The 71,430-nt window shown below is 38.1% G+C and overlaps 1 protein-coding gene across 2 annotated transcripts; it reads right to left on the reverse strand.

Moving 5' to 3' along the window:
• Positions 1 to 7,781: 7,781 nt before the first annotated feature.
• On the reverse strand, positions 7,782 to 33,878 carry LOC135464056 (transcription factor GATA-6-like). 2 transcript variants are annotated; one of them, XM_064741532.1, is made up of 7 exons: positions 32,859 to 33,878; positions 28,834 to 30,251; positions 12,756 to 12,922; positions 11,400 to 11,447; positions 10,384 to 10,509; positions 9,695 to 9,812; positions 7,782 to 8,780 (listed from the first exon to the last, which is right to left on the reverse strand). In XM_064741532.1, the coding sequence occupies exons 2-7, from the start codon at positions 29,816 to 29,818 to the stop codon at positions 8,440 to 8,442; spliced, it is 1,785 nt and encodes a 594-aa protein (XP_064597602.1). In that variant the 5' UTR covers positions 29,819 to 30,251; positions 32,859 to 33,878; the 3' UTR covers positions 7,782 to 8,439. The 2 variants fall into 2 exon arrangements, with proteins under 2 accessions (XP_064597602.1, XP_064597603.1); XM_064741533.1 differs by lacking the exon at positions 32,859 to 33,878 and adding an exon at positions 31,475 to 31,557.
• Between the last annotated feature and the right edge of the window lie 37,552 nt (positions 33,879 to 71,430).

The following is a 71,430-nucleotide window of genomic DNA, read 5'->3' on the forward strand; positions in this document are numbered from 1 at the left end:
AATATTTTTAATAATTCTTCATCTGATCACCCTTGTGGAGCTCACCTGTTCTCTAGGCCTCCGACATGGCGGACACACTTGTGCCCAATTGAAAAAGACCAATAAATTCATGTCTTGCCCAGAACTAAAAAACTAGCTCTGAGAAGTCTGCACAAATGCACCTTTGTGTACAATGTCTTGAAAATCTGTCCTGAAAATCTGTCCATTATGGTGTGGATGTGGTGTTGAAATAACTTCTTCTGCCTAAATGTATTTTATTAAGCCTGAAGTATACTTTCACCTGAGTTATTTACCCACATGTACATGCATGTATTGTATTCTGGTATATTGTACTAATGCCTACTTGTATAAGGTAAAACGCTAAAACACAGTGCTTTGTGAAACCCTGAGTATGTCCACGTTCTAATGATACACCAATGTTTGAACCAGCGTTAACATAATCAGTGTTTGAACCAGCCCTGGCATAAGGCGACCCTGGTTGACGACACCCAAGTCCACTCCGCCTTTGCACACTTTGACCCAATCATTACGCATGAAAACCCAGGAAGTGTGAGGCATGCGGGAAAAGCAACATCAGAGAGCAGACTGACCGTTTTGCTGGAGACTGGAACATTCCAAGTTTCCAGCATACAACATACAGCTGTGACGAAGGGACAGATTGGAGCATTGTGCAGGAGGCTGGAACATCTTTCCCAAGTTTCTAACATGCAATGTAGAGCGTCACAGATGAAGTATCACACAATGGACAAATTGAACCTTTGTGCTGAAGGTTAGAACATCTTTCACACGTTTTCCCGTGTGCTGAAATACATGTGTGCAGAATGCAAGCATTTTGCTTGTAAATATATGTACAGTTAATAATTCAGTTCAAGTTTACAACACAATCGTAATTGCATTGACTAGCTTCAAAGGTTAACTGGAGCATACAAGTGAGGAAATGTGAGACCTGTATAGAACAGTTAAACAACGTTTTGATCGAGGCGGGAATGTCTGTCCTGAATTCTACCTGGGTGATGAAATGTACGATATAATGTATATGTAAATAATTATGTGGATAGAAGAACGTGGCTAAGGTTGTGTTGACTGGCTTCGAAGCTTAAAGCTTGTTTCTTATATTTAATTATAACACGGCTTTACAGCCGTCAGTGATCGGAGTCCCAGTGACCATTAAATGTGCTCAACTTTCCCTGTCATCGCCGGCGGATCAACGTCAAGAAAACACTGGCGTCGCGAGCCCCGGTTTCAGTCTCGCACTCAACCGCGATGAGAATCAGACTTTACCAAACCTGTAAATTTTCTTTGTATGAGAAAATGTCATAACAGGAAGAAAGAAAGACAGAAAATAGGTTCAAGCATTTTAGCATATTTCATCAAAACGTGGCAAGTTACAGAGTATTCGCCGTAAAATATCGAACACTAAAGTATCGACTATCTCTATGATTTGACTGTCAGAGCTCTATTCATCTCCGGAAGATGTTTTAACTGAAGGTTACTTTGGAATTAGTTACTATTGGGGAAATGTGAAGTGTATAACCACTACTGTGCCCGTAAAATTTTCTTTTTTTTTCCATGTGCATTTTTAGGTCGCATATACTGCAGAATGTATATGTTTAAGCACTATATATATTGTACACATGCGCCTAGCACCAGTGAGTCAGCACTTTGACTGCGGCAGCACACTAAAGCCTCTTTTGTAGTTTGTTTTGCTATTGTATAATGTTGTTCACTGGAGGCCTTAATTGTTTCCTCAAAGATTTTCTCTGAGATCCTGCTCGGTGTCCTAGCATAATATAGGCCGCCGTCGTATAAGTGAAATTTTCCTGAATAAGGCGTAAAACACGAATCAGATAAATATATGAGATCTTCTATAGGATTTGGGACTGACTGATGATTAATGTGCCAGCGCGGTATAATGAATCAGGGGTCTCTCAGCAATGAGGTCGCTGTGAGATCAAGTCACCGTTAATGTGCCAGCGCGGTATAATGAACCAGGAGTCTCTCAACAATGAGGTCACTGTGAGATCAAGTCACCGTTAATGTGCCAGCGCGGTATAATGAACCAGGAGTCTCTCAACAATGCGGTCGCTGTGAGATCAAGTCACCGTTAACGTGCCAGCGCGGTGTAATGAACCAGGAGTCTCTCAACAATGAGGTCGCTGTGAGATCAAGTCACCGTTAATGTGCCAGCGCGGTATAATGAACCAGAAGTCTCTCAACAATGCGGTCGCTGTGAGATCAAGTCACCGTTAACGTGCCATCGCGGTATAATGAACCAGGAGTCTCTCAATAATGCGGTCGCTGCGAGATCAAGTCACCGGTCGTACGTGAATGGGAAAGGTCATACAGCAACCTGCGGGTGGTCGTGTGATACTCTCGGGTTTTGCCCGGTTTCCTCTCACCACAATGCTGGCCACCGTGATATAAATGAAATATTTTTTAGTACCGCGTAAAACACCAATCAAATAAATAAACATATGTGATTTGGGAAGCGCTTTATGTTTCAGAGATGCGGCATAATATGTGTGTCTGTATTGCAGCGGACCCACTGTGTAATTGTAAAAATCGACATTTGTTATTTGCCGCTTGCTGTATGCATGCTATTCCGTCTTTAAAATACGTGTAATCCGCCATAATAACATGTGAAGTCCGTCTTGAAATGGGCCTTTTTTATGTCTGAAATAAATTACACTGGTTTACAGATTCCCTCAGCTATTTCTTTTTAAAATTCTTTTCATTATACATTGTGTATATGTTATGTGTATATACAGCATATATCAATATTAGTTCACTTATTCCATATTAGAAGTGAAACTGTGAATCACAGACATATGTGGACATGTATTGTTTTGGATACAAGAAATAAATACGTGTTTAGTCTTGAAACCAATCTCTTAATCTTCATCTGTTTAATCCACAACGTGGAATGTGGCCCAGCACAATGACTTAGGGGCCTCCGTGGCTCAGTTGGTTAGCCCGCAGCGTAATGACCCAGGAGTCTCTCATCAATGCTGTCGCTGTGAGTTCCAGTCCAGCTGATGCTGGCTTCCTCTCCGGCCGTACGTGGGAAGGTCTGACAGCAACCTGCGGAAGGTCGTGGGTTTCCTCCGGGCTGTGCCCGGTTTCCACCGACCATAATGCTGTGAAATATGTGAAATACTCTTGAGTACGAGTAAAACACCAATCAAATAAGTAAATAAATGATCTAGGAGCCTCTCACCATTGTGATCGTTGTAAGCTCGTCCGGCTCATGCTGGCTTCCTCTCCTGTTATGCGTGGCAAGGTATGCAGCAGGCTACGAACCATTAAACCATCAGTCAATAAATAAATTGCTAAACGTGGGCGGAATATTTTCAGCCCTGCGACGGGGGTGGGATGCAGTGAGAAAGACAGTGAATTTTTCCCCAGCCTTGTGGGAGAGGGTGTTGAGAAACCCTGGGAGGATTTTTTTTCAACCTTTTAAGTGGGTTGAGCAGGGAATGAGCATTGCTGCATGGGTAAAATTTCCCAGGTTTAGGAGATGCACCTTGGATAGGGACCTCTGTGGGGCCTTGGCGACAATAAGCGGTCGACGTGTGGTCTGTTCGCACAGTCTAATGTTCATTAGAGGCCACTTGTCTTCTAGAATATGGTGTGCAGATCCGTATGTGAGAAAGTTCGTCAGTAGCTTACCAGAGGTTGTTAGTTTAATCCTGGCACTCTAACCTCCTCCATCCATAAATTAAACTGACAATTCATCGTGTATTTATTTGTTCAATGGAAGTTTTACTTCGTACTCAAGAATATTTCAGGCGACCGGAATTATGGTGGAGGAAAGAGAGCAGAAGAAAGAATGGACGATCTGGCAGCATGCACGATTTAAAGACGCTATACCACAGACATTATAAACAATAGAAATAAAACAGGTACGACCTACTCGAACGCAATAATTTGAGCAGTTTAATTTATATCAGTAAATAAGAAAATTTGATTTGATCAGGACGTAAGGATTTTTGCCCCAAATCCTTTGGTCGATGCAGTTGTTCAAAAGTGTGTTAACAGTTAACCCTGGTATTAACTTCAGCCTGGACTAAAATATCACTGGTTTTGTAAGAGACCATATACAACCGAGGCAGTTGGCGTGCCAGCGCAGCGCAATGGTGTGGCTCTGATTTCAAGTTCAGCCCATGCTGACTTCCTCTCAGATCGTACGTGAGATACTCAGCCACCTGCAGGTGGTCGTGGGTTTCTGCCGGGCTCTACCCGGTTTCCTTTCACCATAATGCTGGCCATTCACACATGTAGGCCTATTAAAGAAATATTCTTGAGTACGGCGTAAAACACCAAATAAATAAATTAAGATTTAAACCTGGCTTTAATACGCTTTTGAACAACCAACCTGATGTACCCAATAACGCTGGTTTTAATTTTTTTGTTGTCTTCTCCTTCAAACGCTGAGAATAACTATTTCTTAAAGAAACCACGATAAAATGCACCACATATCATTGGAATAGAAGTTTATTAAAACACCAAGTCTTTAAATGGAATGTCATTGTCAGATGTACAGATCAATCAGTTTTACAGCTGGTGTCAGCATTTATAATCAAAGGGATGTTTGCGAAATAAAAATAGAATGGAGACAAAACACCCGTTTTCTTCGATATTTTTCAAAATCAGAAACACTTCTCGTTGAAAAAGTAATGTTACACATGTAACATGTATATATATATATTTGTTATCAATTCAAAAAATTATTCATTCTATGTAATCATGGGGACAACTAAATCGTGAATGTTTGTAGGGATATTTATATAATTTTTATACATTAAATTTTGTATGTGATGTTACGAATGATAAAAAGTTACCCTTTGGAGAATTTTTATGCTTCAATTGTTTCGTACATAATATTAAACTTCGGCACAAAATGTTGACAAAATTTACAATACTGCATCTCTTGTGCGACCAGGGTCATTTTTTGGCAAATACCGGGTATCCGATAACAATTTAAGAACGCATTCAACACTGCGTTCTGCGCCATTATAAACACACGCAAAAAACCCCGACACAAAGACTGATACTAAGTCCAGGTAGCAATGAGTTGTTTCCATTAATTCTAGTCAACGTGAGATCTTACGAGAATCACATGTCGGTAATTTAGCTTTCACCACTGTCACAACTTGGCAAGCCGAAGCTTGACCTCTGGAGCCTGTGCGACGCACGTACACGTAAGCTTGCTTAGGCTTTGCCTCATCACTGGTGTCCTCACTTGGGACTACGTTATCAGCATTCATCAATAAAATTGTTTCACGAATGGGTTAGAATCACATTGTGCATATTTTATACAGAGAGAGAGAGTACATGTGCATAAAGTATTATTAGAAAGAAAGGTCGGGACTGAGTTTTTAGTGTTTTCTGACATCGCTTCCTGCCTCATCACCGTGATCCCAGTGACCTCGGCGTTGTTCAAGACTTTTATACACAATTTGCTAGTGGTGGCAATGAAAGTGAATGTAGGAAGCGGCACATGGGCCGTAAGAGGTATAAGAGGGTTAGGAGTTCTAACGCGTTGTAGGCTTGATCTAAATAAAATAAAACGTTGCATCTGGGAATTCAGAAATATACCTGTGGTGAGGTAAAAGCGGTCGGTTTTGCTCAATCAACCTAATTTTGTGGAAAATTGAAGAGCCTACAGTTGAAAGAAATAATGATAATTAGGAATTTACTGGTAAAAGTTTCATATTCAAGCTGACTTTTAGGCACTGCAAAACTGGATTGTTTGTCATCCCACTTGCACACCATTTACACCTTCTTTACACAGCTCAACCCAAATGAAATGACACCTGGTGCAAATGCACTTGTTACTTAAGCCAAAATTTGAAAGTGTTTTAAACTCTGAATTTTCGGGGAATAGTCGTGTTGAAACTGTGCACTTAATGGGGTGCCTTTATCTGCGCAGTAGCGACTGAGGTCCAATCTGAATTAGTGCTCTTGCAGTGACGAATATAATATAACATTGCCCATAAAACTTCGCATATAATCCAGAACTATTAATAAATAAACACTATAAGTGTGTCCGGGCCTTTTCATTCTGTGGATTTGAGCTCCTGTGCCAAACCGGGTGCTATTTCTGGGTTATCTCCCTTGTTTCACCACTCCGATTCTTACAGGGCCGGAGGAGGGCATGTTAAGAGCACAAACTCTGCTGGTAATATTCCCTATTTTCCGACCAAATGTCGTGATATTATTGCGTAATACATTAATTAAATCTTCCATTTGTTACTTGTTAATCTATATCTACCGTGTGCGTCGGACGCACTATCTTTGAGAGATAGTTGAACACATGGTCTATGAACAATAGCCAAAATATGTACTGCCACCGTTCTGTTCGTTATAAATAAAATATTCTGCCTGCTATCAAAGAGCAAATGTGTACCGTTTTGTACACATGTGTTTGTGGAGCTCGTGGTGTAATCAACATGTGTATCATATGTACACAATTTGATACACATTAAATGAGTAGGTACATAAAGATGATGTATGCAAGGTACACATTAATGTTCCTGCGCAAATTTGTTACAATTAATGTGTGTCTGTGGTACACATCTTGTGTATTTTTTGAACACAAGTTTTTTTAGAGAGTAAACTGCTCATTGGTAGTGATGATGTTTAACAGAATCAAATGCTGGATAAAAATTATATCTCTGCTGGATGCACCTGTTCTGTTGCTGGATGCAAAGGTTTGACTACTGGATGCAAAACCTATCAGTTCTGCATGCATATAACTATAGTTCCTGGATGCAAAAGTGCCATTCCTTAATGTAAAAGTACCATTCCTGCATGCAAAAGTGCCATTCCTGGATGCAAAAGTGCCATTCCTGGATGCGAAAGTACCATTCCTGGATGCAATTATGTAAGTTCTGGATGCAACAGTTCCACTGCTGGATGCATAGATGTCATTGTTGGATGCAGTTGCATAACGTCTGGACGCAGCAGTACTTTGTGCAGATGTATCATTGTTGGATGCGGATGCTAGTGCTGGATGCATCTCTACCAATACTGTGTCACTGTTGACCGCTACTGTGTCACTGTCGAATGCAGATGTATCATTGTTGGATGCGGATGCCAGTGCTGGATGCATCTCTACCAATACTGTGTCACTGTTGACCGCTACTGTGTCACTGTTGCCCGCTCACTGTCGAATACAGATGTATCCGTGATGGTTGCAAATACAACACTGCTGCATGCCGGTTACTTGTTTATGTCAGCCATAGACGAATAAAAATTGTGATTTTCATTAAAATGTTTTATATATCTCTGGTGGATTGTTCAACATTAGCACTTACAGATGTATACAATATATGTTTAGACACGATAAGGCTCAGGCCCCTGGGGCCGATTGCAAAAGCCCTTTTTAACTCAAGTCAAAATTTAAAAACTCTGTATTATGCTTAGATTTTGGTACTGGTAATTTCAAATTTGGATGCATTTGTCTTAACATAAAATTGATGAAGGGGGCAAGATTTTACTTTCTAAAGCCCAAATTTAAGCTTTAAGATCGTATTTCAAATTTTGACTTAAGTCAAAAATGGCTTAGTGGTATCGACCCCTGGCTTCATGAAGTACACTTAGCTATGTAAAACCTTTAACACCACGACAACGTATATTGTAGAGGTATGAAGCGTACTTAACACTAAGTATGCTTCATGAAACCGAAGTAGGTAGAGTGATAACATGCGAAAAGGTTAAAAAAAAGTAATAATAAAAATGGAGCATGTGATGGCACCTGTTAGTTTTTTTTTTTTTTTTTTTTTTGCTTCTAGCAAAAAGATAATGGACCACAAAACAAATTTTGCCCTTCTTAAATTCCAAAAACTAGAACTGATAGATCTTCCTTGAGATAACCCGGGTTACAAACAGAGCACGTGTCTCATGAGCATCTATAAAATAATGACACAATGTCTAAAATAAAAGTGAATATTTGAACTGCTTTCTCTCTCACAACTAGTTCAGATTCATAAGTCCATGAATCTCTAAGTAGATTTAATTAGTATAATTGAAGCCACGTATGTACGGCTCTGAGTCTGACGCAGTAATTTTTTAAGAAGGTTCTTGTTTGGCAGAAAGGTGACATAATGATAAGTCCACCAATTGTAATCGGAAATGGCAAATATCAAGTCCAGGTTTCATTCTCGTTTAGGGCTTGTGTGTGGGGTGGTTAAAGAAGTAGGGGTCGGTTGAAGGGGTGCATAGAATGTTTCATGAATTACAGACCAGAAGTCAGAAAAAGGCGCCCTGACGAGATTTACGGGGATTGGGTATCCATTTTGAAATACTGCTTGTGTGTCCAACTTTATAAAGAAAGCTGTTATGAGCAATGAACTATTGGCAAGAGACACACTTTCATATGGTCATGAATGTTCCAGCGGATAATTGCCACCCAGAGTTTTTTTTTTTAATTCAAAACTAGCTTTGCGACACGTCAGCAGCTTTTAGCTGAGTTAAGTCTCTGTGAGGCGTAGGCGCAGTCACATCGTCATGGACGTCACTTCCGGGCGTGGATTCACTCTGGGGCACGGGGACTGCTTTTGGAGGGGAAGGGGGAGCAGAATAAATATCAATCCCCTGTTTGAGGAACATTCCTGGGTCTAACATATGGTTCCGGTTAATGAGCGTCTCCACACAGCGTGACGTAGAAGGCGCTGTTCCTGACGTCACCAGGCCGCCAGGGGAGCTGTTGAGCGCGGCCAGTACCGCCGAATTATGCATCTGATATACTGAGTATGATGACGTCACTGGCTTAATGTCTGAAATACAACGAAGTTAAAAAAAAAAAAAAAAAAATCAGTATTTTGTGACATCCGTATAAAAAATGTAAGCTATAAAAATGAAATAATAACTGGGGAAACTCTCAACAGGCCTGATTTTACAATGAGTATAATTCTCTTGTAAGTAAATATGGACAGAGCGTGCAGAATCTCTGGCACTTTGCTTCATGATTGTATCTAATTCCGTTTAACAAGAAGCTAGGGGCTATATATTCATCGTGTTACATTAGATTACCACGTTGGATACATGAACAGTTGCAATCAAAGCGCAACTGACATGCAATTTTGTCATCAACAAGGTATCCGATTTGACTATTGATTTCGCTAATTCACCTGGAACTACGCCTTTACAACATGATCGAAAACTGTCGACTATTTCTGTTTGCATGATACGGTCCTAACTTCGTACTTCATATATTTCTTTGTTCTTTGGTGGTTTGTGTTAAACGTAGTTTAGGATTGACCTTGTGATTATTGAAGGTCAATCTAACTTGACGGCTGGTTTACGAATGCCTGTTTAGACACATAGATTCTCACTCCATCCAGCATTATTAAGTGCTACCGGCGATTGGCTGTTTTGTCAACGAAATTTCCTGAAACTTAGGCTTAAGTAAATGACAAATATATTTTTCAGTTTTCCTATTGAAAAACTTTGCTGGTTTCTTCCCACAACTCTTGTACTGAGTGCTAACGGCGATTGTATGTTCTGTCAATGGAATTTCCATAAACTTCTTTCAGTGTCAAATACATGTTTCAGCATAACTTTTGAAAAGGACTGCCAATGATGACTTTATAAGCCATTCCTTGTGTAGAGAATTTGCAGAAACTTTAATAGTTTAGTTCATTGACAAATGCATTTTGAAAAGCTTTGCAAAGCTTCGCCGAACACTCACCATGTAAAGGATGCTCCTGACAAATATCCTTCACAGGGGACTTGGATTTCGTCGGTGTCTTCGGTTTTCTCTTTCGGGTTTGGATTCCGTCTTTTTTCATCGACAATGGTCGGTTTACCTGACAATAAAAAAAGACGGCTCAATGGACAATGGTTGTCAATGGGCGATAACTCCTACTCAGGATGAAACCGTTTTTCCACAAGGCCTATAGATCAGCGCAAAGCTACAATACAGGTTTAAAGGGACTGAAAATTCTCACCACCAAAACATACGGATATAAAACAAGATAGTCGCCAAAACTACAAAGCCTGACCAAACTTGGACTTGACACCAAGAAATAGGGGCATTTGTCACAAATGACACAAAAGAGAAGTGATGAATTTTGGAGATGGGTAGTTCGCTATTAAGATATAATCTTAGTACAAAGTCGAACAAAATAGTTAATGTAATATCCGTTCAGATAATGTGTACTTGTTGAGAACGGCTCAAAGCACGATGATCAGGGGAGATAATTCCCACTCACGATGAAACTAAGTTTCTACGCGTTTAAAGCAATATCTCAAATATGCAGGAGCCTTACTTCCATAGTTAATAAGAAACAATCATGCAGCGTAAACTAGCCGTATAAAGACCCTTGACTTGAGAAATGAAACCAGTGGCAGCTTTAGACACTTTTCGTGAAAATGTACCTGATGTAGTTTATAATATAGTCCACACGCATTGCAAACCGGCTCGCCCTCTGTATTCCTCCGCCACAACGTTGTTGTCGTCGTATTACAGTTGGCACAGGATAAACCCATCCTTCGATTACTCGCCTGAAGCAGACCATCGTGGGGATAATCTTCAAACAACTATATATTAGATAAAACAGTTATCGATTATTCATTCGTTCATTTATTTATTTGATTTGTGTTTTGCGCCGTAACAAAAAATATTTCCCGTTTTGGGGAGCATTATGGTGGGAGAAAATCGGACATGGCCCGGTGTAAATCCACGACCAACCACAGGTTGCTGACAAACCTTCCCACGTAAGACTGGAGAGGAAGCCAGCATGAGCTGGACTTGGTGAGAGGGTACTGTTATTTCATTTAGGCCCACACCAATAGGTAATGCACATGAACTTGACAAATCTCATCACCTAACTCTTGAGTCTGCTCATACGCCGAGAGATGGATTCGATCTCTTGTCCTCAGTGATCAAACGGTTTAGGTGATTCTGCCAACAATTACAGCTTAGTGTTTTTTTTATTGATGTTAAACGTTATACTCAAGAAATTTTGTCTTATACAATGACGGACAGTATATCGTGGGTGAAAGAAACCGGAGACTATTGCCATGGTTTATACTGGTAACCAGTTTATACTGGTAATCGATTTATACTGGTAAACGTTTATACTAGTAAACGGTTTATACGGGTAAACGTTTTATACTGGCAAACGTTTTATACTGGCAAACGTTTTATACTGGTAAACGGTTTACACTGGTAAATGTTGTTTTTTTCACACAAAGGTACAGGCGTGCACGACTTAGAGTCAAAAATGAAAAAAAATGAATAGGTGGAATCATGGCTATCTTGAAAAATCCGGTGCCCTACAAATGGTATAGCCTCATTCATTGTCAGCTAGCCACTGAAAGGCAAGAAGATGATGGCAACCGCTCGGTACACCCAACACGAAACAGGTTTGCGTGATAGATTTAAAACTCACCTTCTCATACTTGACTTCTGTATATTTTTTTCTTTCTTCAACTTCCTCCTTTTTAATGGATATAAAATGATAAAAATAAAAAATAATTTAATAGAATAATGAAAACGCTCAACAATAAAAAAAGAAACATGAAAAAATGCATCAGCAAATCAATCAGCTTTAAACAAATCAATCAGCTTTAAACAAATAAATCAAACAATTCGAACTTTCGTTCGCCTATCACACAGAGTGTTAAGGATTACATACCTTTTGTGACAGATTGCACAGGTAGTGTGACAGATTACACAAACAGTGTGATATTACACAAGCAGCGTGACATGTTACACAAACTGTGTGACAGGTTAGATAAGCAGTGTGACAGATTACACAATCAGTGTGACAGATTACACAAACAGCGTGTCAGGTCACACAGGCAGTGTGACAGGTTACACAAAGTTTGGCAGATTCCACAATCAGTGTGACAGATTACACAAACAGCGTTTCAGGTCACACAAGCAGTGTGGCAGGTTACACAAAGTGTGACAGCTTACACAATAAGCGTGACAGATTACACAAACAGTGTGACAGGTCACACAAAGTGTGACAAATTTACACAAGCATTGTGACAAATTTACACAAGCATTGTGACAAATTACCAAAACAGTGTGACAGGTTACACAAGCAGCATGACATTACACAAGCAGTGTGACAGGTTACACCAACAGTGTGACAGATTACACCAACAGTGTGACAGATTACACAAACAGCGTGTCAGGTCACACAAGCAGTGTGACAGGAGGATATAAAGTTTGGCAGATTACACAATCAGTGTGACAGGTTACACAAACAACGTGTCAGGTCACACAAACAGTGTGACAGGTTACACAAAGTGTGACAGATTACACAATAAATGTGACAGATTACACAAACAGTGTGACAGGCCACACAAAGTGTGATAGATTACACAAACATTGTGACAGATTACACAAACAGTGTGACAGGTTACACAAGCAGCATGACATTACACAAGCGGTGTGACAGGTTACACAAGCAGTGACAAGTTACACAAGCAGTGTGACAGATAACACCAACAGTGTGACAGATTACAACAACAGTGTGACAGAAAGAACAATTTTGGACATCTGTTTCGAATTGTCTCCCTTGTTCCTATCCCTTATTTTGACAAGGTTGTTTTGGCTTTATAGAAGGCTGTATATGCCTCAACAGCTTATCTCACCTCTAAACTTTGAAGGTTTTTTGCATAGGTGGACAAAATATAAACTTTTGAGGTGACCTAAATCATCATTTGAATTTCATACAATTTTATATGCAGGAAACCTAGATAGTCCCTCCCTCTGAGCTACAGCTCTCACTCACCAGACGTCGCTGTGGTTTGATTGGCGGTCTGTTTATCCCATTCATTTTGTGATACAGCCCGCATGCGTTGCAGAGGTAATGTCCGGTTCCGTCTCGCCGCCATAATGGAGTGGATATGGCGCCGCAGTTGACACATTCTCGTCCTTCTCCATAATAATCTCCCGGTTCTGAGGGGAAAAAGAAACAAGATGAGAACCAGTCTTAATCTGCATAGTCTTCTGTTTACATAGCCTGCCTTTGCGATGATGTTTTGTTGGCGAACTAGTAAGATTTATTCATGGCAAGAAATTCATGGCCACTTTGGACCGGATTCGCCATTTCGCGGGCAAAGGTACAGCATATAGACACCAACGTTTTTCTCTGTGTTGTACGTCTTAAATTATATTATACGTTAACCAGTTTTTGGCAGGGAAGATTCCACTGTATGCTAGGCCATTGCGGATCATTGTGACGCACAACAAATAATGATAACAATAATGATAACAATAATGACAATAATAATGATAACAATAATGTTAACAATAATGATAGTAATTTAAAGTCACTTGTACAAGTTCTAAGGCAACTAAGACATCTATAAAACTTCGTTATAACGTGATCAATGAGACAACTCTTCCTTTTTCTACACTCAATGATATATCAAAGAAGTCCTATTTTTGTGGTTCTTTAACGAATCATGCATTTGCCTCGGTTCTTTGAAGATCCAGCCATAACTGTAACAAATCTCTTTAAATGGTTCTTAATGGTTCCGAAAGGGTTTCCATATGACACCACGCCACCAAACATCTTTTGATTCTTCATAGCGCTCATATTTTTATGTGAGACTGGAAAGACCTGCATGAATATCGATGTACGACTTGCAATCTCCACAGCAAAACTAGACTATGAGAGCATTTGGACGAGAAATATTCAGGACGCATGTTAGAATATATTAAGTTGTGTCAGACATTATAAGAAAACCGACTGTTAAAGAAGAAGCACACGTACTCTCAACAATAATGTAACCATCTATGAAAAGAAAATGACGTCTATGGCGAAATGGACCAAATATATACAAGAAGTCTCTGAAGTGTGTATATACTCTCCAAAAAAAAACCCGAAAGGTAACACATGGTGGTGACACAACATGTTAAGATGAACGTCCACTTTTGACTTGGTCTCATGAAGCGCACTTAGCTAAGTAACGTACGATGTACAGATATGAAATTCACTTAGCTAAGGGCTACTTAACACTATGTGGGCTTCATGAAACTGTGGCTTGAAAATGACGGCTTACGAAATTAACTACTCCATTTTGAACTACAGAATCTATGCGTCGAAACAGAGATTCGTATATCAGCCGTCAACCAATAAGGACGTTCCTGGTCAATAATCACAAAGCCAATTCCCCAAAACAACGCATAGCACAAAACACCAATGCACTAAGAAAGTATGTGAAGTACGAAAATAAGACGGAATCATGAACGAGAAGCTGGCAACACTTTGCAGTAAGACGCAAGGTATATTCTAGACAACTGAGTGAAATCAGTATTCAAATCGTGTAGCATGATAGAATATCACTGATCGGTAACAAAATATGTATCTCAGTTGCGCGTTGATTGCAATACAATGAACACCCGTCTATATACAGGTATATACAGGCATAAAGTAGACATTTAACCCCAGGTTAAGCGGAATTAGACACACATATGAACAGAGTGCCAGAGATTCTGAACACTCTGTCCATATTTACTTACAAGAGAACTGTACTCGTTGTAAAACTTGCAGACTGATAAATGACATGTTACAGTTCAACTATGCTTTACTTTTTGGAACCCTATATATTACCTGTCTTCAATGTACTTTAATTAGTTGAATTTCCTCAATTTTATTCTAATACAGGATTTTGTAGATTTGGCCCAAAGTATATGTATAAAAGAAGTCAGAGTTATAAAAATGTTAAAAAGGAACGCCTTTGGGTATCTCTTTCTGTTTCTAGATCTCTCTTTCTGCCTATTTATAGGCATTTTTCATAATTTCTGTTCCTATAATGGCGTGCATACTTATTAACATTTAATATATGTTTCTGTTCTCTTTTGAGGCATATTTTTTTTAATATAAATTTTGTTTTCCATCTAGATTTTGTGTGTTGGAATTGCCCTCTGAGAATTGTACATGTTTTCGTGGCCATTAACATGTACTTTAAATACTGCTTGGGTAATTCTTGTCGATATCGGCGACCTTTTTACATTTTTTAAACGATTATTTTAAATTTCGGTGAGTGTTGTGTATTTGGCACAGCTGATGTGTACGTGTATACACCAAGCCTCCCCTGCTGTCTTCACACAGATATAGGGTGTTGTGTATTTGACACATCTGATGTGTACGTGTATACACCAAACCTCTTCCTGTTGTCTTTACACAGGTATACAGTGTTGTGTATTTGACACATCTGATGTGTACGTGTATACACCAAACCTCCCCCTGCTGTCTTCACACAGATATAGGGTGTTGTGTATTTGACACATCTGATGTGTACGTGTATACACCAAACCTCTTCCTGTTGTCTTTACACAGGTATACAGTGTTGTGTATTTGACACATCTGATGTGTACGTGTATACACCAAACCTCCCCCTGTTGTCTTCACACAGATATAGGGTGTTGTGTATTTGGCACATCTGATGTGTACGTGTATACACCAAACCTCTTCCTGTTGTCTTTACACAGGTATATGGTGTTGTGTATTTGACACAGCTGATGTGTACGTGTATAAACCAAACCTCTTCCTGTTGTCTTTACACAGGTATATGGTGTTGTGTATTTGACACATCTGATGTGTACGTGTATACACCAAACCTCCCCCTGCTGTCTTCACACAGATATAGGGTGTTGTGTATTTGACACAGCTGATGTGTACGTGTATACAACAAACCTCCCCAGCTGTCTTTACACAGATATAGGGTGTTGTGTATTTGACACAGCTGATGTATCTATATACAAGAAACGTCCCCTGCTGCCTTCATACAGATATACGACCAACTTGTCAAATGTTATCACCGATTTTGACGTTTTCGTGGTGTTATCGCCGACAAAGGTTAACAGTCAATTGATAAAAAAATCCTGTCTCTGCATTCTGTAGGTATATACAGGCATAAAGTAGACATTTACGGTTAGATAACGCCCCGACTTCAAGTGGTTCTGCTTCCAATTCACGCATTGTCAAACGTCTCATTCAAAACAGATATTCACGTGAAGCCTTTTTCAAGAGGTGATTTATTTAAAAGTTTGACTATATATTTAAGCCAGCTTGTTTCATTTTGTTTTTCTAAACGTTATTTGTCGCCAAAATTCATTGTTTATCATAAGTGTAACTCAACTTACCAAGCTGTTAGTTTAAAAAAAAAACGTGATTTGGTTTCAGTAAAATTTATTTTAAAACAGTTATATCTAATAAAATGTTTCTTCGCCAGAATTCAAAGCTTGGCATACGCTTGTACATATGTAATCCCACAACTTAAACTGAAATTTATAATTTTAGATAAAAAAAATGATAAATACATTTTACACACTGAGCAAAATTATTATTCTTCAAAAATTGTTTCTTCGCGAATAATTCCCCAAATGGAGCTGGTATATTTCGTCTTCAATAAAATTTGTTGAAAATCAAACTTACGTCTTCAATAAGCTGTTTGTTTACCAAGATTTAACGTTTGCCATATTCAGAAGTGTAATATCCCAAATAAAACTACTCCATGTTGTTGTAAATGAAATGTATTTTCGCTTCAATAAAATTTTTTGATGATCAAAAACTTTTCTTCGCTAAAATACAACTTCTGTCATACATATAAGTGTAATTCTCAAGCTAAAACTCCTAATTTGAAATAAAATGGTATTTGGCCTTCAATAAAATTTTTTTCAAAAAAAAAATCCCCAAAAAATAAAAACAGCAAAAAAAAAAAACAAAGTCATATTTCTTCAAAAAAAAATTCACTTCGCTAAAATACAACGCTTGTCATACATATAAGTATAATTTCCTGACTGGAGCTTCTAGCTTTACATGAAAATTATTTTGGCTTCAATAAAATTTACTGAAAAATAACAATACAACAATGATAAACTTTACTTTCTGTTTGAATCTGATTGATTTAAAATATTACAGTCTTTCTTTTGTTTTGATTTCGGATATTATTATTCGAAACCCACAATTTACTAGCTTTCATCACGATATGGCTGAAACACTGTCGGAGACATCACAGTAGTGCCATGATAATTCATTCATTTATTCTTATTGTCAAAGTTCACACATTAATAGATTTTCACAAATTATTATAAAAATAATGTCCCAGTCTACAATCTGAGCTGAAATATTTTCAAGATAAGGTTTTTAGCCGTCAGATTTCTAGTGATTTGGACTTCTTATGCCAGACAGGTGTCTATTTCAATCGCTCTTTTTTATTCGACATTTATTTATAGATATCTAACAGGACGATACAACAGATGAAGTTCTTCTTCTGCGGCGTACATCAGCACGTGGGCTTTTGTAAAACGGTAGACTTCAGTGCGCAGTTGTTCAGAAGTGTATTTAATTGTAGTTAAGCCCAGTATTAACTTTAGTCTGGACTAAAATCTCATTAGTTTTGTATTAGGTCAAGAATGGTATTAAGATTTATGTCTAGCTTAACTTTTAATACACTTTTAAACAACCAGTCCCAGTGTAATTTTCAATGTTGTGACTCTCTAGCGGGCTACTTTTTTTATATAAGGTCATTAGTTTATCACGTAGTCAATTATTTACTATTTAGAGGATTCATTATACAGATTATACAGCACCTTCTGAGTTGACTGTAGAGTGGAGTTATTGCGCGTGAACAAATTGTTTGGGTTTCCAGCCATATTGTGTCGAATTCTAACAGGGAAATCGTTATGGTTTTGCATTTAAGAATAATGGTGTCCAAAATGAGAACAAGTACGAAACAGACGGTTTTAAAATAAACTAAAACGTAAAAGAGTAAAACCAGTTTGAAAACCACCTTATATACAGATTGTTTACAATATTTTAAAAAGCTTTGGCGTGCATCATTCAACTTGGATGGGGAAACGCCATTACAAATTAATCACCTCCCCCCCCCCCCCCATTTTAAAAAGTTAATAAAAACATCCATTAATATTTTACAGTTTTCACCTTGCATCAAGTCTGTCAAAAAGTTGAAATATGATGTCAGTTGTGCAGCACCAACGCTGAACATCCAACACACTCGGGTTCCAAGTCGATCAACAACAAGCTAGAGTGTTTCTGTCTTAACGTTAACGTTTAAGAAAATGGAAAATTAAGTGTCATCCAAGCAGCCTTATACCTTGTCATAAAACGGCGACGTCAGGGCTTCAAGTGGAAACTCGAAAATGTCAGACAGGAAGCCTAGTCTGGCATGCAATTATACACCGATCCCAAACTTTATTTTGCCAATATTTGAGTTCTTTACGCGTAAAGCGATTAGTAAGTACTCATGATTTGTTCCCATGCCTGACAGAATAGTATGCACATAGCTCTATACCTCGACTTATAACTTGGGCCTACAGGGTCCGGTTGTTCAAATGTGACTTGAGGCTTAATACCAGATTTAACTTTAAGTTTTTTGTCAGCTTTTTACTTAGTCCAGAATTATTGGTCTAACGGTAAATATATGAACTAAATCCTCTCCAGTTATACTTGGCTTATGTACAAATATATTCGGACTCTTGCCCACCCCCTCCCACTCTGAAACTGCTTCCTACTTCCCTGTAAAGTTATATGTAACATTTCAGTTTTAACAGAGTAAACTGCTGTGAACGTTTCAGAAATGTAGAGAATTTTAGGTCTATGTTTCTTCCGACTTCTATTCCATCCCACGAAAAAGACAGTACACATGAGGCATGTCCTACACGTTAAATGCCAATCGCCGATTTCGGGAGGGCATTCAGAGTAAAATCTGACCGGAACTAGTAAACAAAATATTTAGGTCAGGCCAGTTCGGTGAAATAGACCGGCTGAGCAACCCGCCAAAACTGCAGGTGCGCTTCCCTTACTCTCCCCAACCCCCCTAACGACGCCCCCTTTACATTTGCCAATTTTATATATAAGCTCTGATATGCACTCAGCCTATTTCACACTACGATTTTCAGCCCTCACGGAGCGGATACCTGACGACGCAGAAATGTCACTGTAATATCAACTTTGACCGCATTATCGATCGTGCCGTACTACAAGGGGGTTGTCGGTGACACGCCGGAAATAGACTGTTTACTCAGTGAATCCACCCGAGTTCGCCTTCAGGGACTACGTTGCTTGATTGATTGTCGACAAAGAGCTCGTATAGGCTTTACTTACTTCAGCCAGGAAATTCCTACCTTCCATTAGTCTCTGGCAGACCTATTCATCAATGCTGGATATGCCTGATCTCATTGACTGCTGATTTAGCGTAGTCATCAATGATATTTATCTATTTGATTGGTGTTTTACGCCGCACTCAAGAATATTTCGCTTATACGACGGCGGCCAGCATTATGGTGGGTGGAAACCCACGACCATCCGCAGGTTGCGGAAAGACCTTCTCACGTATGGCCGGAGAGGAAGCCAGCATGAGCTGGACTTGAACTCAAAGCGACCGCATTGGTGAGAGACTCCTGGGTCATTACGCTGCGCTAGCGCGCTAACCATCTGAGCCACGGAGGCTCCCAGTCATCAATGAAACGTGATAATCTGATACTCACTATTACATGTCATCTGTTAAAAACTTTGGACATTATTTCCCCGTACAAACCCTGGTTGATAAAAAATTACAAAGTACAAAAAAGTGATAAAAAGTACAAAATAAACTTTCAGCTGTAGAAATGTAAATTCGATTTTGATTCTGGCAGTGCAAGAGTGATTGTGAAGTGAGCAAAGTTTACCCCTATCACAATAATAGACAGAAAAAAAAATGTAATTTTCTTATAAGTATAATATGTTTCCTTTCCTCTTTATCTATTGTCCGCTTCATTTTTTTGTTTCTAAAATTGTTTCATAACCTGCAAACCTGTACATGTACATTGGACAATATCTATATTCTTGAAAAGCAAAAATTTAAACAAGGAGAGGAGCCATAGAACTTAGAAAAAATGTATAAACTTGAAAACGTACAAAGAAGGTACGTCCAGCAGAGTTAAGACTACATATTATATGCTGAGATCTGAGCCAAGGTTATAAAATAATTTTACACGCAAAGACTTAATCTGTTAACTTTAATAGAATGTTATTGTATGTTATTGCAGCAGATTATTCTCAATGTTAAATATAACACCTATTCTATTCATTCAACATAAATATCCTGGTAGACTAACAGGATGTTATGTTGAATATGACAGAATATTGCGTGATAATAACAAAGTACATTATGGCATCACTCCTACAACAGACTTTCTGCTAAAATTCACAGATTGTAAAGCATTCTTTGTCAAAGGTTTCCAATGTGGAATAAACATAGCTACAACATTCCAACATACCAAACGATGTCTACAATACCATCCGCTTTAATGTCGGTGCTTCAAGCAGCAATTTCTCTGAGCGATTTTTGGCTTAACTCAAGATTTTAAAGTTCAACAAATTCAAATCGCCACTGTTTTGTTTTAGCTTAACACCTTGTTCGGGGTACCCATTTTCAACTCCTAAAGTCAACAAATAAGGATTAATATTTTTGTATATATATCCAAACCAGCATTATGGAAAGAAAACCCAAATCCCAAACGCTGTGACCCATTACGCGTGAGAATATAAGTTAAAATTGTCACATCGCCGTGTTCATTGTTATTTAACAGAAAAATATATATTCTCAAAAGCCAAAATACTATCCACCAGATCATGGGAAAGTGTAAATTGTGCAAGTGCTTTTAATTTGTTACCTCTATTTTCAAGGAGCACGGTATATAGACCCATTGTTGGACACATGCTTTATACAGTGTGTGAAGTTTTTATAGTCCAGCAACCGCAAATCATTTGGTACGTGTGGCCAATATAAAACACATCTGAAAATCGTAAACGTCAATCGCATAATGGCCGGGAGCTGGCGGTGTCTTGTTGACATATGCTAATGTGTTTAGCATACACGAAATTTACAACAGCTCCTTGTGTTACATGCCACCGGTTCACGTCGCTGGCGATAAAGGAGCAACTAAAGCTATATTTAGGCCTACAAAATCAGGTACTCGGGTTTTAGACAAGCAACTACTAGTATATAATTAGACCAAACTTCCATTGTACACGTGATAGCCGTTACAACGGTTTGCAACGATGATAAATGAATGAATAATCAAATTAAAAAACAAACACTAACAAATAAAGCGCGGTCCAAAACGTCGCCCTGTATAACAGGCTTTCAACGAATTAGGCCTTTGCAAAATAGTATAGGAACACGGTAAAAGTGAGGAATAATTAATTTTTAGCCTGAATACAGAAATAGTAAATAAGTAAATAAATCATTTAAAAATACAAATGGCTGATCTAAATAATCCAACAACTCTTAACCAGTGTTTGTCCAACAAAACTATAGTATATTTGGATAAGTTAATACAGTTCTTGAGTCGTCGCGATAGTAATCCCTGACACAAAACGGCTTAACACAACACTAAAGGTAATGTATAATGAAACACTCAATCTTAACAACCCTAAGGATTCCTTCGTCGTCATATGACTGAAATATTGTTGAGCACGACGTTAAACCTCAAACACTCACTCACTCAATCTTAGCAGGAACTCCACTCCATTTAATCTGATTATCTGCCATAAATGCAGATGGGAATTTAGCCCCAATTGTGTCTAATAAGAGTTGGTGTCTTAATAAGACAACGGCCTCATTTAAGAAATAATTTTTAAATGTATTTTATCAAATTAATACATATACAAATTCTAATTATCAATATCATACTGTATGCACTATCTTATATGGCATTTATGTCTCTGCAAAGTAGCTCAGCAGCTTTTCTTATGTCTCTTTTCTTCGTTTAAACACGACCTCATATGATTGTCTTTAAACAGTAAGGTTTGTAAATCAAGTAGGCCTTTACACTTATATGAACAAAATGTAATCCAATTTTATATTTGATAAATAAAAAATAATAAAAAAGAATCATCAAAATTTTTAACTAACGATGTCACATTTATCAACGTATACTCTGACTGTTGTAATCCTCTCCATATTAATTTTGTATGAATTATCCAGTGAAGTGTTTTTGTACATGTCTAAACAGGAAAAGCAGAGAAACGAACCAACTTAAGAAAAATCAATACAGCTGTATTTTATCCAGCAGTTTAATCGATATCACCCTCAAAATGGAACTTTGTTATTCCCTTGAAGGTAAAGCTTTTTACTCCTTTGGTTTTTTTTTTAATTGAAGGTTATAAAATCAAGTTTATTAGCCTGTACACAACGTTGTTCAATAAGAAATAACCGTGTTGTAAGGATGCGTACGCATGCGTATTGACCTTGAGGTCATTGTGGTCCACTAGGTACGAGTTATACGAGACTACATGCTACTGAAATGACTGGTGACGATTAGATGGCTACTCTTATAACTTAATGTCGAACTGCTTTTGAGGTTTATAAAAGTATCAATTTAGCACACATGAAATATTAAATAATATTTTTTTAACAACGGCAAAATTTAAAGAAAATTTACATAACATGAATTTTAAAAAAGTCCAAACTTGTAAATGGCAAACGCCACGATATGGCTGAAAAATTGCCGCTTTGACGTTAATCCATAATCGTTCATTTATTCTAACTTGCAAAATGTCTAAAATCGTATTCAACTCAAAAGATGACGAGATAAAATTTGGAATTAGAAAGAAAACCGTTTTCAATCAGAATTATAATTTGTCGCTGATATATGCAGGAAAAATAAGGGTGTTCGATTGATAAGATTGATTGTAAGATTACAACAAAGTATAAATATAACACCTTTTGTGGCACACATTACAACTCACATCGAGACTGGAATGCTACATATCAATGTATAGTAAGCATACAGATCTATGAATCTATGTGTCGAAACAGAAATTCGTATATCAGCAGTCAGCCAATAAGGACGTCCCAGGTCAATAATAACACAACCATTTCCCAAAAGGGCGTTTAACGCAAACCACCAAAGAACTAACAAAGTATAAAGAACGAAAATAGGATGGATTCATACAAAGACAAGCAGTCATCAGTTTTCAGTGATGTAGAAAAGACGCAAAAGTGTTTTCTAGGCGACTGAGTGAAATCCGTATTCAAATCGTGCACCATGCTCAGCAGCGCTTTGATTGCAACTGTTCATATATCCAACGTGGCGATCTAATTGAATACGACGAATAGGGAGCCCCCACATAATGAATACCTACATAATCAAACGAGTCTGAAATTTTTTTTTTCTTTTTTATGTCGAAGGGATTCACAATCTTGACTTTTGGACAACTCGAGGTTGCGTCAATAAAACACGTTGAATGCTCAGCTGTTACTGAAATCTTTCGACGGATTGGGTGGGTGACAAGACAAGGGTATCAAGGACTTGTTTGGGACCAGAAGGCGGTAGTTATGTTTACCTTGGGATATAAAGCTTTAGTCCTGTGGCCGGAACTATCTTATCTATGCGTTCACACATCAGCTTAGCTTCTATCTGATTAATACATTGGCCAAACTATCCTAAGTTTTAATCCCCACTGCATTTTGTAAATGTACACAGCAAACTTACATGCTGGCTTGCTACAGGTGACACAGGGACGTGCACGAGTTTACATATATGGAGGAAGGCAGACGACCAACCGAGGTGTCACGTGATTCCATCGCGTGAACACGTGAATATGTTACTCATAAATTACCTGACATGTCCAGGTCGCACCTGGTACAAGCCCTGTTGTTAGAGGTGCATTCTTAGGACTAGTCTTGCATGGTGTTTCACGGCCTGTACACATTAGGCAATGCTTTTGGCAAATTAAAAGCGCAAGTAACATTTCTGAAGGAAATTAAATTAGTAATTTTTATTTATTCAACAGTTAGTTATAACACTAAAGGGAAAGCTGTGATTTGATTGATTAAGAATTTTTGGGAAACAGATTAATAAAAATAAACATGTTTTTACTAAAAGCACAGTTATATCAAACATCGGGTTTTCTAAAAAGGATTAATATCTACATTTTCTAACAGCTAAAATTATAACAAATAGCAAAGTTCCAAATTTCTAGAAAAGTGTTGATTTATACACCTCTGAAGTACTAAAAGCCAAAACAATCATACAGATTATACATAGTATTAAGGAATAATATCTTCAATCATACACATTAATAAAAGTACTGCATTCATTTTAAACACACTGATATTCGTGACTTTATTGTCATTTTTGTACTTAATGAGAGAAAATTTGACGGCAAAAATTTTGCAAGAGCAATAAATACTGGGCGATAGACCGGTGTATGATTCCAGGAAACTGAAGCAACTCAGAGCAACTGACAATGAGATGTGCTGCAAAATAATTTTGAAGAAAGACTACACGGAAATAATGGTGTCCACATATACATTGTCACGTAAGCTCAAAACCAAATTCACCTCGCCCCCAATCCTGCATTTGAGAATAAGGAACCGTTTGAATATAGGCCTGTACCGTTATACCTTGGTCAAAATAGAGAAATGTCCCAAAACAAAAAATAATCACAATACCAAATTTTCTTCACAAGTACATCATATGTCGGTGAGATATTCACACGTACATCATATGTCGGTGATGTATTCACACGTACATCATATGTCGGTGATATATTCACAAGTACATCATATGTCGGTGAGATATTCACACGTACATCATATTTCGGTGATATATTTACAAGTACATCATATGTTGGTGAGATATTCACACGTACATCATATGTCGGTGATGTATTCACACGTTCACACGTACATCATATGTCGGTGATATATTCACAAGTACATCATATGTCGGTGATATATTCACAAGTACATCATATGTCGGTGAGATATTCACACGTACATCATATTTCGGTGAGATATTCACACGTACATCATATGTCGGTGAGATATTCCCAAGATTGAAGGGATGCACGTCAACACAGTCCGAGCTTGCATACACGTAGCCATATATCTTATAGCAGGGAAATGTAGGCTGATCAACATTTTATGATTTTATTTTATTTTATTATTTTATTTGAAGTCATACATTTAGTTTAATTATAGGTGACTTGTTTTATGTCCATTGCGAGACAAGCGACAACTAGACAGTTTTTTTTTTAGATTTTGCCACATCTTGAACTCACAGTGGCAGCATTGGTGTAAGGCTTCTAGGTCATTGCGCCGCGCTTGCGTGGTCTTGTCTTGTACTGTATAGTATTATAATACATGATATAACGAATATCGAATTAAAACTACCCTAAGATTTTTGGCCAAAATTGTTATAGCATGCTGCATTTTAACTGTGACTGCAAGTTAAATTCACAATAAATCCAAATATACCTATACTTAATTCGAGAAACACGTGTCTGTGTAAGTTTCCCTGTCAATCATGAACATTTGGACCTTCAGAAATACAGGTACATGTCCATGCTACACCTGTAATAAATCGCAGCATCGCGACGATAGACAGGTTAGTGGATGAAACTAAACTTTTTTTATATAGAGCCTGGAGAAACACCTTATTTTGCCAGGTATGCCTAACAAAAAACACGAAGTGTTAGGCTTTCTATTTAAGCTACTTGTCAACCGCACAAGTTACAAAATTGTCAATTTGGTTCGATCTCTCTGAACTCTGGACCAGTGACGTCTGATAAATTACAGTTAATATCCCTATGTGTTTTCTTACCTAATTCTACTTAAGCGATGGTGCTGACTGTGTGTGTGTGGGCAGGGATGGGTGGTTGTGGGGGGGGGGGGACGTACCGTTTGTTACTATTCATAGGCATGTACATAAACAGTTCGAATAAAACCCTAACTAGGGTAAATTGACGGTGCCCGATTTCGCCGGTTGCGTGTGACCATTTGCCAATTTTCACACTCTCGTGGCTGCTCTGGTTTTACTCTTTATGTTGTGAATTCTTTTTTATATTTATTAGATGTCACTGAGCAGCAATGATATCAATATTTGTGTCATTTGAACTGGGTTTGCACAAAGTTATTGGTAAAACATGAATAGAGGCAATTTACAAAGCGTTATCAAAATATAATCAACGTGGTCGCTGTGAGTTCAATTCCAGCTCATGCTGGCTTCCTCTACGGACGTACGTGGGAAGGTCTGTCAGCAACCTGCGGATGGTAGTGAGTTTCCCCGGGCTCTGCCCGGTTTCACCACAGTAATGCTGGCCGCCGTTGTATAAGTGAAATATTCTTGAGTACGGCGTAAAACACAAATCCAATAAATAAATATATCAAAATATATCATTGGAAAATGATGACTGTTTTTCTTTTGTACGGTACTTGCTTATAGTTCCTTCATTTACCAACTGACGCACGTTTAAAACAATCTTTCAAACTTAATTTTTTTTATAAATTAGAAATTTGACTTCAGATTTCGGATCCTGATTTTTCATGTCCATTCCAAAGCAATGTAATGTCGTTTTTGATCCCATTTCTATTTCCCTTGTGTTAAGATGGTCACAGTTTTACTGGTATAAGTTCTAAATGTCGAAAACATGACAATGTTACAGCAACACGTATATCTCAGAACTGCTGATTACATGTTGTATAAAATTACATTATCAGGCTAAATAAACGTATGAGACGATTCTTTCTAGAGTTCAAAATTTGCGACGTCGTCCCTTGTCTATAATGCTATGTGAATATACGCTGTACAAACTTTAAATTGTTCATATACTGTACTGTTCTGTTCTATGCTGTACTTCTTTAAGTACATATATTCTCAAAAAAAAAGTAATAATCTTTTAAATTTTACAGGAAGTCTGTTGTTTGAGTGATTGTGTATTAACACAACGTAAAGATTCTATAAGACTAACAAGATAATATGACATCTAACACAGCCTTATGTTATTACAACAGGATACATTCTAGCATCTCCCAGACAACAGATGTTAAAATTAATAAATTCATGGATTATTTTTCTTTAGTGTATAAACAATAATAAATGTGTTAAACATTGAACTTTTGGAGTTAAATCTTAAGGCTGTACATTTTTGAAACTGTAGTCCCACAAATACTTCCTCATTTGTACATTTGAAGAGTTTACATGGCAGAATGATATGTTCTAGGAAACAAAACTAGACAGCTTCGGCATGCTGCTCCTATACTGCCGCTCGTGAATAAAGCATATAGAACATTTACGTAAGTACTTGTATAGTTATGGATCAAGCATAGACTAAAAGCGGTCAAATGAACGCGGATGTACTTCACTAGAACTGGGTGACATAAATCACTCAGAAGATTACATCTAACTGCTTTTTTTTTTACACCTTTGAGGGCTCAATAAAATTTATTCACCACTGCATGTTTGCTCTGAAACCCGAAGTTTTCATTGCAGTATGGTACACCTTGTGCAAGTGCAAGTGAACATTCATACAAAAAGGGCATTGCAGTACGCGTCTGCAATCAATATGCTAATTTTTAAGATGTATATGGATAAGTGGATAAATTTTAAAATAGATGTAATAATGAACAAGAATACTTCAACAAAGATATACTTTGTAATATAAAGAAAATATGTTTATTGTAATATTTAATAAGTATCTTATTCCTTTATTTATTTATTTTTACTTGTGTGTCCATCAAAATGAATATAGATGTTTTTGAAATTTTGAAATATTTTTAGACTCATCACGGGGAGGATATGGGTAGAGTCAACTAAAATTTCGCTGTAGGTATTTGTAAATTTGTAAGAAAATAAGAAAAAGTTTGATGTCAGGAAAACAATTCTATGGAATGGCAATATTATATATTAACCTGATTTGCTCACAGATCCCACCACCTATAACGAAATAAAGCTATATAATAAATCTTTATGTAGTCAAATTAAAACTCCGCTAAACAGAATAATATATTTGTAACATAGCAGAAGTTTAGTGTACTGTATTCATTTGTTACATTTAATGTTTATATCTGTTGTCTTTAATGGATATTTTTATATGAATCCACTATGTATTCAACTGATTTATTGTTATAACGCAAAAGATGCACGAAAGTCACATTACACTACAGGAAATAAAACTGTATAATATATACATATTGAAAATACAAACATTGCATTCATAAAACTCATGTCGTTAATAAACTTCCGCAAAAGATTAACTCCTTAATGAGATCATGGCAAAGATAAACGGATTCTTTTAGTCGAGGAATCATAAATAATCAGTTCATACTATAAAGTATTAGAAAGCATGTATGGTTACGTAAATCTGATAAGTAACCAGTTTTATTCCAAACATAAATTACTAGAAGAAGGTGTATTTATTTATTTATTTATTTATTTATTTATTTATTTATTTATTTATTTATTTATTTATATATATGCATATAACTGTTCAACTTCATTGCTTGATAAAAACAAGACGTTCGAAATTGCAATCGGAATACAAAGATGTAGGAAGTTGGGAAGGCTCGTTTTTTATCCTTTCAGTTCTCCACATCAGAAAAATTCTACTTATATATGTATGCATTTTTTTTTTCAAACCAAAATAGAACCGACTGTTCGTATAAAACATGGTAATCAGGTAAAAGATTCCATAATCAAACAGTGTTTAACGGTCAAAAAATAATATTCTGAAAGGAACCCAACACATATTTTGTCAGATACATGTATGTCACTGTTTGTGTTTTGCATAGAGACATGGTAAAGGCAATAAAATGCGGACTGTGCAAAAACTTCCTTTTTGAGTAGCCTTAATTTTCTTTATGGGTCAAAACACAGATTCAGCCGTCAACAAAAAAGAACGTTCTGGATCAATAACCTCAAGATCATTTCCCAAACAAGGTTCAAAACAAACCGCCAAAGAACTAAGAAAGTATATAAAATACGAAATAAGGACGGAATCGTACAAAGAGAAGCAGTCAACAGTTTTCAATGATGTTGGAAAGACGTAAGGAGTGAAACACACTCACCTCTTTCAATTAGTGCTGCCCTCTGTTCCTGAGTTAAGGTCATGTTACTGTAGGAACTCCAAGAGGCGTCGGGGTTCATGTAACTACTGTACGAGACCCCCGAAACCCCAGAATGGCGGGGGTACGGCATGGAATAGCTCTGCTCACTACGGGAAGACAGGGGAGCCAGTGTGGGGCTGAGCTGAGAGCTGCTGGCGGGGGAAGTGTAATAACGGGATGGGGAGTTGTTGGAGGGGCTGTAGAGGTCCGTCTGGAGGGGCCACATGGCGGAGGATCCAGGGGATGCCGGATGGGGCACAGAGGAGGGGTGGGGGGTAGAGCTGGTGTAGTGCGCCGGCATGGAACTGGCCCTGGGGGCGGAGGGAGCATACAGAGATGTCATGGTGGCCGAACTATGTAGGTAACTTCCAGGAGTTGTGTCCGTGTAAGCTGGAGGCTGGACTGTGATAAGGCCCGCTCCCGTACCCCCGGGGTACATGGAGTGGGTGGAGTGGATTGGGGAGCTGGTAAGGGTGGTAAGGCTACTGCCCGGCCCGGACGGTGCCCCCACATGATAATGGCCCGCCAGAGTGATGCTTGGACGGTCCAAACTGTTGAAGAAACCCTCGACCTCCTCTGTTGGTAGAAGGTGGCCTGCACTGTCGAAGGCCAAGGGCACGTTGTGCGTCGTTAAACCGTGTGGGGCGTGCAAATGAACACCGCTCCCGTTGGACACCGTCGTGAGGGACACAGGACCAGGGGACGGACTGTCCTCGTTCAAGTGGGTGTGCGACACCAAAGTCGGACCCAAGGCTGATGGTGGTGGCGTGGGACTGTGACTAGGGGCATGGTTGTTTAGCGGTGTGCTTCTCGGATTGGAAACTTCGCCCCCGGACTCCGAATGATGGCTGCCTGGTGATCGCGGTTCTTCCTTAATCACACAGACGGAAGGGTGGGAATGCGGGGGCGGAGGGGTTTGTCTCCACTCTTCGTCAGACCGAGACATCGTCCTAGCTAATAAGGCTCAGTTTTCGTAGGTGTTCCAGGGTTAAAGAACATTACAAATAGTTTGTGGACGTTTAAGTGCAAGCCTTTTTCACTTCGACTCCTTTCTTTTAACTTGCATATCATGTATTACCTCGAATTGAAAACCCAACACAATTGCCTTATTAATACCTTCCGCCTTCTGTATGTCCTGCTTAGGGAAAAAAATCGTTCTGGCTTTTTTTCCCTCCTCGTTCGGTGAACCTTTAACTTCCTTACTCCTTCAGTGATTCACGTACCCAAAAGCAGAATGGTGTGATGTCAGCAGGCTTCAGGTCTACAGACTTCTGATTTACGGAATTCAGAAAAGTGTTTTATACTTAATTCTTCCCGTTGGAAATTTTTCAAGTCCCTCCTCAAGGGATTCTGCAACAGCCAACGACACGCCAGAGACTCTGAAAGGGCAAAGGTTAACCATGATGAAGTGAAGGAATACAGTATGATACTCATCATAAACAGGAAAAAGTGAGGGATGCCGCCAAAAACAGCGGCGCAAGCGCATTTTAAATATATTCTCAACCGTTAAGAACATTGCTATTCGAACAACAACGCCGTCCTGTCAAACGGATCCTCGACCCCACAGCAGCTATGAAGATAAGTGACATTTTAGAGAAAAGTGATATGTGTATAGACATTATAGAGAAAAGTGGCATTTCTCTAGATATTATAGAGAAAAGTGACTGTTATCGGAGGCCTCAGTTAAATAATCTTTAAAGAAATTTTCATAATTTGATTTTTGGAACTCCCGGTATACAATAAAGAGTTATAATGGAGCTAGGCTAAAATTGTCCAACTCATAAAGACTGTGAAAATGGTTACTGTTTATACCCAGAATTGCCTTGTTTGCATTTCTGATAGGAATTATTAAATACAACTACTATGAACACAGATCGGTCAATATGCAGATCTCTTCGAGATGACACGTGTAGTTGAAACATAACTCGCTACAGGTCAAAACCTTGCAGATTACATTTAATAAGGATTTTTTTTGTTTACATGTACAAATTATACAATTAATGAAGAGATGAAAATATTGATGAGACCACGCTTGGATATGAGTTATACAGTTATATCTAGGCCAAGTATGTTATTTGATGGTTAAACATTAAGCATTACTCAGCGATTACCATGCAGACAATGTGCATTAAAATTTTATAAAACAGTTTCAAATATAAAAGACTATGTGGCATACAGGGTAAAATCAAAACTGCGACGACAGTGTGATAGTTTACACATGGTCACGCATAAGCCTGTTAAATACAGTCTCTTGCCAATGTACCTTAGACAAGATCTTATTCTGATTGTTCACGTAAATGCGCTTAAATAAATGCCCACTTGACGGCATGGCTTAAGCAGTTAAACATGCAGTAATGTTAATTGCAATATATTAGACGTCACTGGCCTAGGCTTACTGAAAATGGCGTGCTGTCATCACATTTAACATAGAATAGCAATATGCAGGTTAAAAAAACGAATAGTTTCCTTTTCACTGGGCTTTGATTCTGGTCCATACAGGGCACACTTCTTGTATACACCTTTTCAAAATCAACAAACTATCTATATACGAATTGTCGATAATCCGGGTTTGAACCTTAATCTTGTCCAATGTCTCATTTACCTTTTGCAGTAAGCGTAGCTAAAATATTGCCCAAGCACTCTCGTAGCATCTTGTTATACAGAAAATCCAGGAAAAATGCTAATCCACGAGTTATGTTGCATGACTCCATAACCTTGCTCTTGAACTCTTCCGCAAGCAAGACCTTGCTCAAGAGAGCTCTCCTAAATACGGCTCCAGTAAGGTAGACGCGTACATATATACTTGACTGGGTATGTATCCACGGCCTGCCCAAAAGCAATGTCTCTACATGTAATTAGAGAATAAAATTAGGCCATTCGGCAATATAAAACAACAGAGTCTAATTTTAATGCCGAGTTTTTACGACTCTGGGCTTGTCTGCTGGCATACTGATGTTGACCCGCTTACAAGAGAGCTACATAAGCTCTTCTGGCAAAAGCGCTTCTACTCCAGTGAAACCCAGGCAAAAAGGGGGCAGGGCGAAAGTAAATATGAATTGTAAGTATGACAAATATGTCAATGAAATGAAACAGCCCTTGGCCGTTTATAGGACAGAGTCGTAAATTATCCCGGGTGCATGCTATATAGTAATGGGTTCGGATATCCAATATGGCCGCCCGGCGTCAAGTGCACTGCTTTTACCTATAGAAACCGCAGTTTGGCGGGAGCGTGTCCGGAAAGTCAAAAAGCACTAGCCCGATTTTCGGCCTCATCCGAGAATCACTGCTCCAGAAAGCTCCAAAATCCCAAACAGCCATAATCATTTTTTTCTTCATAATCTGTAGATATTCTATGTCCAGTCTGCACGGCCTTTGTTTTCCCTAACCAACAAAAGATCTGAACTAGAGCCTGTTGTAACGTTGACGAGTGCCGTGCAAAGTGATCAAGGTATTCGGAGCACTCCTAAACAGGCGATGTGGGCAACACGTAACGTTAGCATTTTATCGCTGTTTTAGCACCAATAAGAAGGCAGCTGGTGCTATATCAGGATAGCCGGCGATTTTAAATGACACGAAACTGGCAAAAGCCTTGATAAATAATCAGGATAATATATAGACAAATCTCCGAGGCTGTCTCAACACTAATGATAAAATTAGATGTAGATTTGGTGGGGGAGAGATAGCCAAGTTTGGCAAAGGGTATCTTCCTTTGCAATTATCCGGTATTGTATCCAACGCCGTGACATTCTGCTCAGATTACATGTGACATACAATACAATTTGATTCGTACGTTTTTGGTGAATGAACGGTGGTTGTATTTGAGATGCTATCCGGACGGAAATAGTCCCGGGCTGTAATGGCGGCTTTACTGCTCTTGGGTTTACCTGCATTAATGTACAAAAAGGTAACAGAGCCGACCGGGGCAGGCGGGCTGTACGGGGCTTAGGGGAAAAGACCTTGATATACATAAGTTGAAGATAGCTTACCTGGTGCGTTGATCACAGAGCAACCGAGCTGATGTGCCTCGATAAGATATGGATGGAAGATAAAAGCTGTTATAAAGGTGCGTCCGTTTTATCGTGGGAGCGAGAAGCGCTAGGGCATATAGAGGGGGACGAAGGTCTTTGCCCGCCTGCTCGCACCGCTTGGACGTTGTCCCTGTTTTGTGTGCGCCGGAGCCGTCTAGGTACAACGTCACCAATTCTGAGCTCTGAGGTCGAAAACAACGACACAGAAAAAAGGGTTCGCCGCCGAAGCCGCCCTATTTTCTGTTGTACCGTGAGAATCGCACTTATGGTTCCTGGTAGGATTGGACGCTCCTGCAAAGGTGTCTCCCGGGTGAAGTCTTGAGACACATTTCAGTGGCGTCTCTAGTCCCGTGTCAGAAGTGTAAGGCGCGGGGGTCGCGGATACCGTGTGAGATTTTCACATGTTGCCGCCGTATGCGGCCTATTTCAGCATATAACACTTATTTCCAGGTGCGCTTTACATTCGTGTCCCAGTTCCAACTTTAAGAAAACCAGTGTTCAGACGTCGCACTCCAAAGCTCTCAAACTTGTTAAATGAAGTTTCTTCAAAGTGACGAACAAGAAATCCGGATTCGTAAAAGAAGCGCGACGATAGCTCGTATATCCGTCTGGTGAATCCACGGTATTAGTTTTCAGGAAGTGTCTTGCGCATGCACTATTAAAATATTATTTCCTTTCGACTGTGGTGGAAATGGCAAAAATGTCCAACCTTTGAAAAACCAAATCCAGTGTCAACTGCCCAATTTTTCGCTGAAGTATTGAAAGGATCGCCACGCGGCCTTTATTACGTAACGAAGACAGGTAGATCAAACTTTGTCAAAACAATGGCCGATCTCAGGCTCTTGGGTCTGCTCTATATTCCAAAGGTCGCGTAGACCTGGTTCAGGGATTCTCTCCAACGACCAGGTAATCGGCAGATAAAATCCACTTGAAAGGTCAAAACGTTCAATACATAAACACAAACTTATGACTATCAAGCTTTTATGGTTTACAGAAGGTTATCTGTCTAGTTTATCGTCTCTATCACTGCGTTGGTTCAGCCTAACGCTAGCACGACTAAAGTTCACGCCAAAGCTGGTCATGTGATGTTCGCCCTATATGGAACTGCACTCCGCACTGTCGATGCAGCTGACCGCTGATTGGATCACGTTAAGGATCGTGGCCGTCAAATAAATCTTGACACGCTATGACTAATACACGACCTGTTCAAATCCAACTGAAAATTAATAGCTTCATTCAAACAGAGCCGAGAAATGTGAGTCCCACGTTACAAACAATTTACGGATTACACTTATGTCAATATACTTTGATACATTAATTTCTTATACGCTGCTAATTTACAACACAGGCCATAAACACTGGTAGGGCTTCCTGCGCGCAATGTAAATATAATGAATACCTGCAGTACTGAAGCCAGAATAAAACCCTCATCACTGCAACAGTCCCATAGTTAACGTTCTGTTAATGAAAGTCAATGATAGATTTATTTATTTCATTGGTGTTTTACGCGGTACTCAAGAATATTTCACTTATACGACGCCGGCCAGCATTATGGTGGAAGGAAACCGGGCAGAGCACAGGGGAAACCCACGACCATCCACAGGTTGCTGACAGACTTTCCCCACGTACAGTCAGTGATAGAAGTAACACTATTCAAAATAATATCAAATATATAAATCACATATGTTCAAGTCTGCTTACCACGCATGTAAAGGAATTCTAAAAGTCGCGAAGCGAAAAAATGTTTTGTTTGTTTTCAGTTTATAATGTGGAAATACATGATATGCAACTACTCAACAGATGACTGATTTTCGAAACTATACATAGGCCTGTGCATAGGATTACCATACTGCTGGTATTCTTCTTTGACTTCGATTCCACTTTCATTTAATATTTATTTATTTATTTGATTGGTGTTTTACGCCGCACTCAAGAATATTTCACTTATACGACGGCGGCCAGCATTATGACAGCAGGAAACCGGGCAGAGCCTGAGGGAAACCCACGACCATCCGCAGCTTTTATTTAATAGGTTACTTATTTATTTGCTACACGTGATTCTGAGAAATAAGTAGTTTTTATTTATTTATATAGTTACGGTATTTAGTTTGACTGGAGCGATACACCGTACTCAAGAGTTATATTATTTTTCACTTACACGGCCGCGGCCAGCAATATGGTAGGAAGCAGAGCTTTCCGGAGGCAGGTCGCTGGCAGACCTTCCTACGTACAACCTTGGGGTGGGGGGAGACAGCGAGAGCTGGATTTGAACTCACAGCAATCGCATTGGTGAGAGGCACCTGGATCTTTGTGCAACGCTAACCACCATGCCGAGGAGGAGCTGATCAGTTGTTAAAACGGTACAGCTTGATTGACTGGTTTATATGTTAATTTTCCGCAGTCACTTATATTTCAGCTAACAAACTGCACGTCTTTTTAATTTAAAAAAGTATTGAACATTCGATTGCAAAAGAAATCGTTTAGGCGATAACTGTATTAGATATTATACTCTCTCTCAAAAAAAAAGGTTACTAGAGTGAAACTAAAATGTATTCTGTTATTGCTGCCGAATATATGCTGTTAAATGTTGGAGAAATATTCTATTAAATCTATATGAAGGTCGTATGCTACCGGTAATTTAAAAGACGTAACTTTTCATGATTACTGTGTGTCCCCCGAAGGACGACATACCTGGACCAGTCATGATATAAAGATCTTAGCACATGAACTGGTGCATTTATACTTTAATTTTTCCTTACATCGTGGATTCTCTCTCAGTGCCATCGAATTTTACGGAATATCCTTTCAATGAAGACAATAAAATTTCTCCCAAACTTGTCGATGTAAACTGTTAGGTCACAGGATTTTTTTATGGAATATTTCTCAAGATATAAAATGGACTTGTTATGGTAAGGTGGAGAATCGACCCCAGAGAAGGACGATAAGAAAGTGCCATTTTCAAATGTGTGAAATTCCGAATCAGAAGTATAAAGCTTTGTCGAAGCACGAATAAAAGTTACGTGGTCATAAAAGAGAGGGTTGCTTAGTAAAAAACCCACCAAAAATGCACTCCGGATCAAAAACATCAATTTTTAGTTCAAACGAGGCACTGTGTTTTTAATTTACAAGTATAGGGATCAACGTTAATCAGAAAAATATCTTCACTGAAAGTTTTATGTGTGTATTTCCACGTGCTGTCAAAGTTTCGTCTTGGTTAACATTTGTCCTCATATGTAAAACATAAACTTTATAATGTGATAAGTTTTGTCATATTTTGGCAAGATTAAAATCCATATTTCTTCCATAGGACTGCGAACTAACGAAGCCACTTTGGAAAACACGTCTTGCATTAAATTTATTTATTTATTTATTTATTTATTTATTTATTTGATTGGTGTTTTACGCCGTACTCAAGAATATTTCCCTTATACGGCGGCGGCCAGCATTATGGTGGAAGGAAACCGTGCAGCCCGGTGAAAACCCACGATCATCCACAATTTGCTGCAGGACCTTCCCACGTACGGCCGGAGAGGAAGCCAGCATGAGTCTTGCATTAAAAAAACGTTATCATGAATTGGAATGGATAAATGTTAAGTTATGGTATTACGTAAGGTGTGGCAACTATAGCGATATCACACGGGAATCCTGATTGAGAGCACATGTCTTCCTACAGCTGCCATTCACATTATAACACGTTATGCTTAGCGGAAGTTTGAGGCTGAAAGTTATATTTGTTATATATATTATTTAATTGAATCCGCATTTTCAGAAAATCACATTTGTAGTGTAGTGATTTACCCCCACTTCCCAAGTTTTTTCGATTTTATGAGCTTTATATCGCTTCAGTGCGTGTTCGCATCGTTACCATATAACAGGAAAAGAAAGAGTGAAACGGAAGTATAAAAGCAAGTAGTCTCAGGACTGTGTGGGAAGCTGTCACTCACAGCTATAGTCAGTTTCGATTCTTGAGGTGGATAGTTCTGTGCGCCGGGACTGATTCCCCGCCTTACCACACCAGGCCCTTTCTGCAAAAGGCATGATCTTTCTACATCCAATTCAAATTAAGAAAGAGCTTTAATTTTGCACACATTTTACTTTTTTCACGTTTTGTATCTTAATATCTGATTATTGTGTCAGGCCGCAGTGAATAATTTTTCACTTATATGTCAGTTTTTTGGGGGTATGCCACGGATTAAGCCACTTTTTTAAAGACTTTTCGTCGTGTGACAGAACTGAAACCGCCTGTCTTGCGTGGCAGCGGTTTTGGGACGCGCACTTCACAATTAACCTCTGCCCTCCCAGTTTGAAGGTATAAATGTCTTCGGTGGTTAAATCTCTGCATACTACATATGTCAGTTTAATGTGATTGTGTATTAAATATGATAACAATACAATATTGTAAGTAATTGTATACCAAGGACGTGTAATTAAGTGTGACTGACATCACTGCATTTTCCTTTACCTGAACGAAAGTCTGCTAAAGTCATGGTGATAATGGGGGTGCATACGGTGCTACATTTGAGACAATACACGAACACAATGAAAGCCCAACTGCATGAACTAGATTGACAAGAGACCGTGTTCTAGCCATGCATATGCGGGAATAAATCAAAAATTCTCGAATTTGGCTTTAAGTGAGATAATAATTAGAATTTTCTTAGATGTCCATGTGGTTGTGGTTTAAATCACTCCTTTCAGTTAGGAGATTGGTTTTGGTCAATATCCCAAGTACCAACTAACCAGCCGCATATCGCGTTAAGCATCAAGTCAAATTTATTTGCGTTTATAGAAAATGCCGTTTTGACAAACTTGTTTATTTTGTAATAATCCGACAAATTATTTTCAGGGTTTTTTTTCAGAGTTGAAAATTGCTCCAAGTTTACCTTTGTCATGTTTAAAATGGTTAACCTTACAACCAGATGCTCTTTTCCAGCGTCTCTTGTCCACGTGTAGATTACAAAACTTGGCCAATTTTTCTGAGTTGAAAGTCAAATATTCATGCTTTTTGTTTCTTTGATTTAAAAAATAATACAATTTTCTCTCATGATTGCAATGATCAAAAGCATTTTAATTAAAGTAACAGTAATTTATCACATCTGTACTTTAACATGTATACCCCAAATTTCATAAAAGAACGTGATATGGAGGTTAAAACGGAAAAGTTAAGCCGAAGTTATTTGGAATTGTATGAGAGTAACGAGGTATCAAAACAGAAACAACATTATTTATTTATTTAATTGGTGTTTAACGCCGTGCTCAAGAATATTTCACTTATACGACGGCGGCCAACATTATAGTATTAGGAAGCCAGGCAGAGCCCGGGGGAAACCCACGCCCATCCGCAGGTGGTTGCCAGACCTTCCCACGTACGGCTGGAGAGGAAGAAACAACATTTAAATCTATGTGAAAAAAAATCAACCGTTTCAGCATGATGGACATGTTGGATATGCGAACAGTGGCTATCAAAGCGCATTATTATACATAACTTGTACACAAAAGCGTGATATATACACGATTTGAATTGTCTAAAAGATTCCATGCTTTTCCCAGTTAACATCGTTGAAAACTGTTGACTTCTTCTCTTCGCATGTATATTCGTCCTATTTTCGCACATTATTTACTTTCTTTGTGCCTTTTTTGGAACCTCGTTTTGAGGTTTGTTCTTGCGAATGCAGATCGGGAACGTCCATTTCAGTTGACGACTGGTATACGAATATCTGTGTTGATGCATAGATTCGGGAAGTTTTTGAAAATACCGGTACACAATCACTGAACGTGCATGGTGATCGAACATGTGATTTTATATGAAATCGTACACGTACGGCTTTACCCAGCGAGTGACTTTATGGTGAGAGTCGTATTTTGAGTAATTTTAATCTGGATCTAGCCATCCAAATAGATAATAGTATACTTACGGAAAACCAAAATGAACTTTCCAGGCCAATAATCACAAGGCCAGTTCCTAAAATTCCGATGGTACCTGTTTGTGGAGACATCTATTGATTCATCTGTGGCCAGTTTCATTAGTTCACCCGTGAACACAATGAACGGATTATAGTAAAATAACATTTAAGGGCTCAGGGCCCAACTGTTCCAAACTGTTTGAAGAAATAATACCAGATTTAACTTTAAATCAAGTCTTCAATTTTGTACTTAGCCCCCCAAAAATTACATAACAGTATATTAAAAATGAAATTAGTCTGCTGCTGTTATACGTTAGATTTTGGCCAACTGTATTGGCTGCTGAAGTTGGCTAAAATGTTAATTATAAAATTTGACTTAATACCAGTATTAACTAATACACTTTTGAACAACTGGTCCCAGATCAAACTCAGGTTAACATAGAAAAGAATTAAATAAATAAAAAGAAATGAAATTACGGAACCATATTACAAATTAAAATTGATCACTTACATTGTCCTCACAATAGGTGACAGTAAAAAATTATCAAAGAAAAAAGAATAGTATATCACACGATTTGCATATCACACAAATAATAATATATACACATAAAATGCAGAAGAGATAGTGTACATTCGGAAATAAGTGTTTGGACTAGCAATGTTCTTGACGTGATTTTTTTATCGAGTAGAAATCGAAAACGTGCGATGAATATATAGGTGAGATTTTTTTCACACTGTATCTTTAAATGTCTTGTCTTAAATTATGCAGGGATATCCTGACGTTTACGGTTGGTGGCTAACCCTTGGTATATGAATATCAGCTTTTGATTATATTGACTTAAATAAGACATTTGTATGGGGTAAGGTTATTTATTTCATAATAGTGTCGTAACTTTACAAAATATACATCGCTGTCTATTGCGTTTATATGCTGTATATAAATAAAGGTATATATCAATTAAATATTGGTCGACAGTGAACTGCGCCTGGCTATGGTGTCGTGTTTGGTGTCTTCGTTATTGTGTTAATCCAGTGCGGCAGCATATGGAAATATCTTAACTACTGATTCCTTGAACGCCGATGGTTGCCTTATGGCCGTGGAATAACAAGCATCATTATCGGCTTATTCACATTTGTCATCGCCACGGTGAGCTTAAAAATCACGTTGAAAAAAATTCTTAAAAACCCGAATCAAGCAAACAAAAGAATAAGAATTTGCTGCGCCTGAATTTTTATTCTAATTATAAATGATTTGTATATACACTCAAAAAAATAATCTGTTAATTTTAACAGAAAGTCACTTGTCTGAGTGATGCTGTATGTGTTGTATTATCATAACAGAATGCCGTTAGTTTAATGGAATCTTGATGTTGGATTAATAGAATATGTGTTTTACATTTAACAGAACAATCTGCTGGAATAACAGAATACATTCTAGCATCGCTCAGTGAACAGACTTTCCGTTAAAATTAACAGGTTAAGTTTTTGATTCTTTATATGTCTACGGCAGACCTTCCCACGTATGACCGGAGAGGGAGACGGCAAGAACAGGACCTGCAATAGCAGCGATCGCATTTGGTGAGAGAATTCGGAGATTTGTGCTGCGCTAGCACCCTAACCACAAGACCAGTAATATAACTAATGTTATTTACATTTTCGTCTGTGGTAGATTTAGATACCAGGACGTGATCTGCTATAATACCGACTGTCATTATTCTTGTGTTTCTACGTGAGTGTGAAAGACTTAATCGGGCTATTTTCATCCGCAATGGGGACAGTATTTATTGCTCGAAGGTGAATTCGCATTTTGCCTGAGTCGCTTCAGGCAAAATTTAATTTTTCTGAAAGAAGTTCCAGATCCATAAAATAAACTTTTGACTTTCAGTGAAATTTTATGAGAAACCAAACAAATTATTGTCAATAATATTTCCATTACGAATATTTGTTTCGTTTTGGACATATTTGCTCAGCTAAATATTAACTTTAGTCTGGGTTTAAATCCCATTAATTTCGTATAAAAACAAGGCTGGTATTAAGATAAAAGTCTGGTTTAACTTTGAAATTAACTACCGTTTTGATTCCTCGTTGTATATATGACAAATTAAGTTCCAACACTCTCAGTACACATGTTCTACCATTTGTCATTGTCATGTTTTATATTTAAGAATTTTATTTTCATTAATAAAGTTATCCAGCCTGTCATACAAAATATGAAACTTGTAAGGGTCTATCTCATTATATTATATCAAAATTCCCTCACGCAAGTGTGAAAAGCCCTTGAGGTCACAGATTCGAATCCAGCTCTCGCCCTTTCTGCTTTAAATCAGGAGACTTCTCAAGCAGATAATGATGAACAGTGGTTTTTCACAGTTATTAGTTTTTCCTCCACTCTTTAACTTGGCCATCGCCATATAATATAAAATACCTTGAGCGCGGTGTTCAATACCAAAATAAATAAATATATAAATATTTATCTTTGTGGGGCCTCCGTGGCTCAGTCGGTTAAAGCGCTAGCGCAGCGTAATGACCCAGCAGTCTCTCACCAATGCGGTCGCTGTGAGTTCAAGTCCAGCTCATGCTGGCGGCCGTACGTGAGAAGGTCTGTCAGCAACCTGCGGATGGTCGTGGGTTTCCCCCGGGCTCTGCCCGGTTTCCACCCACCATAATGCTGGCCGCCGTCGTATAAGTGAAATATTCTTGAGTACGGCGTAAAACACCAATCAAAAAAAAAAAAAAAAAATTATCTTTGTTGCTTTTTGTAGAAAAGATGATGGGTTTATTGTTAAGCAAAAGGTTAGGGGGCAGGGGGCAGGGACTTTTTATTGCAAGAACTTGTGTATTTAAGAAATCCAGGACTTAATTAAAAATGATTTCATGGTCCGTGATGATCGAATTAGCTGACTGCGATAAAATATTTTGTTCCATTAAACCGTCCCCAAGTAATGAGCACAGATTGAGCCCTGGAAAATATTATTTCGTTGGAAATTAGTGCTTAAACACAACAACATTGACAATCCTGTCAAATTATGGTGGCCGGCATAGCATCGTACTAGAAGGAAGTCGGGAAGGGCCCGGGGAAAACCCACGACTATTCATAGATTGCTGGCAGACCTTTCCACGTATGGCCAACGCACTGGTGAGAGGTTCATACTGTAGGTCATTCCGCCGCGCTGGCATGCTAGCTAACCCAGAAGGAATCCTAAAAGGCAGCGTATTAGTCTAACGACTTCTTAGTTGAACTAAAGCATTACAGACAAACGGTTGCAAATATTTCTAACCTTACTTACGTGTATAGCCGGCAAGCAAGCACCCAGATGAATAATACATATACGATGCTATGCACATACGAGCAAATACCAGGTAAGTGTTTATACAACAATTACACAATTTGTAGCTAAACACGCCATAAATTGCTACTCATCTATGTAGACGTGCACGTATGCCGGACAGAGCCTACCTATTATAAAAAAAATTGACACAAAAATGTCATTAATTTAGGGGTCAGTTACCAAATTATAATATAATAATGGTTATTTTAACTCGGCCCCGCGAGCTTAGTTTAATTCTACCAGAACGCACAGAAGCACGTTCGTCTTGGCAGGTGCTGTTGAAATCAACTATTATTGACTAATTAGTATGCAGATCACAAATGTGTGACAATAATATTGGGAGACCAGAAGTAATAATTAAAAAAGTTACAAAAAAACAACAACCCCCCAAAACATATGTTTCCTGTAATTACGTAAAGGTGATAAAATAGAGTACACAGTCTTCTGTTACACTGCCTGTGTACGTGTTGAATTCTCGCTTAAAATTTATTTGTTGAATTTAACGTAATATACAATGTTCTCTGTATGATGACATAATGGATTGTGTTACCCCAACATTACATTATGTACAAGACTATGTCCTCGTTCCTCCAACAAAAGTATTCTGTTGGAATAACAGAAAAAAAATCTCTTTATACATAACATAATGTTTTGAACCCATTCCCCTTAATATTCTGTTATTTTTCAGAAAACATTTATATATTTGACCGGCATTTTATGCTCTACTCAAGAATTAAGTGAATAACTTGAATTGGTGGCCAAGCCTAGAATATCGACTGTGTTCCCTGTATCATTAAACTGAGTGGCAACAGTTTGTCTCTCTGTATCACTGAACTGAGTAGTGACAGTTTGTCTCTCTGTATCACTGAACTGAGTAGTGACAGTTTGTCTCTCTGTATCACTGAACTGAGTGGTGACAGTTTGTCTCTCTGTATCACTGAACTGAGTAGTGACAGTTTGTCTCTCTGTATCACTGAACTGAGTGGTGACAGTTTGACTCTCTGTATCACTGAACTGAGTGGTGACAGTTTGTCGGTCTGTATCACTGAATTGAGTGGTGACAGTTTGTCTCTCTGTATCACTGAACTGAGTGGTGACAGTTTGTCTCTCTGTATCACTGAACTGAGTGGTGACAGTTTGTCTCTCTGTATCACTGAACTGAGTGGTGACAGTTTGTCTCTCTGTATCACTGAACTGAGTGGTGACAGTTTGTCTGTCTGTATCACTGAACTGAGTGGTGACAGTTTGTCTCTCTGTATCACTGAACTGAGTGGTGACAGTTTGTCTCTCTGTATCACTGAACTGAGTGGTGACAGTTTGTCTGTCTGTATCACTGAACTGAGTGGTGACAGTTTGTCTCTCTGTATCACTGAACTGAGTAGTGACAGTTTGTCTGTCTGTATGACTGAACTGAGTGGTGACAGTTTATCTCTGTATCACTGAACTGAGTGGTGACAGTTTGTCTCTCTGTATCACTGAACTGAGTGGCGACAGTTTGTCTGTCTGTATCACTGAACTGAGTGGTGACAGTTTGTCTGTCTGTATCACTGAACTGAGTGGTGACAGTTTGTCTCTCCGTATCACTGAACTGAGTGGTGACAGTTTGTCTCTGTATCACTGAACTGGGTAGTGACAGTTTATCTGTCTGTATCACTGAACTGAGTGGTGACAGTTTGTCTCTCTGTATCACTGAACTGAGTGGCGACAGTTTGTCTCTCTGTATCACTGAACTGAGTGGTGACAGTTTGACTCTCTGTATCACTGAACTGAGTGGTGACAGTTTGTCTCCCTGTACCACTGAACTGAGTGGTGACAGTTTGTCTCTGATGCGTGTTACCAGTTATGTTTCCTTTATTTTTTTGTCTTGTTTTGAAAAGGGGTCAGGGGATTTTCAGCTTGGAACAACTCTTCATAGCGTACAAATGGCATATATGAAAGTACGTCGAACTTAGATTTATTTATTTATTTAGTCGATTGACCTTTCACATCGACCGCATTGCCGGGGGACTGCACCGCGCTGGCACGCTAACCACCTCAGCCATGGAGGCCCCGCTATTCAGAAAATATAGCACTGTGTCAAATGAACAACACATGTTTTTTAGAGTGTACCGCCATAACACATCTGTACCATGCAGGGGATTTTCGTGCCATGCAAGTCAGTTTGGTTGGAACGCTTTTCGAAATTTGTATTCAAACATTTCCATATACATCTGACTGGTTAATGCACTCCTAAAACTTGCTCGTACATCGTTGAATTACATGTCTCAGTTGTGTTAATAAACTACAGTATTAATCTGTTTAAAGATATTCAACATTAATGGCTGTGAATCATTTCCTATCTTCGGCCTTCTCATCTGCTATTCAACTTCTGTGAAATCATACAAGGTGGTGAAAAACGTGATAGATTATTTAATATAGAAAACAAAAGTAGCCGTCCCTTGTCGATAACGCAGAGCTCTGCCGGGATGTCGCCAAATGATCACTGTGTAAATCATCCACGCGACTACTTCAATTGGGGAAGACATGTATAAGTATATAGGCCACGTTTAAAAATTCATGCGGTTATACTATTCACAGAATAGCTGTAAAGTCTTTACAATGAAACGTGAGGCAAGGTGGGGGGGGGGGGGGGGAGGGGGCTTGGATCAGTGTTAAAGTCAACGTAAGGTAGAACATGAGATGTGCCTCAATAGAAAGAGTTGTACCCAGAAATAATTTACATTAATCGTCTTTTAAAATTTTTTTTTACTTGGCGCTGAGATGTTTGCGCAAGGGAATATGACAGCAAGGCCCAGTGTCAGTATAATGTGACTGGGTGTGGTGTCATGTCTGGTGTCTTCGGCTTGATACTTCAGTGGCAGCAGTACTCTTGCGGCGTGGATTCTCACTGGTACGAGAAAGCACAGTATATATATGTACACACACCTAATGATTCCTTGTCGTCAAACAACTGAAAAATTGTTAAGTACGACGTAAAAACCCAAGAATACATAAATACATTTTACATTTTCTTAAACTAAAAACAGAATTAGGCTTTATTATTTTCAAAGGTGTGTTTTTATGGCTTTAACTTCCATAATATTTTCACATTATTTTGGAAATCCATAAAAGTTTATTAAACCTATTGTACAAAATGATATAAGGTGATTTCACCAAAAACTAACTAAAACGGAAATTGTGAAGAAAATGACGTGATGTCACATCATTTAGATGTGGTAGGAATGGGTATCCTTATTTTATCTGATTTTGAGTGTCTTATACAGCTCAGAAATATTTCTGAAACATATACATCCGCTTACTTTATTTCCAGCCATAAAATTAACAGCTATGGTATAAGTGAGCTTTTAGCAACAATGAAATAAATAAATATATAAATAAAAGAGCTATGCCTATACAGCCCCAGTGCCTGATAATACGATATTATACGCCTGTATAAGTATCAGCTACCACCACAAAACTTCGTAATGCTCAATTCTTTGCAGCACAGTTTTCAACCTTTTACAAAAGTAAAGAAAAGTAATTTGTTCATAATGTACATGTACGTTATTATTCTCGACGATTTTTTTTTTTTACATTTTGTTGTACGATATCCGAGAATTTTCAGATCTTATTTCATTAAAATGGTCCTCTGTGTATAAAATACGGGGAATAACTCTTACAGTTTACAGAAAATCAGCTTTTCCTCAATGGTTATTTCCCTTGACATGCCTGGCCAATTTTCCATGAGTGCTTTTTCGTTCATGGCAGATTAAGAAGTAAATCACACGAACTCAGTTAACTTTTCATATGTATTTACCTGAATGCTTTTGACGTGAATGTAGTCGACGAAAGAAACATTCACATACCAGCCGTCAACAATAATGAACGTTCTGGGTCAGTAATCGCAAGGCCAATTTCCAAAACCAAGTTCAATACAAAACCAATAAGGAACAAAGAAAGTGCATAAAGTAAGAAATAAAAACGGATTGATGCAAAGAGAAGTAGATATAAAAGTTGGAAACACGTCATTGAAAACTGTTGACAGTTACAGATCCAGAATAACTCAAAATGCTCTGATAACCTCACATTTGATAAACCATAACTTTGTAAAGTTTCAGATTTATTGGAAATCGCATGAACAGGAAAAAAGCTTATCTACGGTGGTGAATTTTACGTGACTATTCTAAGAGCTTTGGGCTTGACAATGTGGATGATGGAAATGCGGATGATGACAATGCTGATAATGACAATGTAAATGATGACACTATAAGAGATAACGATGTTGATAATGACAGTATGTTGTAACGTTCATCAGACAACTTTCTGACTGACCATAAAAAAATCATGCAGTACTGACCGACAATTCACGTCTTATGCACTGCATGTATCCACCATTAATTGTGTTGTGCATGACAAGATGTTGAACAGAACGATACAAGCGGAGCTTTCCCAGGCTATAGTTAGCTTTGTTTGAAGGATAAGCATTCATCTCTTCTCTCTACATTTATTTATTTTAGAAATTCTGTTTATTTAATTTTCGACAACAAAAAATTCAGAAACAAATGAGCCAGGCAAAGATTTCGCCCATGAAGGATCCGGAGATCTTGATTTGTTTGAGATTGTTGTCGTTCCCATTAATCAATCAGCGTCAATGGCAATGTCATGTGAAGATGTGTCAAGATGGAGACGTGGCGCCATGTTGTGCCGTCAAATGACCTTGAACGGATCATGTGAACGTGTTTTGATGCTGTAATACAAAGAAAACGGACAACAAAACACATTTCCAGGATTATTGGACGCTGTGATCTCAAAAAGTCGTGCTTTCGATTATAAATATTGTCCGCGAGGGCTGTGCTTGAATCGACAGTCCAGCTATGTAATGGGAACAGGCTTTGCGAGGGCTAGCATTGGTCAAGGACTTGTCTGCGATCAGACTGACCCCTTAAGCCCAAAATTTGTTTCCGAAAAAAGATTTTCAGATCCCGGCCTCAAATGATCCGGAATATCGGTTAGCGAGCACATGGGCAAAAAATAATGTTGTTAAAATTCATGAGGCGTACCAGTTTTTTAATGAACAATTACTATTGTGGTTAAAACTTCGACCAAAACTTCGAACTTTCATTGCTGCCTGTATCCCGAAATCTGGTTTTCGACTTCAACTGTTGTCCGCGTGCGCTGCATCGGCATAAGACTGGCGCTGCAGAGAGGGCACTGGGCAGATTCCATAAATCTAATTTACACTTGTTAAAATTTTGAAATCTTAAAATAACGCAAATTTGTGAACGTTATCCATTTGAATTGGCCACGACTCGATTTAGCGTTAGGTTAAGATCAGGCTGGAGCAATTTCTATTTTTGTTGGCCACACGATTTTCTGTCAACGCAATGCTGGCTGCAATCGTATGCTGAGTGAAATATATTTCAGTACTGCCTAAACTCCAATCAAATAAATAATAAAATTAACAAATTATACATATTATATTGAACTTTAAAACTTTTATTTACGTCCAAAATTCCTTTTCAGAATAATCCACTGGTCTCAATATAAGTATATCCTCTAACAGATGTAATATTCCAAATTTGTCCAAATCCTTATCACAAAGAGTTATTTTAATATTCTTTAGGAACTCGCTAATCTTTGTAGGCTGTATATTTATAGTGGATTGGTCAAAATATTGAGAAAAAGTATTATCTGGTCGTTTTTGCTTAAACATTCCATTTTACGGATAAATTTGGATTTTTTAATTTTCCTCTTTCCTTTTAAAACATTTTAAAACCGTTTATAACAAAACAATGTGAACGACAAGAGGCGCTAAAAAGCAATTTTATGTTTAGGCTGCTATATTTATAACCTATTAATTTGAGAAATTTTATGGCTTTAGTCTAACCTAACTTTTATTCAGCAGGCGTTGAGCATATAATAAGCGTATTAGTCAATACACGGTTTCTACATATGAAGGCTGTACATGCAGCGGGAATAAGCTGGAAAAACATTGCATTCATTGAATCAGATAGTCATATACATGTAGACCTATGTGTATAATTTCATTTTTAATGTATTGTAAAAGAGATACAAAATATTTATTTCCTTGTGCACGTTCTGGTCAAAAATAGCTTAGTCAGCTGATCGCACTGATCGAGCATGAAGAGTCACGTGGCGCATTCGCCAGGTTTATCTTATCGGCAGCTTGTGCTGTCACGTGATCCCAATGTGAAAACAATTAGATAAGAGGACGTAGGAGATAAACGTCTTGTCGTAAAGGTACGCGTCCTGGCAGTTCGCACCCAGCTTTCAAAGTTCTCCATTTTGCTCTTATCAAAGTGATAATTTCGCTTTGGAGATCTTAAAACTTTTTCGTTGTCATCTTTGAGTGTTTTAACGGCTCGTCACTTTGCCGAGCCAGCAATCTGAGAAATTGCCCTCATGCCCACACGGGTGAAATCTACTCGTCTTGAAAAGAGGTAACCAAGGCAACAGTTCTACCGCCTATATTTTAAGAGCCCGCTACGATATTCTGCTAAGACATTCCATTTTATTTGGAATGTTTCTACACTGAAGCGTTTCTGTTTTCACTGCTTGATAAGACACAAAACCCACATGCTGACTAAAGCTCATTTATGCCTGACCAGTGACTTCAGGGAAATCTAAAACAGTGTTTATACATCTGCATATTATACAGGTCCTGTTATTGCATGGCCTTGTCCGTCCATCCGTCCGCCCGTTCATTCGCTGTAAAGGTTTCTTTATGTAATTACAGCACAGAGATGAAAACCAGGGCAGCAGCGACAGTGTGATAGCTGGCAAGTGGTAACGCGTAACTGGTGAAATACAGCCTCTTGTCAGTTTACCTGAGTCAAGGTTTTATTCTGACAACTCATGTAAATGCATAAACAGTAGCATTCTACAAGTCCCCTAAGCACCATGGCTGAAGCACAAATGGGTAAAAAAAATGCAGTGATGTAAACTGCACTTTATTAGACGTCACTGCATCACTTAGAATTGCTTGTATCACTTAGAATTGCTTAAAATGCTGTTGTCATCACATTTAGCATACAGTCACAGTCATGCCTTTCTATTTTAAATGACTTTGTTCATTTGGATCGTAACTAGCATTTATCCTCGTAATTTATTTTTGACAGTTCTATTAATTTGTTAAAACCATAGGCCTTCTTTGGTTGTTGTAGCCTGTGGTACTATATGGACTGAAGTAAATAGTCGAAACAATAACCCAACAACGCATTCACTGAAAATGTCAAACACCCTTCATCTATACATCAGTGTACTGTCAGGAAATGCCAAACTACATCGTCCGGCATTAAACGCAAATGATTAACTGTTGCATATCTCTGCAGTCACAGACAATACATTTTCAATAGAAAGCCATTTCACTTAGTTTATTTCATTACATAAGTCTCCAAAACACAGGGAAAAGTTTTGTTTGTGATCCGCGTTGTTATTTTGTAGTCCTGACATAAAGGTTTATCTTGTTGCGTTTTGCATAACTTTTATATTTTTTTTGGCGGAAAAAAATTGAAATAAATTATAGCACCGTGAAGTCAAGAATTCTTGGATTATGTCTTGTACATAGGGATAACAGAGGCTTTATAAAGTTTTAATGTTCGAGGTGTATAGCTATCTGAGGCAAAACATTGTTAAATATAATATTGAGTCAGGTAAATTATGAAAAACGATGTATGATACATAATCCGTTCAAGAAGAATGCAAATGACAAATAAACAAGTATGTAACATGATCTGAGTGTGTGGCTATTACATTGATGGCAATGTCATACATTTGAAATCTGTGTGGGTGTGGAGTGTAAATGGTGACTGGAGAGAAAGGGCCAGGAATTTGAACTCAAGTAGCATTCAAAGAACTCATTGTTAAACAAGTATTTGGTCACGCTGTCTTCAGTTTTTCATATATTTAACCATGCGTAAAAAATGGGAAGTGTAATTTAGGGTGTTGTGGTTAAAATACGTGTTATTAACTTATAAACTTGTACTTTGTAATCGGGCCAAATAACAAACTAATACATGCTTTTATGCCAACTGCAATTGGCCATTAAAACATGAAACAAAGAATGATACCAAATCACAAATAACAAAGTATGAAAGAAAAGGTTTCCAGTTAAAATCAAGTTTGAACATTGAAGTGGGAAGCAAGGAATCTAAGGTAGATTCCACAGGTTATATTACAAAATAGATCTATTAGTATTTCTGGGTCTTAGAAATCAGCATTTGGACAACTTCATCAATGCTATCTTAAGACAAGTGTGTCAACATTTCAAATGTACGTATGAAAGTTAAGAATAGTGATCAGGTTTTACATTTTTGTCTTAAGTCAGAAATCGCTTTGTGGAACCTGCTCTTGGACCGGAGATCTTCGCGAGTCCTATTTTGTGGCAGCTTCATTAAATCTTCATGATTAATGGCCTTCATCACCTTTCCCCCATCCCCACCCCACTTTCACTTTTCTCCACCCGTCTGTGTCTGGTTTACTACCCAAGCTGACTGGTTTATCTTCGTGCATATTAAGTGCCCTTTTAATACAAACAAGTGTAAAACAAACTATGCTAATTTGTTCAGGGTGGGAACCCTTCCAGACGGCCGTAGAGTAGACCGCGATCACGTGACTCGTCATTCTGGCGTTTGTCGTCTGCTCCCCTCAGTTATCTGGGCCGTATATCTCTGCACAAGATACTTTCGGGTGAGAAATTATTTCGCATGGACCTAGCGTCCGAGTAAACCTTTCCGAACATAAGGATTCAATTAGACGGTCATCAATTGAGAAATTATGGCGGTGTGTGTGTAAGTCACTTTATCAGGGGCCTCCCTAGAGGTACACCTCCCCCTGACCGCCCTGCGCCTCCACCCCTGCCGGTTTTACCCTGCCTCCGGAATCTCTGAAACCCTCTGACCACTTACCACGCTTCGGTGGCAACGGGGAGTGGGACAAGAGGCCATACCATCTTTCGTCACTTCACACAATCTCAAGTCGTTAAAAGCTCATTGGGCAAAATTAGTCCTTATTTCTCAGCCCCACATGACGCCGTGTAGAAGACCATTCATTCGCCTACACAAATTGAATATTCCAGTTATAGCTCATATATGAGTGTCTCCAATATACGTGTGATAGTAAGAAAAATTTATCCCTATAAATAAATAAATAAATAATGGATAAAATGTGTAAAAGAAATCAACGATTCTCCACGTGAATTCCAAATGTTACTGAAAATCTGAAGCACGATATAATATACATGTATTTTCTGTAACAGGTTGTCTTATGTTATGGTAAACAGAAGTGTTTATGCTTTTCTAAGAATAATGTAAAACATTTATATACCAATACAGTAATTCGATCAGAATTACATAATTTATATACAGCCGTCCTTAAAAGGCAAGACACATAAAGTTTCATGAAAAAAAAAAATCAAAAACGCCGGACTGTTAATACAGGCACACAAACCTCTTCAAGGCGTCTTATTGCTTTTGTGTGTGGGGGGTGGGGGGGGTGGAGGGGGGGAGGCAGAAACAGTAATATGTATTTAACTTTGAATACATAAACAAAACTAATTTTATCAGCAACCGGGCTGGTAGTATATCATACGTATAAACCTATATTACTAAGCATTTTCTCATACGGTAATTTTAAAGCTAAGCATCCATGGGATATTTAATTGTTTTACTTTTGAACATTTACATAAATTCTTCAGCTTTTCACTTGTCTAGCCAAGTAATTTGAGATACACAATGTAAAGTTATTTTGAACTTTTGAAGCTTTTGAAATTTAAATAACTCTGGATGAAAACACTTTTAGTTCTCAAGCATATAGGCTATATTACGTAATGCATAGGTGAATCTACTTTCGCTCAAAATGAGATAACAGGGTATTTCCGAGGTAGAACTATTTCATCGGAGATAAAATAGGCCTACTGTATCATGGGACATGTCATCAATGTTATGTAAGTATGTTTGATCACATTTTTATGGAAAAAATTGGCGTCTGAAAAAAGTTTTAAGAATCAATTTTACAAAAAACGAACGATGGAGAAAATCAAAGAGCTGAACGTTTGTAGACGTGAGAATTCCTCTTGGAAAGAGGTGCCATTTGTGCTTCTATTTAAGCTTGAAATTAGAACTTTTTTCGAATTAATTAATATGGGTACTAATTAATATGACTTACAACATTTTCTTATATTTCCTCTTGCCAATGATCTCTATTTTTAACCAGCGGGCGAGATATGGATGCATTTAGTTTCACCTTGATATGTTTAAATACCTTTTTCCTGACAGCAATTTTCTTTTTCTGATCTCTTTAATAAACAATACCAAAATTGTACTAGTTAATGCGATGAAGCCCTTATGGTTTTTAATCGCGCCAAAAATAAAAATAAAAACTTAATTTAGATTGCATGTTTACGTAGATAGAAAGATTATATTTTTGGTGAAATAAATTAAATGAAAAAATGTAGTGTCATAATGCATTCTGCTCGTCTTAGAGGTGTTAACTGTTCATTGACAGACACTCTTCACAAGGAATGCCGTCTAGACAAACTCAAGGTTATCAGACGTGATTATTTCCTCATCACCGTCGCCACTGTTTATTTCCTGACAGTCAGGAGCCGACATTTAAGATCCTTAATGAAGCGGAAGAGACTTCATCATTCACTCGACATTTCCAGAGGACAGTTCATGCCGGCGCACGACAAGCACGCGGGCCGTGTCATGCCTACGCGCCACGACGTCGTGACGGAACCTTCTCATGTGTATATGCGGAGGGAATCTTCCACAAATAGGGTCGAAATGTTCTATTCTTGTTGACGTGGACACTAACATTTTACATATCCATGTTCTTCACTATGACTAATACACTAAAAGCTAATTCTTTATATTTATGTATTTATTTTGGTGTTTTACGCCGCACTCAAGAATATTTTACTTATACGACGGCGGCCGTCGTGGGAGGAAACCAGGCAGAGCCCGGGAGAAACTCACGACCATTCGCATGTTGCTGCAAGACCTTCCCACGAACGGCCAGAGTCTTTAGATTGGCAGAGTAGGCTACTATGTTTTATGATTGATGACAGGTTAGATTACATTATTGTTACAGTCAATATTATGTTCTGTTATTCCAACAGAATATTCTTTTGGTGTAACGGGATATCCTTAGTTGTCCACAACGTAAAATTACAGGTGTGTTGCAGTAATATAATCCATTCAACATCGTCAATCAGAAAAATGTAATATTATCTAACATTATTATAATAACACGATTCTGCATTTAATCCTGACAAAAACGGTGTGGAATGAAAACTGATCATAAATTTTTTCAAGAAGATTTAAACGTTTCTGTTTCTTTCAGAGAAAGCCGTAAAATTAGTGATATTATATTAATACTGAGCAGTTAAGAATTGCTTTCTCCTGTACCAGCTATATATCAACCAGTGGTAGAACAGTGGAAGTTGAGAAAAAGAAACAAATGTTTGAAAATTAATTTGGTTAATTCTGAATTATATGACGGCCGTCGTGTTTGCGGAGAAATATGGGTTACCCGTGCATGCTGTAAAACATCACACTTAGCCAAGTAGCTGATAGATCCCCTGTCTCAAATCCACAGCCCTTGATCTCATTGGACCAAACATTATTGTTTTGTTACAAAGTTAGTACGAAACACTATGGTCTACGCCTCGAATGCAGTTCAATGGCTACTTGTCATTTCAATATCATACCATTCAGTTTCAAAGGAGATAAATAATGTAAAAAGACTTACAGCATATATAGAGCAAAAAGTTGACAAATGATGATCACAAGCAAGGGGGGAAATACGGCCTCTTATCAGTTTTCCTCAGTTGGGGTTTTATTCTATCTGTTCATGTAAATGCTTAAAAGAAATGCACATTGAAATTGAAAAACAAGTGTGAATATTCATGTATTTAATTTTCGCTATATATACGTCCAATTCGACTAATTTCTATATATTGAGCCGGAGTCCATATATATAGTTGATGTACTCAGTAAACGGTTGCAATGGCTATAATATTGCGGAGGTTGCAGTAAGCAACAATGACTAATCCGAAAATTCCTTCTGAGATTGCCAAAAATGTAGACGTACATAATGAAATTTTGTGAAATCCAGCACAAACAGCGTTATATATACATATGGTTAAGTCAGATTTAGTCCTATCCGTATTTAATGGATGCTTCATGTAATTAATAATGGCACATTGGCAGTGTTTCGTGACGACATCGTGTCAGAGAATTAGGAAACATTTATATGTGTTTAGTTTACGTATTCGGAGTATTTATTTATCTAACTGGAGTTTTACGTCGTACTCAAGAAAACTTCATTTATACGACGTCCTCCAGCATTATGGTGGTAGAAAACAGGACAGAGCCCGGGAGAAACCCACGACCATCCGCAGGTTCCTGTCAGATCGTCCCACTTACGACGGGAGAGGTATTGAGAGTATATCAAACCCTTATACATGATAGGATTCTATATGGGAAACATTTATGGTGTACGTAATCGGTCCTTAGTAAATACCACGATGTTTATATCTGCCATTAAACATTGAATGCGACTTGCTGAGTTTGTGAGAAACCCTCTTCGTGTCGTCGTGTATATATTCAAGGGAAAGCGCTAGCTTGTAACTCTTGTTCTAAGATAAAATTCGCTCGGGTATAAAAACCATGACGACTCTGACTCTCATGAAGGGGTCACAAACAGGTAATTTTCAAACACCTATATCCAGATAACTCTATCTTGAATCAACAACCGCTAAGATGGCGTCAAATGGAGATAAAAGGTTTCTACTTCCGGTTGGTTGACATCCATTACGGATCGTCTGCTCAGTAAGTATTCCGTGTTTATTTGACATCTCCGCTGTGGCCGGGTATTTTGAAAGATGGCGTGTTTAAGCAGTGATAAAATAAACCCAAGTTCCCAACTCAGACGTCTCCCCCGGAGGTTTTATGTAAAATAGTTTACGACCGGTTGTCATGGATATTAACAAACGCACGCAGGATCCGAAGATGTATGCTTTCTCGTCAAACGCTCGCCCATTAACTTTAAAGGTTGTTGGACAGAAAATCGGTTAGTATCTGGGATGGAATTACCTTCATGTTCTCATGACTGTTTGAAAAACCCAGACTTGTTAAGAAAAATATCAGACAATGTATATAGAATGTGTGATATACATTAGTGTAAATTAGGAGAGCAATCTGAAGCGACAATATTCTAAATCATGAATCACATATTCGTGATCTGGTAGTTGTAGTTCTCACCATTATACAGATGGACGGGGCCTACTTGGCCGCAGTGTTTAGCACAACAGCGCGGCACAATGACCCAGGAGTCTCCCACCAATGCGGTCGATGTGAGTTCAAGTCCAGCTCATACTGGCTTCCTCTCCGGCCGTACGTGAGAAGGTCTTTCAAGCAACCTGCGGATGGTCGTGGGTTTTCGCCCGGGCTCTGCCCGGTTTCGTCTCACCATAATGCTGGCCCGCCGTCGTAAAGAGAAATATTCTTCAGTACGGCGAAAAACACCAATCAAATAATTAAATAAATAAATAAAATATACAGGTGGCATGTAAGGTTTTGTAAAGTATTTCGTACATGCAAATCACGAAGCGAACCCAAGGCCAGAGACTTATGACAAAACTTCAGTTATTGAAGTTGATGTGTTCCTTTCTGCTATTTTAGCTGAAATTTGTTTTACAATAACTTAATCAGAATTCACATTGTCGTAGGAAATAACAAATCTAAAAAAAAAGATCTATTTGAATGTTTAACTAAATATAGGCGTCATGTCCGACATTCGTATAAAGTCTAAGTTTCGGGTCCCGGTCTGTGTGCATTTTTTTCATGTTTTGTTTGTAAAATGCCACGTCAGCACAGCGTCTTATGATAGTCCAGACCAGGGAAATTTTAGATTTTAGACTTTAGCACCGCTGAAGTTTTTTGGGAAGGAATAGTTTAGACGAATGAATGAAATCAGTGTCCATATCGTGTACCATGCTAGTATTGTATATAAATTGTGGATAATGAAAGTATGGGTCTCATTTGAGCTTTGATTGCAACTGTTTATACAGCTAACGTGGTCAACTAATTCAACACGATGACGATACGGCCTCTATCCCTGGGAACAAGGGGGGAACATTACATGCACTCTAAGGATTCCTTCGTACGACGTTAAGCACTCACTCACTCTTTCCCTGGGATTAGGGGAATTAGAAACAATTATGAAGCAGAGTGCCTGAGATTTTAAGTGCCCGGTAAAGAATGTTGTGTTTGAGCATTTAATATTAAATTAAATCATATGTACTTCTAAATTAGCGATTTATTCGACTTATCTCGACATTTATCGGCCGGTAATGTACAAGATTTAAGGCTACGCTAAAGTTTGCTGAGATATGTGGACAAAAGAGCGTGTTGCTTAGATACGATAGACATGTGAACAAAAAAAGGCGTGTCTGTGCAAAGTGATGACCCATTCTGGTTTGATGTTACGTAATAAATACTACTTAAGAAAGTTTTTATTTGGTGTCCTGTGAAGACGTGTGCAAGCTATATGGTTGAACATCGCTATTGTTTATTTAGATTCACCATAAAGAAGATTACAGCGTTCAGATACCGTCATTTCTATCTGTGTTTGTGTGTTTTATTTCTTATAAGTGGGTATACATGCAACCTGAACAAGACTGGTTCACACTTCAGTATTCAACGCAAAGCTATAAGTATCATTGTATATACAATGTTGTTTTAATCGCGATAAACCTAAAAAGGAAAGTCAAGTTTTATCGACTTGGTACGGGGTAGGGGCGCCGTTTGGAGACTGGGGCGCGGTCTACCTTAGGTATTCCCCCTCGGTGAAGTGTTTATAATTGCCGAGCTAAGCATCAGCAACGGCTCGCCATTTGTCTCCCTGTGTCAGAGGTAGACGTCGAGTTTTAGACCAACGTCAATTACCTCTGGAATCTCCGAAGTCGCCAGCGTCATGTCGCGAGGGGCGAATTATAGCACATAAATGTGTCGGCTCCGGGGGCCGTTGTGGCATCGGCTCGGCGGGAGGCGCGGGATGATCCCGTCCGCTTTCCCGTCCGTCGGAGATGGGCTTCGTTATCGGGCGTGTGTTGATGTTACATTGCTATTCATCAAATTTATCACTGAGATGTAACTGGTACCTCGACAAGAAAGCTAGAGATTACTTACAGTATAGAGGCAGTCCGCTCAGCGAAGGATCCTATCTCCAAAGGACTCTGATACTAATGACCCGTATCCCGTCCCCACGGGGGATGTCCAGTCGGCTTATAGCCACCATGTGTAGTTATATAGGAATAGTGGTGAAGTGGGGGTTGAGGGACAAGACGTAAACATTTTAGCGAGAAAATGGCACCCACATTAGATGAATGTTTATCGCTGGATGAGATCAGAAGAGTTGTAAGAACTATTCTCCATAAATAATCTTACTTAAATAGTTGTCTTAAAATAACGTTGCCGATTAACTTCTCATTTCTTAATTCCGGGCTATTTTGGGGAAACTTTGTAACGAACACGGAATTAACTCTAGACCAGTGACATCTAATAAATTGTAACTATCACCAAAAGCATTTTTTTAACCTAATTTTACTCCAACCATGATGCCAGGGGCATGTTCGTTGCTACTTTTTAAGAATTTACATGAACAGTTGGAATAAAATCCTTACTGATGTAAATTGGCAAGAGGCTGGTATTGCTCCTTAAGATATGGTCTTTTACTTTAGGGGAAATTATGGCAAATACCACCCTCCCCCTCCAATTCCTTCTTATCCGCAAGTTGCTGGCAGACCTTGCCATGTTCGTCATGGGTTTGCCCCACCATAATGCTGGCCCTCGTATACGTGAGATATTCTTGAGTACGGCGTAAAGCGCCAATCAAATAAAGAAATCAAATAAATCGAACATGAGAAAGAATTTTTGGGAAGTTATCTTATATGATGATCTGAACTCTCATATCCGAAGATATTCAAAACATATGGTGCTGGGTGCAATATAAGGTAGCAGCCAAGAAAAGTTTTAGTTGTTCCCCAACACAAGGATTGCTACTGGTCACCTTATGAATACCCATTCAATTCATCGCAACAGGAAATATGTGAAAAACACATCTAAACATGTATAAACCAATCAGAATAATACATGTATATAGAGAATTGTAACTCATGAAATAAGTCACTATCTTGAATAGGTGAATTTATTTATTTGACTGATGTTTTTACCAATATTTCACTTATACGGCGGCGGCCAGCGGTTTGGTGGGCTTAGATGATTAGTTCCAGTATTCAATGGCGCCCCCTGCAGAGGTAAAGAAGTGAAATATTCTTGAAGTCGACGTAAAACACCATTCAAAAGAAGTAAAAAAAATCAATGACGCCATACATCAGAGAAGTCAGATATTTGGAATACAAGGGAACCTGTGCAGAGCCTTCGTCGAATCAAAGGTCATTTCCAAGAAACCCTCAGAGGACAACACAGTGGAACCGAGATTCAGATGAAGTCAAATAAGGCATTTAATATAGAAGGCCACGGCATATATATATATATATATATATATATATATATATATATATATATATATATATATATATATATATATATATATATATATATATATATATATATAGAGAGAGAGAGAGAGAGAGAGAGAGAGAGAGAGAGAGAGAGAGAGAGAGAGAGAGAGAGAGAGAGTGAACTAGTTGGCAACAGTATTTACCGGTGAATTTCGATCAATTAAATTTATTTAATTATTTATTTATTTAATTGGTGTTTTACTCCATCTTAAAAATATTTCACTTATGCAACGGCGGTCATGATAACAGAAGCCATGATAGCATTTTAATTGACGTTACTGGTCTAGAATTACTTAGAATTACTCTAATCTGAAACATATACGTGTATGGCATATAGATACAGAAAACCAAGAGAAATAAGACCGTCGCAAAGGTATGAATTTAACAAAACTTAGACGTTGTATTTGTATGTGTAACCGTTTTATCGGGTTTGTGCTATTCGTTTTTATCCTTCAAAGTACACTTTTCAATCATCAACTTAAGTTTATATTTTATTTTCCCCTGTAAAAACTTGACTGTATGTATCGTTTTCTTACGAAGAGTTACGAATCACCTTTTATATATAAAAATATATGTATGCATATATATATATATATATATATATATATATATATATATATATATATATATATATATATATATATATATATATATATATATATATTTCTTGTAGCATAGACTCTGGCTGTTTTGAACCCGATGACGTATTGTCCTGGCAGGACACCATGGCGCCGTATTTCGGTCGGCGGTTCATGACACTATCACCTCAAATGTCGTTAACCACAATCATGGTGATTTTACGGCTGTTTTACGACATTGTGTACACTCGTTAAGTTAACACCATCCCAGCCCCCCATGATGGCAGATTGACAGTTCGCATAGTGTCATAAACAAGGCAGGTCATTCTGGTCCGTTGTGTTGTCTTGTTATAAGACTTACATGCATAAAAAATGAAAAAAAAAATAAAAAAATAAATAAATAAATAAATAATAAAAACGACCAACAAACAATTTAGAAACTTATGAACAAAAAAGAAGACCAATATGTAATTTACAAACTCCCTGAAATGACAACAAACAAAAACCAAAACAAAACAAAACAAAAAAAATTAAAATAACGAAAACAATTACTACTTTGGAATTTTAACAAATACGAAACATGCATCAAAAATTCCGCGATTGTCGTGTGGTCCGGATGTAGTCGCCAGGCAGAACTAAAGCTATTCGTCATATAATATGTACACTAAATCATTCAAAAAGAGACAAGAAAGAACCATTTTATTTCGTACTCAGAATAACCACTTTTAACAGCATCATATTCTTGGTAATTTGCTTACAACTGTTTCAAAATGCAAGGCTCTCTCCTCAGATTGAGGTGTATATAACATAAACATTTATATCGATTAACATTGAAAAAAATGCCCAATATGTTGTATAAAAATATGAATCTGTTACCAAAAATTTCTACATTTGTTTTCCTGGAAGAATTACTGTCTGCGATCAGGAAATAAATGTTCCAAGTTTGTAATATCTCTCGAAGCTAGCGTCCGTGTATGCTCTACATTATACAACATGATAAAACATTCCATAAATGACTTTTGGAATAGTGAATGAAACATAATCGCTTATATTTATTAGGTACCGGTTTATACTCATAGGTATTCATCAAAAGATTACCCATCATTATACAAACTTCTGTAAATGATTAAATGTTGACATATTTGGAAGAAAAGGTATTTTAGTCCACCGTTGGTCAGTTTTATGAGTGGATAAATCCCGGGTGCTCTGCTCGGCAAACCAAAGACATTTGGTAAGTTTCTGAATAATTTCATTTCCACATGTGACGTACAGATATGCCACTTGATCATGATTGCACGGAAGAAGTGGTCTTTAACGAACGTTTGACCTCGCAAACGACTACACATGTATGACTCAACACCTAAACCATTCGTGCCTGTCCCGCTCCAAAGGACAGTTTCAAGTTTTGGTCGAAAGATTACCTCTTTGACTGACTATTTAATTGCGCATGACATATCAGCAAGTCAGGTCTATAATTTGTTGGAATCACTGAAACATAAATTTGTCAGAATAAAAAATGCTTAAAATTGAGTGTTTTACTATCTGCCAGATATATGGATGTTCTTTTCATCTAAATTAGTAGATATTACTTTAATGTAGTGGGTGAATTTAGAACATGACGCTGTGAGTTATGTTTAGTTAAAATGATCCTGGCCAATATGCCGCTTTCAGAATTCGCCTGGAGACGGTTGGGTAAAACATAAAACCTTCACTTGATTCTGAAACACAGACCAGACACCATAAAAGTCGGAAAAGGTTTTTCAAAAAACGAAATCGGATCGATAAACATATCGAGAAAAGTTTTAAAGTGACACTGAGTCTAATTAATAGTAAACACTTCTTAACAAGACGTCCCAAAGTTCTGAGGTGGGAGTTTTTGACTCGATTTCTTTTTTACTCCAATAAGCTTATCATTGATAAAGTCGTTTAACCCCTCCATGATAACGGGCCCTTCGCTCTGCCGTAAAGCGGCTCGGGTTCAGGCCGTGTCAGACAGAGGCCCTGAGCTGTCGCCTTGTGTTTTAACACGAACAAAGTGAGCCCTGCCTCTTTACCTCATTCCCAAAAACCCAGATGGATTCCAGGTTCTACCTCAATCCCAGCCGATCAAGTGAACAAGTGATCAAAATATGTGTCATTTTATTATAAAAGACTGTAACATAGAGAGTAGAACCAAAGGAGTGAAAAAAACATGACAGTTGGCAAATAGTCACCTCTATTACCGGTGAAATCCGGCTTCTTGTCAATTTACCGCCGTCAGGGTTTTATTTGCACATCTCATGAACATTCTTACCATTTAACCATCATTTAAGTAGTACCAACCAACCAATGTTGTTTTGTGTATTTTTTTATTGTCTTTTCAAAGCACTTTTCAGAAACCCTTTAATTCTACAGAATATAACATGGTTTATATTTTTGCTATAGTTATTGAGAATTGTGTTAATCTGATGTGAATGAAATCTGTCACTGTCCAGTTAAAAGAAAATACAGTTTTATGCATCACGATCAACTGAATTTGTGTGATCAAAAACAAAGTCTGCTTGTTTGTTTAAGAAGATGGACCGGCGTTTTCATGAGTGCAACACGTGTCTTCCTGGGGAAAAAAAGGGAAGTTTTCATGGCTAAAACGGGGTTTTCATGGTTGAAGCGGGGATGAAAAGCCTCTTGTTCGTATCTAACGATCCTAAAGATATGGAGATTTTTTTTATATAATACATCTGAAATACACGATTTCATGTCCCGCTATGTTACAATAAACGTGCATTGCGTTGTTGACAAAGGGCACCCACAGTTTGAGCTCGACAGCACTGCGCATGTTTGGTGGATGTCTCCCGTCAAACACACACTGTTTACTAAACTAAACTAGTATTATTCTCAAGAAACGATGGATATTAATTAACAAAAATTTATTATTGAATGGTCATTTCTTGTACGTTGGGACGAAGAAAGTGGGACCGTGGCACCTGAAAGACTATATTGGCCTTGTTTATACTTTGAAGAAAAACAAGCTTGTAAGGAAACCACTTCACTCTCTTATGACTGACTAAACCGAAGTGGGATTCGAACTCGCGACCCCATTGTGCAAAAACTATATACATACAGCGTGAGCGCATGATATGTCCCTCGGCCACTGAGAACACATCTAAAGTCAACATGGAACAGGCTTCTCGAGCATTATGCAAATACGGTACTTGTTGCTAATATTCATGTCTGACCCAAGGGCAAACACACGGTTCAATCAAGACCACATGTCAGAACTAGTAAGTGTATACATACGAAAACGGATCACTGTGCCATTAAACAGTTACTTTACCTTTACGATGTTCTCGCTGACTCCCTGGAGGAATTCTAAATGATGTAAAACTCAGTTAATGACGTGTTACCTGTCAGTCACAGGTCACTTATCACCTGTATTGCTTAAGCGGTAAGATAAAGGCGCCTTTGATCTCTGAGGTAAGATATAAGTCAAATGTTACACGAGTCGAGAACAGTACATTGGTGTTACTGGGCGAGCCAAGTTGACAAGAAACATTAAGTGAATGAAAGATTTATGGATAATGGATAATTTGGATAATTGGATACTTTATATGGATATCTTGCTTTATGTTTGAAATTATATGATCCACTGACGTTTTGAAATGGTTAAGACAAATAGTAATACACGTATATTACTATTCAGCGTAGACGTAGAATTCAGCATAGAGAATATAACCATGTAAAAGACTACAGCATGGGAGTAAAAACAAAGCAGAGGCCACAGTATGATAGTCGGCAAATGATTACACGTAACTGGTGAAATCCGGTCTCTTGTCATTTTACCTCAGTTGGGGTTTTATTTTATGTATATGTGTTTGTGTGTATGTGTGTGTGGTGGGGGGGGGGGGGTCTGCGTGGTACTTAATAATTGTTGGGACATATTACGACGAAAGGTCATTAGGTTTGTGCACATATATTTTGTCTTCTCGTGGCAGGGCGAGTCCATGCCATCACGACGAATGTAGGACATCCCCCCTCCACCCCACCCCCCAGACATTTTTCCTATGGATATTTAACCCTCCTGGACATTTTCCCCTCCCCATATATGATTAAAATTTTCTGTGGTCCGTCCTCCATTATCCATAGTCAAGGATGGATCTTAATTATTAAAACATTTACAACGTTTACTAACTGGAGAGTTTTGGCAAACTTGCAGCAGCTTTTTTCATGAGTGGCTTTCAATTCAATTGAATCAACACTTTGTAAGAGAATCAGTCAGTACAACGGAAGCCTTATATGGGAAAAGGACGGTAAACTAAAAGAACGGAAAGCTTATTCATGATAAATAGATGTTTTATTATTTGCAACAACAAGTAATGCAAATAAAATTACTGTGGCCAGTGTACCTGACTTTTGGGTTAATCCGTTGACAGAGAACTGATTAGCACAGTAAGTGTAAGGATTAATGACTTGTCACAGATTACTCCAAATTCTGGAGAAGACAGGTCTATTCATTAAGCTTTAATCATAATACTGATTTGTTTCTTCTGTCCATTGTACTATTCTAACTTGTTTCTTCACTGCAGTGTCATTGCATGGTTTTATATACCATAGACATGCATATCTTCCTTTGATATGAGGACACCCAGCATTATTATGGGAAGTTCCACTATGATTATCAATATAATATCTTCACCTTATAAAGACAACTAATTGCATTTCGAGAATATATAAAAAGAGGCCTTAAAATCTCCACCATATGAAGACAAATAAAAGAATTTTGAGATTATGTTTAAAAACCCCTGGGCTATTCAGTACAAGACACCTCACTTAGAAGATCATATTAATATTTCCCACTGATCATATATACATGTAGATATATAAGGAGGGGAAAATGTCCAGGAGGGGAAAATGTCCAGAGGGGAAATGTCGGGGGTGGGGGTCTGGAGGGGAAAATGTCCGGGAGGCGGGTGGGGGGGGTGGATGTCCGTACCCCACTCAATCACATTATACTGACACCGGGCCTACCAGTCCTCTTTCTTTGCTCTAACCTCTCAGTGCTGAGCGCCAAGCAAGACAAGAAGTACAATTTTGGAAGTCCAAAGCATCAGATAAATTATATGAATTTATGTATAAATATATTTATTTATTTACTTCTTTGAGTTTGCAATTTCCGGTGCATGTGTCTTTGGGGTTCATCACCTATATTTAGTCTACTCTCCATGGAGTACGTCTTTAATTATATTGTATAAATTTTACCTGGCTTAATCTGAGTGAATTTCATGGATGAATATGACTTTCTGTCTTTTATTTCCACGAACGCTTTGTACACGAAGCATGCCAATATATTTATTTGTTTATTTATTTCACTGGTGTGCAAGGAAACACTAAAGATTATTTTTGATGGGTGGAAGAAAGCGGCGTACATAGGAGTAGTAAAGCCACGACGCTCGCCAGGTAGCATATGTAAATTAAATTAAATCAATTCCAGTTTGCGCTCCATTATTAAGATAATATGTATGGCTTATTTAGGGTTGTTTTTTTTTTGCGACATAAAACCCATGTGCCTATTATGTGATTGTTTATTAAATGTGATGGAAACACATGCAGCATTTTGAGCAATAAAATACTTCGCTGCACCTCTTGTCGTATAATTTCTGCTTAAGAAATTGTGCTAGGTAGAGTTGCTACTATTTAAGCATTTACATGAACAGTTTGAATAAGTAGCGAGAGCAGAGACTGACTTGCAGATCGGATTTCGATATGACTAAACAGGCCGTGTTAAATACGTAGAGATGTAGAATCTTGTCGAGTTAGTGTTAAACAAGCTGGGGCGGATAGCGGGTCCTTGTAGTACTCCAGCGCGCGGGAGAAATTCTATCGTTCTGCTTGGCCGTAAATTATGTTCTTTCTGGAGACTCCATGGCGCCAGGAAATCGAAGGGAACGAATATCTATCCTCCATATTTTTTAACACATAAAGATTTTTCGAATAGCTCGGTCTAGCATGTCACCTTCGGTAGGGTGTGCCTTCGATGAAACATACTCCATCTGTCCCCGGCTAATTGACTGCCTTCTCCCTCAGACAATGAGCTTTTTCACCCCGTGTCGACCGTCGACGGACCCCCGTAAGAACCCGAATCTCCAGGACAGAGGTGCCAGCACGAAGGGCATCCACCCCAATCAAGTCACCTTAAAACCCGAGCGCAGTAAATCGCGTTCAAAGTTAAATACACCATCAGATACTGGAGCTTACATTCTAAAAACACTCCTCTTACCGTATGCCTATATAAACCCGCATGCAGTGCAACCTAAACCTGTGGTGATACGCTAATTATCATGCCCTGTTATTTAACCCGCCATTATATAACTTCACGTGGCTCCATGGAAGCAGAGGCCGAGGACAGAGAAAATTACACAAACTGACTGATACCTTGGAATTTCCAAGTCATCCAGTAGGGTCCTTTTTTGTTCCAATAGGGTCCTTTTTTATTCCAACAGGGGCATAGAGAAGCCCGCTTGGACAAAAACATTCCACTGAATATGTCAACAAGATTTGTAATCCAAAATTGCAATGTCATGTGAAATAATATATTTAACAAAGAGAAAAGGAAATTAGGAATTCCTTCAATATGTGTAGTCAATGGGGTTTTATTGAGGTAAATAATGATATCGTTCAATTTGGAATAACATGCAAAGGCTCGGGTTTATCATTAAAAATAGACTTTACTCAAAATTTTAAATGAAGCTCTTTTCTTTTTGAAGCTGTTAGCATCGGTCACCATGTTTTCATCTGTGTCTGATACTATCCTATTTCTCAAAAGTATCTAGGAAAAAGTTACTTTGTACAACATTTTTCTGCAATTCAATTCGCTTAATCACCAAATTATTGATATATTTGATTAAAATTTGCGGATGGTCGTGGGTTTCCCCCGGGCTCTGCTCGGTTTCCTCCCACTTTATTGCTGGCCGCCGTCGTGTGAGTGAAATATTTTTGAGTACAGCGTAAAACACCAGTCAAGTAAATAAATAAAATATTTGATTAAAACTCTGTTTTTTTAAATTATCTCAGTTTAGTCCAATCTCTAGCCTATAGAGATGTTGGCGGGGGAAAAAATCTTTGTTGCAAGAAATGTTTTTTTTTTCTCGGCATTTCCCATCCAAAATTTCTGTCAAAACAAAATATTTTTTCACAACAAAAGTCTAGATTGTTTGTTTCCCTTGAAATAAAGTTCACTGCAGTAATTGTAACTAGTGCACTTTGCGTTACATTACGATGTAATCCTCGAGGTATGAATGATATGATGTAGTCAGTTATGTTGGTGCGCCTGTTTGGTTTTATACTCTATCGGATGTAAGCCGACTGTCTCTGCTTAATTCCAGTTTTACAACAGCCACGATATGGTTGAAATACCGCCGCAGTTCCAGTTGTCACATGTATACATTTATATAAAACCTAAGCATTATAAAGACCCTGCAATTTGTATACATCTGAACTCGGACCTGTTGAAACAAAACTGCGAACTTTCCGCGCCATCGAATTTAAGTCAACTTAACGACGGCCTGCTCAAGGGTCTGAATTTGACGATGCGCGAAATCGCATGGAGGTCACGTTTTGGGGAACACTTTAAACCTCTGTTAAGTTAACGTGTTGAAACATCCTCAGCCACCTGCCATTGTTCACGAAATCATTATTTCTACCAAAGGACTTTAGTAAGTGTCAATGATTGCTTTATAGCTGTAAGCAAGATAGCTGGGTACTTTTATGTATAGATATAAAGTTTGGATGTTTTTGTTGGATAAGTGTTAAGCGGAAAAGCGTTAAGTATTAAACTGTATGAATTTTTAAACATTCGAAGCGTGTTTGAACCGATCGATAAAATCAATCAGAAAAGACATAATTCAGATAATAAAACAAGTAAACAAATAATGATATGAAGAAAATCTGATTTACGAAAATGTAAAAGTGAAATATTCTTGAGTACGGCGTAAAACGCCAATAAAATAAAACAAAGAAATAAATTTATCGATGGGATCAAAATGCTACCCTATTTAAATTTTTTTATGTATGTGATCGGTATGGGGATAAACCCCATTGCATTTTTGGCCTTAATGGAGGATATATATTCCAGTGGTTCGGCATCTAAATGCAGATTAATCTATGTATGCATCGAAACACATTCGTATTCCAGTCATCGAAGATTCTGGCTACCATGTCCTTATTTACTTACAAGAAAATCACATTTTAAACATTTTTAATCTTATTAGAATATTATATTATTATATTTCTAAAAACGGAGCTAGTGAAAGTTACACTCCTTAGTCCTTATTGACTTATACGGGAGAATTAAACCCATATAAAGACCGACTTTACTAGAAGCGATTTCCAGTCAAGTATCTCCTATTACCATGATAACAGTCATAATCATTTTTCCCCATAATTTAAAGACAGATATCCAGCGGTTATTTAATTGGCAATAAAATAATTCTACTGAAGAGGGAATTCTCTGAAAGCGTTCACCATGAATGCAGATTCCAAGGCAAACATTTTTCGTACCAGCTTTTCACATAACATGCAACGTAATGGCTCTTGATAAACTAAATATGCCATATTTAATAATTGTGCGGTTCATGCTTCACCCGTGATGCATGCAAGAGAATTGCCAGTTTGTTTTAAAGCAGTTATGCAAACATATCACATTTAGGGTTAAACTATATTTATAAATGTACATGTGTATATATATATATATCTGCCGACTCCATTAACCAATCACGTAATCTTTCTGCCCATTGGTGAACATCCGGGAACTTACCTTTTGAGTGACGTTATCTGACGTCGGTCTCGTGAGGTTATCTAAACAGGACAAACCTGATATAACTGGACAAACTACAGTATTACAAACGGGCTTGTTGCTCTCACGAGTACAACAGACTGTTTATGCGGATAAACTCAACGGGTTGATAATATTGAAGCTACTGCGTGGGACGGGAAAAATTCGGACTTCTCTTCATCTGAATCAGAAATCAAGGTTTCTAAACAGACATTCGTATACACCAATCGTTTATCATATAATAGACATTCTTGCAGGTCAACAATCGTAAGACGAATTCCCAAAACAACATTCAACATGGTCGATCCAAAAATTAAGAAAGTATATCAAGTAAAAATAATTATTATAACGAAGTCATACTAAACTCATCAGTTTTTCAAAGATGACGATAAGAAGGTACGAATTTATTGGACCTTTCAAAATTTAATCAGCATCCACATCTTGGATTTTGATTGACTATAAAAGAAAGGAAATATTCTTATAGGATGTATTGTAATTGATGGATTGTTTAATTGATTTTCAAAACGTATAAGAAAGCGTAAGAAATGAGGACGATTTGTTTGATGCATCAGGCTAATCAGCATCAAAATCTCTGATTTCTGATGGTATAGAAGAAAGGAAATCTCTGATTTCTGATGGTATAGAAGAAAGGAAATCTCTGATTTCTGATGGTATAGAAGAAAGGAAATCTCTGATTTCTGATGGTATAGAAGAAAGGAAATCTCTGATATCTGATGGTATAGAAGAAAGGAAATCTCTGATTTCTGATGGTATAGAAGAAAGGAAATCTCTGATTTCTGATGGTATAGAAGAAAGGAAATCTCTGATATCTGATGGTATAGAAGAAAGGAAACATTCTTATGAGATTATTAGCATACAACATTTGGTATTATAATTTACTGATTGATTAAATGATTAATATATATAGATGGATTGGCCTTGCCTGAGATGATTTGATTGGTTTGATTGATTAGGAACTTTACTGTTTTTAATTCAATACTGCATGCATAACTACATAGGATCTACACGTATATTTAGTGATTTTGCCCTGAATAAGAGAAAAATATTTATTTACAAAAATAAATCATTGGTTTCATAACTATAAGGTCAGGTATGTTTTCACGTCGACTCACTCACCTACTCCAGTTAATCAGACAAAAACTCTATGCCTATGAATTTAGGAATCCATTTTCAACAAAACGCTTTCGATATAGCATAAGACTTACAGTATAGAAAGTTGAAGCAGAGCTGCGGCGACGGTGTGATAGTCACACGTAACCAACCGGCTTCTTTTCAGATTAAATGCTGTCACTGAATAAAGCTCAAGTGTCAGGAACAAAGTCGATTAAACTTCACATCACCCATCTCCCCTGGTACAGTTACATTGCGCAACTCGGCATATCTACACTATGCATTAGCTTATAGCATACAATAAAAACTGATCATATATCGCCTTTAAATTTCAAAATAAATCTGTGATATATACTACTTTGAACTAATGATTATGTTTTACCCCTTCTCCACCAAACACACACTGTAATAGCAATTTAATTATGTATTTACTTGCTAAATTTTAATGCACCGTACTGTTCGGTGTTTCTCATAGGTCTGTACCATATATGTGAGTCTTCCACTAATATACGACGGTGGCGAAGTTTATGAATGGTGGAATCCAAGGTGAACGGGAAAACAAAGCCAGGTATCTGACACACATACTAATTAAAAAATACAGGCGAACGAGCGAAGCCTGAATTCGAGCCTCTGAACTCAGTGGTTTATGCGGACAAAGCTATATTCATTATGTCATCTGTCTCGGATTTTCCTCCGGTCTCAAGATTATTTTACTTAAATACCTGATGGCGGTCATTTTGTGGTAAAAGTGCTGACGAGTAAGAGGTCAGTCTAACAAAGAGTGAATACTTCATTTAAACACCTGATTCGCCAAAAGCCTCTCTCTTTCAAGTCAAGTCAAGTCAAGTCTAGTTTTTCGGTTGAAATAATTTGTGCGAAAATATAAATCGAACTACTTTTCTGAAAGTATTTAACGTATTTTTACAGCGCACGTGCTGATCTTTTGAACAAGTTTTTTTGCCAAGTTTGACCTTTGCACCAAATATATGCGACGCGTGTGTAGGCTTATTTAGACGTTGCCTCATCACCAGTGTCTTCCCGCGGAACTACATTCGGCACTCGTCAATAACATTTTCTCACACGTCTCTTGGAATAATGTTGTGCATACCTTAGACAAAGAGAATGCATAGTAAAGCCTGAAACGGAGATTCTTTCCCAACATCACTTTCTATCTCATCACAGGGACTCCAGTGACGTATTTCATAATTTTTAGGCAAAATCTGCAAGTGGTGACAGTGATGTAAATCGATCATAGAGTTTTTAGAGCATGCGCGGTAGCGATTGCTGGCCTTTTATTAGACATGCACTTCAAGTCAATGTTTTCTTTGGTTTTAAATAAATGTGACGGTTTGTGTGGGCACCTGTCAGGTCACGTGACATGCAGACCACTCACAGACACTCGTGTTTGTAAATCACTCACAATTCTGTCAAATGTCAGCGGTGAAGGGGACGGATTCTTATCAAGTTTTCAAGAAATATGACAATGGGTGGTTTGCTCTGCCTTAAAAGTTAAGACATCATATACATGTGTCGAAGTTTGTACGGGCTCGCCTACGGAACAGGATGGGACCCCCCCCCCCCCCCCCCCCCGCGCTCCTCCCTCAAACCCCAATCTACGGTCACCAGCTCCGAGAGACATTCTAACGTTAAGTACTTTTGACCTTGTTTCCGTACGTAAAAGATACTGAAAGACCTTTTCTTACGTTTGTGCGTTGTCACGATGAATGTATTCTTTTGTAATGATGGCGATTTTGACACCTATCATACATACATTGCTGAATCCCACAAACCATAAGTACATGTGCGCTGGCACCCTCTCCGACCGTACGGGCGAAGGTCATCCAGCAACCTGCTGATGGTCGTGGATTTCCCCTTTACCCGGTTTCCTCCCACCATATTGCTGGCCGCCGTCGTAGAAATGAAATATTTTTGAGTATCAGCGGTCTGCATGGTCATGTCATTTTCCAAACCAATGTTTAATACAAACCAACTGTATACAAAGTAAGAAATTAGGGCGGAGTCTCTTCCCCTTTGCCACGTGCTACATTTTCAAGACACACGGTATAGCTTCTGCATGTGATTTCAATGTTCATGTATATCTTGTACAGGTAAACATCATCTTAATTCTTGCTGCATACTTGTACAATGTATATGTTATCTCAATAAGCGGCAGCTTAGCTACAAGGATTTTTGAC

This window comes from Liolophura sinensis, chromosome 3, assembly GCF_032854445.1.
Source record: "Liolophura sinensis isolate JHLJ2023 chromosome 3, CUHK_Ljap_v2, whole genome shotgun sequence".
NCBI lineage: Eukaryota > Metazoa > Mollusca > Polyplacophora > Chitonida > Chitonidae > Liolophura > Liolophura sinensis.

Excerpts from the sequence above, each read along its gene's own strand:
- LOC135464056 (XM_064741532.1), bottom strand. The coding sequence starts at position 29,818 with ATGTCTCGGTCTGACGAAGAGTGGAGACAAACCCCTCCGCCCCCGCAT. Across the intron at positions 11,448-12,755 it reads TCAAACCACAGCGACGTCTG|GAGGAAGTTGAAGAAAGAAA; the intron begins GTGAGTGAGAGC and ends TCCATTAAAAAG. Across the intron at positions 8,781-9,694 it reads TCAGGAGCATCCTTTACATG|ACATTAAGCCAGTGACGTCA; the intron begins GTGAGTGTTCGG and ends GTTGTATTTCAG.